We start from the raw sequence: 62,047 nt of genomic DNA, 5'->3' as shown, positions 1-62,047 counted from the left end.
GGGGGTCATCTTATATGAGCATATTTATTTGTGTGTCACCAGGAGGCAATGGTCAGCAACCAACTTGATTGGCGGGGAAAAATGTAAGCAAAAAAAATACGGTAAACCTGTGCTGGAGTTTGATCTTTTTATTTATAAAATATTTTACAATACACTTTGCCCTGTGAAAAAAAGAAAACATCATGGTTAGTACCCAGAAATGGTGAACGAGATCAAGCGGTTTGAAGCCCATAGATTAGACGCATATTGAAGGTCCCGGCCATGTGTTAGTTTGCAAGATCTCAATATTGCACAAGCCATTAAATACAAAGTATTCACCGCTTCCACAGATTGGTCGACCCGTTTCCTTGTGTTTATTTGATTTTGTCGCAATTTTAAAGCAGTTTTAGGGGGTTGGATTCTATGCTAGTATATACGGTAATTTGTAACGAGATAGCTACTTTCAGTGTAATGCGCTACTTTTTGGTGTCAGTAGTCTAGGGGGGGCTCGTGTTGTGGTACATTTTAAGTAATATAAAGTAAATATTCAGGAACAGTAGCAAGTTTACGTGTTTGGTTGCAGCTCATTGACCTCTGCCGGGTGAGCTTTTTCCAGGTGTTTATTTCAATTTCTGGTGTTGCCACAGTAGCAGTAACCTTTTCCACACAAATTACACCTGGCATTTTTTTCTCTAGTTAAAAAAAAAAGTCGACATCATGATGCGCTTCCATTTGTCTCTGTCGTTTTTAGCTTCTGATAGGGGTGGTTGCATAGATTTGTCCCTCTCTACTACCAGGCAGGCAGTATGCAGCAGCAGGCCAGGTAGGGAGAGGTGCTAAAAGTGTGCTTGTCAGTCACACACACACCGTAGCAAAAGCAGTGGGTGAGAGAGAAGCGGTTCTTTGGGGACATGTTTGGAGAAGCGAAGTATCGATCCCATGACAATTGTATTGACCCCATCCAAATACTCGCTTAATATCAATAATATAGGAATTTGAATAAATTTGCCCAGCCCTAAAGTAAAGCGAATATTGACTGAAAACCTTAACAAGGAAGCCAACTTTGTCATCGCTATCTGATGAACTTAGAAGATGCACACCACTTTAGGAGCAGAGTTCCTTGAGTGTTTGAGATAAGGGTAGGAAAAGGACAGTAGTAGAGACCCGCTGATAAAAGCCTTAGAATTAGAAGAGTTATGGACACTGAAAGGTGGCCGAGGGGAGGACCAGTGAGAGATGGAGATTCAGTGCTTAGTGCTGTCGTCCTGCATTTAAATTCTGAGCTCATACTTCCCTCAAACAACTCCCCCTCTTTTTTATTTTCAAGGATGATGTCATCTTTATGGATCCGTTGGTCGGACGCTTACATCTCTGTCACTGTCACCGTCTGTGTGCGCTCTCGCTCATGCACTTAGCCTCGCAGCGACCTACGTCTTAATGTATATTTCCTGCAAAGGACACAAATATATCTGTATCATTAAATGGGCGGAGTCAGGAGAAACCCGGAGAGAGTGCAGCGTGTGATGGAGTATAACTGAGTCGGAGCACACAGACAGTAAGTGAGTTTTAAAGCCACCTCCACCAAGAGAGCTATAGAGCCGTTTGAGGCTGGCAAAGCCGGCCACTTAAGGCCATTGTGAAGGGGTGTGGTTTATTTTAATATGTGAAAGTGGTTCCGGTACTATGGGAGGGTGGAGCCGGCCGTGAATCATTCCTAATCATTACGAATTCATGGATAGGAGGAGATGGGTTGAGGTGGCCCGTGTGTGTTTTCATAAAAGGGAAGGTGGCCAAAGGCAAGTGCATGAATATTTCATTTTGATTACATTAAATATCCCCACATGGAGAAACAGACTGAAAAAAATCAAGTTTTTGTTTTTTCTTTTGTATTTTTTTTAACTTCTCTCACCCAGATTTGTATTGCGTTGTGTCGAAATTGCATATGACCACATGTTTGTCCCTCGATAATGGACTTGCATCACTTCCCCATTTAAGACTGGTGACGATGCTACATTCTGAAGCATTAAGATCCAACAGAGCCTTTAAAAAAGGGTCCCAAACTCAATTTACCTGCAGATCACTGGAAACAGATTGGGCTCCATCAGGTTTTTCACAATAAAAGCTCTGATAAAAACATTCCAATGCTCTCAAAAATGTTACAATTTTTAGCAAAAAAAAAAAAGGAACAAAAAAAAAATACATACCAATATTAAAAATAAATAAAGAAATTAATCAGGAATATATATACAAAAACAACAACAACAACAACAAAAATACAGATGATACAGAACCTGAACAGACGATAGACCCAAACGCATAACGTTTTCACACCAAGATTTATTTACGGAAGTGGGGCAGTCATGCGCGGGAACACAAACGCCAGCAATTCGGCGAACGCTGGGCAGAAGCCAGGGACGGACGAGCAGGATACCCGACAGGACGGGAAAGACGGAATTGATACCGGATGCAGGATACAGGTGAGGATGGGACAGGCGGGATTAATACCGGATACACGAGCAAGATACAGGTGAGGACGGGACAGACGAGATCGATACACCAGGAGGACACCGGAAAGGACAAAACTTGAAAAACGGGCTAAAATATAGTCAAATCCCAAAATTCTCTCATCTCATCTCATCTCATTAGCTGCACCGTTTATCCTAGGTAGGGCTACGGGGGTGCTGGAGCCCATCCCAGCAATCATCGGGCAGTGGGAAGGGGACACCCTGAACTGGTTGCCAACCAATCGCAGGGCACACAGGGACAGACAACTCGCTTGCTCATTCTCACCTAGGGACAATCTGGACCGGCCAATCCACCTGAAATGCATGTCTTTGGAATGTGGGCGGAAACAGGAGTGGAAACCCACGCAAGCACGGGGAGAACATACAAACTCCGCACAGGAAGTCCGGTAGCTGGATTTTAACCCACACAGAAGGTTCCCAAGTCCTTAGAACTGTGCCTGCACACACGCTAACCACTGCGCCGCCGTGCTGCCCTCCCAAAATTCTAATTAACCAAAATTAATAACCTGTCCAAAATTTTCGAATGAAGGTGTGCCCCGAGTTTTTTTTTTTTATGAAAAGTGTGCCTTAGCTCGAAAAAAATGGAGAAACATTGAAGCTCATGTGTCAAACCCGCAGGCCAAATACGGCCCGCCACATCACATTGGGTGGCCAGCGTGGGCCTAAAATGTCAGAGCGTCGAGGAATAAAATATCTAAGACTGCTTTGCCCAAAAACTTAATTTCCCACAATGCCTGGCGACTACACTACCTGCTAACTGGCACCACTACACTGCAGTGTCAATGCCAGTGAGTGGAGGGAGGAATCATCTAAAACAGGGGTCTCCATACTTTTTGAGGCCGAGGGCAACTTAAAGGTCACGGACTAACACAAAGGGCACCTTGATATACACTTCTGAGACAATAATTAATTAATTAGTTCATTTAATTTTTTATCTTACTGATATTTTACATGTGAACTGATTTTTAATGATTAATGAGTACAGTATTCAGAATTATTCAACAAGGTAGGAAATAGATATACTTGCAATGTTTTATTTCTTCTTTACCTTTTGTCATGATTACTAACTCAGATCACCTGGAGCAATCATGTGGCGCCTGGGTGGGCGCCTTATGATTGGCTGGCACTCCTCTCTTAAGCGCCCTGCGCCCAGAGGGGCGTGTCAGAGCATACATTCTTGTAACTCTGTGTGTTTCTCCCGATATCCCGTTTGTTTACCTGATTTTTGCCTGCCTCCGATCCGACCAGGTTCCGTCCCACGTTTTGATCTCTTCTCCAGCCTCGGTAAACACGACCTGCCTGATTTCCGCACTACGATTGACGACTCATTCCGAAGTTATCTCCCCGGCGCTGCTGCTGACGTCTGACGGCCATCACGCCTCCAGCAAGCCCTGAACGCTTCCTTAATAAAAGACTAAAATGAATGCTATGGGGTCCACTGGTCTGTTCTGGTTTTCTCATAGGTCTATCAGAGAAGAGATCAAAACGTGGGACGGAAACATGTCAATTCGGGAGAAACACACAGAGTTACAAGAATGTATGCTCTGACACTCCCCTCTGGCCGCAGGGCGCTTAAGAGAGGAGTGCCAGCCAATCGGAAGGCGCCCACCCAGGCGCCACATGATTGCTCCAGATGATCTGAGTTAGTAATCATGACACCTTTTCAATTGTTTCAACGACAAATACTCAAAAGGAAACCAAAAAAGAAAAAAAAAGACAACTTTTACAACAATTTTGCAGGGATTCACGTTAGATTTTTTTAAGACGCTATCATCAGTTTAAGTTTCATGAACTCTGCATCATGTTTGTACAAATGATAAATATGTAGGAACAAAAATAAACACATCCTGAATTAAATGAAAATAAAATATCACATTTCTACTAATGACTAAATGCGCAGCCGTTAAAACAAAACATATCTTTTAAACATAGGAACACATTTTTTACAGTTTTTAAATATTTTAACTCCATCTCTGCCATGGCACTGGATTGGAAATTGTCTGGCTCTACTGTAAAAGAGGCTTAGGTTGGTTTTTGACTCTTTTATTACAGGCCTTGTAAAAAAAGACTTCTGTTGGCCCAGAGTTGCTTTTAACTCACGGGCCTTCCTTTTCTGTTCGTGTTGCGCTGCCGGGCGGGTATTTATAGTAGCATGGAAGCTTTTGTGACAGGGACTGAAGTGGCGCTCCACGTCGTGCCTCTTTGCCGCAGCTACAATCGTGCCGCGAATGAGACAGAACGTTTTCTTTCACATTAATAACAAATAATGTTCCCTCCCTTTCACTGCGAAAATAATACGTTTTTTAAATTTTCCCGCCATGTTTAAGAATCTAGAAATCGATTTGGACTCCTTCGGGACACTCAAGATCGAGGCTGGGATTGTCATGCTCACTCACCTCTGCCCCGTGTTACGTCAGATTTCTGATTATCAAACTTTGCTACATTGGTATGTTTTACTTTTCAGGTATGATTTTTTTTGTTTTGTTTTTTATTTTCATCACTGCATATTTTCTTTAAATTGCAGTACAGTTTAATCACATTTTAGACATTGAGAGTTCATGTGTCATGTCCCGCACGGTTGTCATGGCGCCCAGCTGGCCCCGCACCTTGACACCGGTTGACCTGCATTTCTTGATTACTCCTATGGGTACTTAAACTTGCCTTTTGGAACTGCCCTTTACCAGATCGTTGTTTACCCTTGTTGAAAACCCGTTCATGCCTGTTTGATACCTGTTTATTCTTGTTGTGCTTGTTGGACTTTGTTGCACTTCGGTGTAACATTCCGAGAGATCCTGCAAGTTCTGTTTAATCCCGTTAACTGCCTAATCTTTAGTTTTGCCTGCATTTGAGCCTGCTTTGTTTTGTTTTTGATCCGTTTGTGTGTTGGACAACTTTTCTTTCTCAATTAAAGTGACAGATCGTCTACGCAAATGAGTTCCAACTTCCTGCTTCCTGACCCGCTATGTGACATCATGATTGGGTCTAATTTTAGAAACGGGCCCGCAGGCACATGTTTGGCGACCCCTGATCTAAAACATGTCCAAGAAAATTGTGTTATAATTAGTTATTAACATATACATGTGTAGCTGTATTTTTTTTCCAATACCACTGTAATGTTTGTGACTGAGTAATAAATCCATTGTTATTTTACATCAAGGAGTAGTTACAGACGCTGCCGGACCTACGAACGAGTTAGGTTCCGGACGATCGTAAGTGTAATTTGTTCGTAAGTTGCTTCAATGCTATATTTTGTATGTTTAAGGTTTATGTAAATAACCTGTATTGTTTCATACCAAAAAATAAAAATGTCATAAAATAATATGCTCTATAAAGATAAATAAAGTTGAGTTAACTTACTTTTGGAAGATGTGCTTCAAGATGTCCTCCTCCATGGTAAAAAGTGGCAGAAAAAAAGTGTTCCGCCCATTTTCTCAACCGCATCAAGCTTTCTTATTCCACTTTAATTTCAAAAGAAACGGCTCACCTCTTCTTTACACTTAACACCAACCATATTGAATGGACGCACCAGATATTAAACAATAAAAACGTCATTGTTCTTAGCGTGCAAGCCATACAGTACACGTTGTTATGATTACACACAAACCAGGAAGTAGAAGCAGGATTTCTTCTTCAGTGTGGATGCTGGGTGACCTCTCACAGCGCCACACGGCGAAAAAAAGCACTACTACCCTGTTCTCTACTCAGAAGAAGGTGCACACAATACAAAATGTAACTTACAGCAATGTCCGGATATTTTTCGACATCCCCAAAAAAATGATCGTATCTGAAAGAATACATAAGTCGAATGTACGCAAGTCGGGAGGCGTCTGTACATTTATTAGTTATATCAGCCCCTTTTGCTGTTTTGGCCCCCTGTGAAAATGAGTTTGACACCCCTATGTATGTGTGTGGCAAAACTAATCGTATGCAGTGATGATTTGTATTAAACATGGGCAGAGCTTAGAACAAAAAAACAAATGCACCGCACAAACTTAAAGCCAACTTGAATGGGTTTGAAGGTGTCAAGCTTTGAACAAAATTCAACAGGAAAGGCAGATAGAGCAACCAAATCAAGCAGACTATGATGTCTTTATTAGATATGCAGTTTTTTGCAAAGTCAGTCTTGCTGGATACGTCTCTTTTTAACATACTGTATACTCAACTACACAACTTCAACATAGAGTACTGAGCGGCAACTTACCATTGACAGTAGAGGTTGGGAAGGACGCAGCCGATTTGCAGGATAAACTGCGAAGGGATCGACAGACGGATCGTCAGTAAATCTCAGAGTGAGTTGGGCCGGAGGAAGGGGGAGAAACTGTTCGGAAATGTGGGCGAAATTAAGCAGGAAGATTGAATTAAATCACTCAAAAGTGTTTATTGTGGACTATTACAACATTCATTGTAGGGCTGCAACTAATGGTTATTTCAAGAATCAGTTAATCGGCTGATCAATATTTTGATTATTCGATAAACGGGATTTAAAAAAAAAAACAGTTTTAGCTTCCTTCTCTTGATTGCAATATTAACATTTTAGATGGATACAAAAAATGGTGCACAAGGAGAATGAAGTTCTATACAATCAAACATTAAAAACGTGTTTGTCAAATAGTTAACAATAAACAAAAATACATACAAATGTATGCTATACACCTGCAAACAATGTAAGTTCCTGAAAATCCAGTGGCATGATTTTAACATTAAAATTTGTGTATTGCTATGAATATGGAGAAAGAGTAAACTTGACGACTCATTCACTCACTTACTCACTCACTCACTCACTCACTCACTCACTCACTCACTCACTCACTCACTCACTCACTCACTCACTCACTCACTCACTCACTCACACACTCACTCACTCACTCACTCACTCACTCACTCACACTTTTTCTCTCACACACTCATTTATTCACTCACTCACTCACACTTTTTCTCTCACACACTTGTTTACTCACTCACTCACTCACTCACTCACTCACTCACTCACTCACTCACTCACTCACTCACTCACTCACTCTCTCTCTCACTCATTTACTCACTCACTCACTCGCTCACTCACTCACACGCTCGCTCACTTACTCACACTCTCTCTCACACTCGTTTACTCACTCACTCTTTCTCACACTAACTCACTCACTCGCTCACTCATTCTCTCTCACTCACTCACTCACTCACTCACTCACTCACTCACTCACTCACTCACTCACTCACTCACTCACTCACTCACTCACTCACACGCTCGCTCACTCACTCACACTCTCTCTCTCACACTCGTTTACTCACTCACTCACTCACTCACTCACTCACTCACTCACTCACTCTCTCTCTCACACTCACTCACTCACTCACTCACTCACTCACTCCTTGAATTACAAAGCAAAAATGTAAGCTTGCAAACATGCTGATACTGGTTCTTTTTCATCATCTTGGTGCTCCCCTGCCATGACAAATCAATTTTGTAAAGCTTGCATGGTTCCAGATTTTTGTCTTTGTTTTGTAAAATATGAAGTGCTCTCACAATTTTGAGGACCTTTGTCAAACTGTTTTTTCCATGTCAGGTTTGTCTCATTCGTTAAATTTACCGTATCCTTTCAAAATTCGGCCTTCACACTCCACTTTTCGCCGTTCAGGTCGCCGCCTTGCGCTACAGATGATGTAAACGGTTCCATAATGTGCTAAGGAATGCATGAATCGATCGACACAACGAATCAACGAGGAACGCTTTTAAAAATGGATTTTAATTGATTTTTTTAATTTGTTGTTGCAGCCCTAATGCATTGTTTAGTAAAAAAAACGTATTCTGTGCAATAAACTGTAGGTAAATGGTAAATGGTCTGAATTTATGTGGCGCTTTTCAAGTCAATGAAGACCTTCCAAAACGCTTTACAATAGGCTTCACACTTACCCATTCATACACACACTCCAATAGGGAGTCAGCCATGCAAGGCGCCTACCTACTATTGGGGGCATAAGGGATTCAGTGTCTTGCCCAAGGACACTTCGACATATAACACGGATGAGCTGGTATCAAATTATGTAAATTTAATATTCCTCTTGAAAAGTATATTCATTAAAACATTTCCTTTTTAAAATGACTTCCACTTACTAAACACTGTTTATAGGTCTATAGTTGAGTAAACACTCAAAATAAATAGAAAGAACATCAATATCATTTTTAGAGAACTGTACAAAAAAACCTATCCATCCTATATAGTGTGTGTATCAAAGAACTCCAAAATTATTGAGAGATAGTGACAACGACAACAGTAAATAATAGTCAATTGAGTAGACACTCAAAACAAATAGAAACAACATCAATATTATTTGTGTCATGATTCTCGATTCAGAGCCCCTGTGACTGCTCAATTGGCGCCAACAGCCCGGAGAGCTGATTGGCTGATGAACTTCTTTTAAACCCCCGGCTCTCAAGAGATCCCTGTCAGATCGTTATGCGAACTGTTGCTCCCAGCTCGGCAAGCTCTCACATTCAGACTCTGTTCCTACCCGTTGCCACCCTGTTTCCGGACCTGACCCTGCCCTGTTCTGCCTTTCCGATATCCCACCTGTTTTGCCCCGCTACCTGCCTGACACCTGTTGCCGAGCTTGCTTCCGAACTTGACAAGCCCTATTCTCCCACTTTATTAATAAAAACTGAGCAAACGAGCGCTATTGGGTCCTGTGTCTGTTTCTGATGTGATAATTTCTAGAGAACTGTACAAAAAAACCTACATATGCAGAAATAACAGTTAATTCTGAGCTATTTCCCTTATTAAACTATCTGTCTAATATGGTGTGGGATTCAAAGAACTGCAACGTTATTGGGAGATAGTGACAACGACAACAGTGAATAATAATCTATTTTGCTGGTCTCCAATATTAAGAAAATAATCAACTTATCGGCTCTTCTATTACTATCTGAGAAAAAAACAAACTCACAGACTGGCGGTGGTAGCAAAACTCAATCTTGGCATTTATTTTAGTAATTTTTTTTACCATTTCCCAAAGAAAGTTCACCTTTTATTCATCTCATGTTGTTTCAAGCAGCACAGGAAGAAATGATGTATATTTTCTTTTTGATTGCAAACAATCTAGCACGGAATCATGACTCACTGATGCAGTGCCCATAATTGTTTATGCGTCACTTCCTATACGAGCAATTCCGAGTAATAACTTGAAAGGCCACACTCCAGAAGACATATACATTGTTTTTCTTACAGCTATGGAACCCTATATGGCCTTCATATAACACTTTAATCTACTTGCTGTTGCATTTTTCCCCCTGGAGTGAGCAAAACGTGCGGGGACAGAAAAAGACAATGTAATATCGAATACAATCATGAGGGAGGAGTTAAATCACCACCATCCCAATTCTGCCGCTACCTTTTTCTGCTCTCATCTACTCAGCTGAGATGTTCTCCTGTTTTCCATCGCTCCCTTTTTTTCTGAGCTGGCAAAAGAGCGTGAAATGAAAATATAATTGAGTTTCATTTGTCTGACAAAGACTCAACTGTATCCCTGTTCATCAAGAGAAGAGGGCGACCTTCTCCTTTTAACTTTTCAGAAGCGTTGCCACTGAGTGCCAAAGCGTTAAAATACATCTTTTTTTTGTTTTATTTAAAATATCTATTCTAAAGGCTTTGGCTCTGCTGATCAGTGAGTATCGCGCCCCTGGGAAGGATTTCACCTCTCCTAGGCAGGAATGGCTTTGATCAAATCTTTGTCGCATCGCAACTAGGCGTAGTGAAGCAGTGTGGTCAGTAACGCTTTTCTCTTTCGAGAAAAGATGACAAAGTCCCTTCCTCGTTGTTGAAGAGAGGATTGTGACCTAAATTGTTAAACACCTGGCACTGAAAATACTTGCAAAGTTCCTTCATCCTACATGCATAAGCTCGGTATTCTTGCAATAGGATGTTATTTCGCAAGTAAATTGCCCCTTGTGTTTGTGAGAAGCATTGTTTAGATGTATCATAAGTGCAAAAAAGCACCAAAGTGAAAGTTGTGCTTGAAATGAATCCTTTTACAAAAAGCTGTTTTTCTCAGAAGATTTCTAGGGAACGAGTAATTTCAAGAAACTTGGTTATGTTCAATTGATGTTTATTAAAACAATGGTAATTGCTTGAAACATTCATCCATCCATTATCTGCATTGCTTAACCTCAGTAGGGTCGCGGGATTGCTGGAGCCCATCCCAGCTATCTTCGGGCAGTGGGCAGGGGACACCCTGAACCGGTTGCCAGGCAGTAGCTGAGACGGACAACTAACTTGCTCATTCACACCTAGGGACAAATCAGACCTGTCAATTAACCTGACATGCATGTTTTTGGAATGTGGGAGGAAACCGAAGTGCCTTGAGGAAACCCACGCAAGCACGGGGAGAACATGCAAACCCTGCACAGGAAGGCTGGTAGCTGGATTTGATCCCATGACCTCAGAACTGTGCTGCGGACACTAACTATTCTTTCGCCGTGCCGCCCCAGCTATAAAGCATTTTGTTTCTAATAAAAGACGGCGGTTCAAGCTTACTCATAATATGTCCTTTGTCTATTGTCACGGTTGCCATGGCGCCCAATTGGCCCCGCCCATTTGGCGCCAGCTGCAGCTCATTGACAGATTGGCTCTCCGTCTATTTAAGGTCGGTCCTTTCATTTTTCCTTTGTCAGTCCGTCAACGAACCTCTGCCTCGCAAGACGTGGGTTTTGACTCGGTCCTGTTTCCTCTTGGGATTCCCTGTCCGGTATTGTTCCTGTTTATTTTTGTTCTGTTTAATATCTGTTTCCAGTTTCGTTCCCGTCTGTTGTTGTCCTGTTTATTATCCTCTCCAGTTTTCGTTCCTGTCTAGTTTGTCCGGTTTATTTTAGATATCCTGTTTCACTATCTATCCCGTCTGTCCCGTCCTGTCCGGTATCGACCCCAACTGTCAGATATCGCGCAATTGGTATTGATCTCGTCGGCCTCTGGCTTCCTATCATTTCACACCAGACTGCTGCCAAACGTGCATGACTCCCCATTTCCCGTAAAATAAAAGGCTTGTGGGAGTAACGTCACACGTTTGGGTCCTGATCCTATTCTAGTTCATGACATCTATATACTGCAGCTACAGAACTTAATTTTCTGTGGGCCTTCTAAAATAAGTCAAAATGGCCCAAATCGGCTTGCATGGGTTAAAAAGTACACACGTAGCGCACACACTAAGTATATATTAACCAGCAAGGTGTGTGAATCTATTTACAACGCTCTGTTTACGCCATTGTTTGCTCAGAATACACAAAGGGCCTGGCAGCACTGGTGTGTGTGTGCTTGCCGCCAGTAAACAATTGCTCAAGTGGGAGACCTCAAGATCCCTTAAGTAGCCCCTTACTCGTACCGAGAGTTCACGTGCGTCTTGATACCATGTGCTTTTAATATTCTGACCTACCACTGTGTGAGCTTGGTAATTCTTAAAGAGACCTGTGAGACACGCCAAAGAAGTAGTAGCTTAACCCGCTGTCTTAACCTCAGCTTGTCTTAAATATGGTGCATTCATAAAAAAACATGCCTTGTGTCATTTACAGTAACCTTGTTTTTCGCGGAGTTCCAAAAAAGGATGAAGTACAAACCATTATTTATGTATTTAATGAATACTCCATTGCAGTGGTCCGCAACATTTTCTGTACCACAGACGGGTTCATTGTCTGACAATATTTTAACGGCCCGGCCCAAAACTGGCAATAAATATGTATGTACTTTTTCCTGTTATAATTATAACAATTATACGAACAAAGTATACTATTGATAATTAAATAAAGATTTCTATCTCCCTCATAAGGACCTCAAGGAACCCCACATGTAACTTCATGTGATCTGGAGGAACATGCATCGATACCTACTGTGAGATAGGGACAGAACCAGTTTAAAACAGTACAAGAGATTCCCACCAGGTTTCTAAGTCCGTTTAACAAAATGTGGTGAACTGCTGTGTCAAGGGCAGCATTGAGATCCAGTAGCACCAGAACCGTGTGTTCATTAAAATCCATATTATACCTGATAACATTCAAGATCTGCACTGTGGTTGATCCTAAAAACAGACCGAAATTTCTCTAAAATGCTGTTTCAGCTGAATACATTTTCCTTAAACTTTGCTTAAAAACCGTAGGTTATACACTAGACGGTAATGATTAAATATGCTTGAGTCTAAATTGCTCTTTTTCAGATAAGACCTCACCATCGGCATTTTTAAGGCGGCAGAGAAATTGCTCGTCTTGACTATATTTAAAATTTGTTCCTCAAAGAATCCATTAAATATCTTTAAAGGAGATGTGGGAATTGCATTTAAAAAGCAGGTTGTTGGGTTGACTTAGGAGAAAACTCGACCAAGGCAAAACCTCCTGGTGTTTCCTCAGGTAAAATCAATTGTAGAGCTATTGGAGATCCCACATTCTGATGGGCTAAAAGGCTGGACCTGATTTTAGTAATTTTACTTCTTATGTGGTCTGCAAAGTCCTCACGAAAAGCATTTTTTGGCTTCTGTGGGGCATTTTTAAAAACAGCTTTAGTTAAAACTCAAGCACTCTTAGATTATGGTGCCGGACAACGATCTGAAACACACCAACAAGTCCATCTCCGTATGGCTAAAAAAAAGAAAGAAGAAGAAAAAAAATGAAGGTTCTGTAGTGGCCAAGTCAATGTCCCGATTTAAATCAAATTGAGATGCTGTCGTGCAACCCCAAACAGGCAGTACATGATAGAAAACCCCCACATATGGCAGATTTTAAACAATCTTGCCAAGAAGAGTGGGCAAAAATTCCTCAGAAGTGTTGTGAAAGACTCATTACCAATTATCATAAAAGTCGGATTTCTGTTGTCTCTGCCAAATGTCGCCCAAATCGCTATTAGGTTCAAGGAACAATTGATATTTCACACAAGGCTGAAATGTCATGATTACTAACTCTGATCACCTGGAGCAATCATGTGGGCGCCTTCTGATTGGCTGGCACTACGCTCTTAAGCGTGCTGCGCCCAGACCTCCTCGTCAGAGTGTACATTTGTAACTCTGTGTGACTCTCCTGATTTCCCGTTCGTCAAAAAACTCTGCTTACCTGTTCATGCCTGCCTCCGATCTGACCTGTTTCCGTCCCACGCTTCAATCTCCGCTCCAGCCCCGGTAAACTCAACCTGCCTGACTTCCGCACTCCGATTGGCCACTTGATCCGAAGCTATCTCTCTGGCTCCGCTGCTGATGTCTGACGGCCATCACGTCTCCCGCAAGCCCTGAACGCTTCCTTAAATAAAGAACTGAAACAAATGCTCTGGGGTTTCCTGGTCTGTTCTGGTCTCCTGATATGGATAGGTATTGAATTTTTTTTGTGCTTTAATCAATAGAATCAAGATTTCAAAACTGCATGTTGTATTTCCTTGGATTCTCTGTGTGATATTAAAATCGGTTCGGTGATTTGAAACCTTTGTGAGTGATAAATATGCAAAAACCACAGAAATCAAGGAGAGGACCAAATATTTTTACTCGGCACAGTGACACCAAATGTATTGTTCTCACAATGTCTACAAACTTGAAGAATTTATTCAACTTAAACCATTAACATCACTATCAAAACCGGTATTAACTGTTTTTTGAGAATAATGTTGTTATGGAAAAAATTCTGGACATATTTTGATGGTATGAGCTAACAAAAACGGCAACAGTTGCCATGGCATTGTGTTTTTATTAATAATACCATTGAGCAGCAACAACAGTACCCTTCAGTATTGACACAGTATTACATTACTTTAACCCCCACCCCCCCCTAACCTACTAACCAAAATGAAGTGGAAAGAAAAAAACAACCCTACTCCTTCTTATTGACACATGGTTCAATCCCCCATTCACTTTGCTTATTCAATTGCTGATTGTTTTCCTTTTATTTATTACTCCTCATTTTGTTTTCTCCTCCTCCCCCCATTGAATGACTCTTTCCTGTAATCCCCCAACTCAGGACTGAGATGTCAGTTTAGGGTTGTAACCTCTTCACCCTACTCCCCCAGTCTACACTTTTATGAAGAAGCACCCTTAAGTAGATTAAAAAAAAGGGGGGTTGCCATTACGTCAGTCTGATGATGCCCATAGAGCGAACATGTACACATCTTCGCGTGCGTTCATGTAATAACATGTCTTCTCACTGCATAGTTTTGCTGTCATTTGTTTTTTTCTTTTTTTAAAAAACTCATAATCCCTTATTATAATCCCATTGATTATTCATTTAATGCCGTTTCCCTCAATGAGAAGTGTCAGTGCCAGCCAGTTTTTGACATTTTGACTCATTTTTGAAGACCTAATCTATACTTTTTGTGGACAATATCTCTGTATTATTTGTAATTGCAACCTATTTTGCTCTCTGGTAATCCTGAAAGAGGGATACCGCATGTGCGGTCCCTTCTCAAGGTCTCTTTATTTTCCTCATGTTGAGGTTTTTGAGTTTTTCCTTGCCCTCATTTTGGTTCCAGATCAGGGGATGGTGTAATAATAGTCTGAAATAATAGTCTGTGCAATAACCTGTGCAGCCCTTTGAGACTAGTGTGATTAAGGGCTGTACAAATAAAAATGACTTGACTACGGAAAATTTTGCTCCGCAGCCATACATGCAGAGGTGGGTAGAGTAGCCCAAAATGTTACTCAAGTAAAAGTACTGTTACATCAGAATAATATTACTCAAGTAGAAGTAAAAGTAGTCATCCAAATACTTACTTGAGTAAAAGTAAAAAGTACATAGTGACAAAAGTACTCAAGTACTGAGTGACTGTGGCAACGTCGTATTTATTGATTTTTTATAAAACAACCAATCGGATCATCAAATTATCAAAGTTCATCTCCTCAACAAAAAAATAGATTTAATTTAAAAGTAGATTAAAATAATCAACTTAATTTCAAGTGCACTAATAAACAATGAAATAAAATAGTATTAATCAACTAAATAAATTAACCACATGTAGCACAAAGTAGCACATTTAAAGCCCCAATACTTAACATGCTCTGCAAGCAGAACAACAAGCTAGCCCAAGAACACGAACAAAGGATCCATCCATCCATTATCTGCACCGCTTATCCTCAGTAGGGTCGCGGGGGTGCCGGAGCCCATCCCAGCTATCTTCGGGCAATGGGCAAGGGACAAAGGATATTGTAGCATATTGTAGCTGGTGTTTGGCAGCCGTCTTAAGGGAAATAAACTTTTGATGTGAGGCTAAGGGTGCTTCTCCTCCTCTGTCTTTTCTAAGTCGGTATTGCTAAGTGACATTTTCGATCTGTTTCATCCTTAAACAAACTTTCCCCCGCTAAAGTTGAATATGGTCGAGAATATGACGAGGCTGCTACCTTTGGTTGGTCAAACATGCTAGAGCCTTAGCGGAGACAGACAGATCCAAACTTACTTTGAGAGGATTAAGTACTGTTTTTTATTCACAAATCACTCAAGTAAAAGTAAAAGTATAGGGATTAAAAAAATACTCCTCGAAGTACAAATTTTCCCAAAACGTACTCAAGTAAATGCACCGGAGTAAATGTATTCACTTACTACCCATCTCTGCATATATGCATGGGACATATCAAAACAAAGCTTGAACCCACATCTTAAATTACAACAAAGTTTGTTTCTAGCTTTTACTCATATACCTCCAATATCGAAGCAATGCTTTCTATAAAAACAGTGGCACTTTGCTTGCAAAACGAAATTTTATTGCAAAAAAACTGAACTCATGCATAAACTTTGCAAGAACTTTTCGGCGCCCGATATTTCCGGTGACGTGATCACACAATTGCGGTCACTCCACTACTTCATTAGGCCTACTCCAAGAAACACTTGGAAGTGGGAGCTTCCTTGATGTGTGGACACATATATGATCGAAGCCACTCCTTCTATCTAATAATGATTTATCATATTGTAATAATTCCCTGAGGCTTGATAGTTAGCGGTGAGCTTCCCCAAACACTTTGTCATTTTATTTTCTTCAATAAAACAGTATATTCTTCATATTTTGGCACTCGGGTACACTTTTTCCAAAACCATATTCATGTCAAGAAGTAGCGCAGCGGATGGGTGGTTAGCCCTATGTTGCAGAGGTCCAGTATTTAATTCCAGCCTCCCCATGCGGAGTTTGCATGTTCTTCCCGCGCCTGCGTGGGTTTCCTCCCACATTCCAAAAACATACATGGCTTATTAATGAGAAAATATTGCACTACAAACTGCCTTGAGCGTTTTGGGCAAATATTACATTTTGACACAGTATGAAAACAATTACTCATCATTTGAATGAGGTGATTATCTTAAAACCGGGCTTATTGATGAGTATTATTAACCTATTACGAAATTTCTACCTCTCCCCCTTTTGCTAACTCTGCGAGTGTTTTGCTTGAATTTTCTTTCTTATGTAAATAATACATAGTTTGTTGTAATCAAACCGTTTGTGTGTCAATATTATTTTCCTTCTGGACTGATCAATCATTATCCACATCAATAAACAGAAAAATAGATATTTTAATGCTAAAATACAATATGTTCGCTTCCTTTTTGATAAATGCTTGACACGATATGAGGCTATTTCGAATTAATTCATGTGGGAAACCATGAGCACCTTCTCCTGGCCAAATTGGTTACTTCGGAATTACATTCTAGACCACATAAATATAGTTTAAAGCCATTTTCTCTATGACAATAATATCCTTAATTTGAGCTTTCACTTCTTTTATTTTACTTTTACATTTAAAAAGTGTTGCACATGCTTACCAGGATACACAGCACTAGAAGGCCACCTGCTGCTTCTACATATGTTTTAGGTCTTACTGCTGAAGTTAAAAGGGATAATGTCTTTTTCAGCCTGGGTTACTTCATTGCAGCTGTATCCTGCTTTTGTAGTGGTGAGAAAATCCAACACCCATTTAAAATATTCAAAGTGCCTATTTTGACTGTCCACGCATGCAGCATAGCGGCTCAAAAAACGTCTTAGACATATAATTCCATGCTTTATGAATTAGTATAAGGAGAAGTGACGTATGCTGTACAGGAGTTTGCACATTACTATTTTTAGAGTGTGGAAATAAAAGTAGATCTCAAAGTTTCTTAGTGCCATCAAAATACTATAAACCCTATGACAAAGGACCTTTAAAGTCAAGTCAAGTCATGTTTATTTGTATAGCCCTTAATCACAAAGAGTCTCAAAGGGCTGCACAGATCAGAGATTATTGCAAACTACAGACTATTATGACACCATCCCCTTATATGTTGATTATTTTTGTTATAGGCATAGAATCGGAAATTGAAATTGAAACTTAAGATCTAGTTAGGTGATGATTTAAGACCAAGGCTTTGGAGCATCTTGGAAGCACACTACCGCCGACAGCATCTGCCTAACAACATTTGACAAAAGTCCCAATGGGACTCTAAACGGGTATTTAGCAAATGTAACCATTCACTCGAATGGGTCCATTTGTGGAATATCCCTTGGTGCTTCCTCTTGCTTGCTGAAACCTGAGAGCATATATAAAAAGGACAAATATCTGGTCTCCTAGGGAAATCAACCCTCGTGTTCATTTGTATAGCCCTTAATCACGAAGAGTCTCAAACGAATACACAGACCACAGAGTATTGCAAACTACAGATTATTATTGAACCATCTGATCTAAAACCTACATTAAGGGCAAGGACATACTCAGAAACCTCAGCATGAGGAAAATGAAGAAACATTGAGAATGGACCCCAAACACATAAACCAAACACATAGACTGAATTTTTTCAAATTAAAAAAAAAATCTGGCATTTCTTTTTAAAAATTATTATTCTGTTCTGTTACTGATGTTTGATATGAAAGTACTTTGACATATGCAACGCCATTTTTGTCATTATACTTTTTGCATTGCCGTTCTCACATGATAGGAGGAGCGAATGGTTGAAGCGCAAGAATGTGGTAAAATAAGAGCAAAACACCTCATTGACTGTGACTTGATGGTATTTAAAACAGCCAAAAGTGGCAAAAACCTTTTACCTGATTACAATCCTTTAAAAACATCTCATCTCATCTCATCAGCCGTACCGCTTATCCTCATTAGGGTCGCAGGGGGGCTGGAGCCCATCCCAGCCATCTCCGGGCAGTGGGCAGGGGACACCCTGAACTGGTTGCCAGCCAATCGCAGGGCACACGGGGACAGACAACTCATTCGCTCATTCACACCTAGGGACAATTTGGACCGGCCAATCCACCTGAAATGCATGTTTTTTGGAACGTGGGAGGAAACCGGAGTGCCCGGAGGAAACCCACCCAAACACGGGGAGAACATACAAACTCCGCACAGGAAGTCTGGAGCTGGATTTGAACCCACGCAGGAGGTTCCCATGACATAAACTGTGCCGCACAAGCGCTAACCACTGCGCCGCCGTGCTGCCCCTTTAAAAACATGCAAAAAATAAAATATTCATGTTTTCACACTGCTGTTGAATTACAGCTAAAGCTGATACTTAGTCTTCACTGCCGATGAAAATCGGGTATTAAATTCTCCCAATATAAAGAATGGCAAAAATTGCATTTGGAACAATGATGTTTTAAGTCTCACTACTAGAAACCTTTCTTGGAGAATAACAGCCTTGCTGTTTGTTATTGCAAAATCCGTGGCAGCCAGGTCGTCCTGAAAAGGGGATTACCTGATGTGGGGTCCCTTCTCAAGGCTTCTTCATTTTCCTCATGTTGAGGATTTTGAGTTTTTCCTTGCCCTCATGTAGGTTTTAGATCAGGGGATGGTGTAATAATAGTCTGTGGTTTGCAAAAATCTGTGGTCTGTGCAAGCCCTTTGAGACTCCTTGTGATTAAGGGCGTCACAATTAAACAAGACTTGACCTACGTTACTCTTCTATAAGAGGTCTTTGATGAGTCGTGGATTGTAATACTTTTATCCATATGTTGAAAAGCCAATTTTAGGGCAACTATAACCTCTCTGGTTTGAATTTTTCTTCAAAACATGTGCCCTCATTTATGTATAAAAAAGATCTTCAGCCCCAAACATAACATTTTTATCAAAAGGTAGCAACGATCTTGCTTTGAGGCTAACTTTATTCGTAGTAAAGCTATAGAACCAGTCCTTAAGTGTAACGACACTGCACAGACTATGCCATTGTAAGACGATTTGTTTATGTTTTGAACCCTGGCATTTCCTATGAGAGTGACAGATGACTTAAAGGTAAGAAATGGAAACAGATGGCGCTTCTCTCAAAGCCCCTTTGTAATTTCTTGGTTAAAGAGGAAGGGATTGGCTTTCTGATGACAGTTGCGCCCAAAGTTGGCATTTGTGAGAGTGACACTGTGATGGGAATTTTATTATTCTCTGTAATGAGCTGACAGTTATTGCTTTGTCGTGCCTTAATTATTTTGGATTGAAATTGCTTTGCGATAATGAGACGCCACCTTGTAGAATTGTATTCAATTTGCATTTTTCCCTAGTGAAATGGACCCCAGCCAATACTTAACATAAACATGGTTCACACACATTGAAATTCCCTGTTGATCTTTTTTTCTCTATCTTTCCAGTGAGTCCAGTGAGTCACAAATAAAACACAAACATGTTTTGGAATTAGTTTTTACAGCCATGCCAGGTGTGTATTTTGTATCGTGTTTAATGCCCACTTGTTAGCAATTTACTTTGTTCCTTGAAATTATCTATTTTTGATTTTGGTTTTTGTCTTGTTTTGTTTGCATGTTCTCCCCATGCTTGCGTGGGTTTCCCCCAGTTTGGGATTCGAACCCATGCGTGCAGAGCACAATGTATTAGCAGTCCATCGCCTTAACCACTCGGCCACCTCGTCTGATGTCCTCAATGTAGATAACACGGACCTTTTTGAGATTGTGAGGCATAAAAGTTGACTGGTCAAAAGCCGGGATAAAAAAAGTATGAGATCCTAATTCATGATACAAATGTGGGTGTGTGCGGCACAGTACTGAGGTTATGAGATCAAACCTCCTGTGTGGAGTTTGCATGTTCTCCCCATGCTTGCGTGGGTTTCCTCCAGTTTTCCTCTAGGTACTGGTTCATAAAGTGCTTTCCCTACAAAATTACTACCACAAAGAAATCGACGAGGATGGGATTCGAACCCATGCATGCAGAGCACAATGGATTAGCAGTCCATCGCCTTAACCACTCGGCCACCTCGTCTGATGCCTAGAAGGCAGATAACATGGACTTTTTGGAGATTGTGAGGCATAAAAGTTGACTGGTCAAAAGCCGGGATAAAAAAAAGTATTAGATCCTAATTCATGATACAAATGTGAGCATGTGCGACACAGTACTGAGGTTATGAGATCAAACCTCCTGTGTGGAGTTTGCATGTTCTCCCCATGCTTGCGTGGGTTTCCTCCAGTTTTCCTCTAGGTACTGGTTCATAAAGTGCTTTCCCTACAAAATTACTACCACAAAGAATTCGACGAGGATGGGATTCGAACCCATGCATGCAGAGCACGATGTATTAGCAGTCCATCGCCTTAACCACTCGGCCACCTTGTCTGATGTCGTCAATGTAGATAACACGGACCTTTTTGAGATTGTGAGGCATAAAAGTTGACTGGTCAAAAGCCGGGATAAAAAAAGTATGAGATCCTAATTCATGATACAAATGTGGGTGTGTGCGGCACAGTACTGAGGTTAAGAGATCAAACCTCCTGTGTGGAGTTTGCATGTTCTCCCCATGCTTGCGTGGGTTTCCTCCAGTTTTCCTCTAGGTACTGGTTCATAAAGTGCTTTCCCTACAAAATTACTACCACAAAGAAATCGACGAGGATGGGATTCGAACCCATGCATGCAGAGCACAATGGATTAGCAGTCCATCGCCTTAACCACTCGGCCACCTCGTCTGATGCCTAGAAGGCAGATAACATGGACTTTTTGGAGATTGTGAGGCATAAAAGTTGACTGGTCAAAAGCCGGGATAAAAAAAAGTATTAGATCCTAATTCATGATACAAATGTGGGCGTGTGCGACACAGTACTGAGGTTATGAGATCAAACCTCCTGTGTGGAGTTTGCATGTTCTCCCCATGCTTGCATGGGTTTCCTCCAGTTTTCCTCTAGGTACTGGTTCATAAAGTGCTCTCCCTACAAAATTACTACCACAAAGAAATCGACGAGGATGGGATTCGAACCCATGCATGCAGAGCACAATGGATTAGCAGTCCATCGCCTTAACCACTCGGCCACCTCGTCTGATGCCTAGAAGGCAGATAACATGGACTTTTTGGAGATTGTGAGGCATAAAAGTTGACTGGTCAAAAGCCGGGATAAAAAAAAGTATTAGATCCTAATTCATGATACAAATGTGAGCATGTGCGACACAGTACTGAGGTTATGAGATCAAACCTCCTGTGTGGAGTTTGCATGTTCTCCCCATGCTTGCGTGGGTTTCCTCCAGTTTTCCTCTAGGTACTGGTTCATAAAGTGCTTTCCCTACAAAATTACTACCACAAAGAAATCGACGAGGATGGGATTCGAACCCATGCATGCAGAGCACGATGTATTAGCAGTCCATCGCCTTAACCACTCGGCCACCTTGTCTGATGTCGTCAATGTAGATAACACGGACCTTTTTGAGATTGTGAGGCATAAAAGTTGACTGGTCAAAAGCCGGGATAAAAAAAGTATGAGATCCTAATTCATGATACAAATGTGGGTGTGTGCGGCACAGTACTGAGGTTAAGAGATCAAACCTCCTGTGTGGAGTTTGCATGTTCTCCCCATGCTTGCGTGGGTTTCCTCCAGTTTTCCTCTAGGTACTGGTTCATAAAGTGCTTTCCCTACAAAATTACTACCACAAAGAAATCGACGAGGATGGGATTCGAACCCATGCATGCAGAGCACAATGGATTAGCAGTCCATCGCCTTAACCACTCGGCCACCTCGTCTGATGCCTAGAAGGCAGATAACATGGACTTTTTGGAGATTGTGAGGCATAAAAGTTGACTGGTCAAAAGCCGGGATAAAAAAAAGTATTAGATCCTAATTCATGATACAAATGTGAGCATGTGCGACACAGTACTGAGGTTATGAGATCAAACCTCCTGTGTGGAGTTTGCATGTTCTCCCCATGCTTGCGTGGGTTTCCTCCAGTTTTCCTCTAGGTACTGGTTCATAAAGTGCTTTCCCTACAAAATTACTACCACAAAGAAATCGACGAGGATGGGATTCGAACCCATGCATGCAGAGCACGATGTATTAGCAGTCCATCGCCTTAACCACTCGGCCACCTTGTCTGATGTCGTCAATGTAGATAACACGGACCTTTTTGAGATTGTGAGGCATAAAAGTTGACTGGTCAAAAGCCGGGATAAAAAAAGTATGAGATCCTAATTCATGATACAAATGTGGGTGTGTGCGGCACAGTACTGAGGTTAAGAGATCAAACCTCCTGTGTGGAGTTTGCATGTTCTCCCCATGCTTGCGTGGGTTTCCTCCAGTTTTCCTCTAGGTACTGGTTCATAAAGTGCTTTCCCTACAAAATTACTACCACAAAGAAATCGACGAGGATGGGATTCGAACCCATGCATGCAGAGCACAATGGATTAGCAGTCCATCGCCTTAACCACTCGGCCACCTCGTCTGATGCCTAGAAGGCAGATAACATGGACTTTTTGGAGATTGTGAGGCATAAAAGTTGACTGGTCAAAAGCCGGGATAAAAAAAAGTATTAGATCCTAATTCATGATACAAATGTGGGCGTGTGCGACACAGTACTGAGGTTATGAGATCAAACCTCCTGTGTGGAGTTTGCATGTTCTCCCCATGCTTGCATGGGTTTCCTCCAGTTTTCCTCTAGGTACTGGTTCATAAAGTGCTCTCCCTACAAAATTACTACCACAAAGAAATCGACGAGGATGGGATTCGAACCCATGCATGCAGAGCACAATGGATTAGCAGTCCATCGCCTTAACCACTCGGCCACCTCGTCTGATGCCTAGAAGGCAGATAACATGGACTTTTTGGAGATTGTGAGGCATAAAAGTTGACTGGTCAAAAGCCGGGATAAAAAAAAGTATTAGATCCTAATTCATGATACAAATGTGAGCATGTGCGACACAGTACTGAGGTTATGAGATCAAACCTCCTGTGTGGAGTTTGCATGTTCTCCCCATGCTTGCGTGGGTTTCCTCCAGTTTTCCTCTAGGTACTGGTTCATAAAGTGCTTTCCCTACAAAATTACTACCACAAATAAATCGACGAGGATGGGATTCGAACCCATGCATGCAGAGCACAATGGATTAGCAGTCCATCGCCTTAACCACTCGGCCACCTCGTCTGATGCCTAGAAGGCAGATAACATGGACTTTTTGGAGATTGTGAGGCATAAAAGTTGACTGGTCAAAAGCCGGGATAAAAAAAAGTATTAGATCCTAATTCATGATACAAATGTGGGCATGTGCGGCACAGTACTGAGGTTATGAGATCAAACCTCCTGTGTGGAGTGTGCATGTTCTCCCCGTGCTTGCATGGGTTTCCTCCAGTTTTCCTCCAGGCACTGATTCGTGAAGTGCTTCCTCCTTCAAAGTTACCACCACTAAGAAATCGACGAGGATGGGATTCGAACCCATGCATGCAGAGCACAATGGATTAGCAGTCCATCGCCTTAACCACTCGGCCACCTCGTCTGATGCCCTCAAGGTAGATAATACGGACCTTTTGGAGAATGTGAGGCATAAAAGTTGACTGGTCAAAAGCCGGGATAAAGAAAGTATTAGATCCTAATTCATGATACAAATGTGGGTGTGTGCGGCACAGTACTGAGGTTATGAGATCAAACCTCCTGTGTGGAGTTTGCATGTTCTCCCTGTGCTTGCATGGGTTTCCTCCAGGCACTGATTCGTGAAGTGCTTCCCCTCCAAAGTTACCACCACTAAGAAATCGACGAGGATGGGATTCGAACCCATGCATGCAGAGCACAATGGATTAGCAGTCCATCGCCTTAACCACTCGGCCACCTCGTCTGATGCCCTCAAGGTAGATAACACGGACCTTTTGGAGAATGTGAGGCATAAAAGTTGACTGGTCAAAAGCCGTGATAAAGAAAGTATTAGATCCTAATTCATGATACATATGTGGGTGTGTGCGGCACAGTACTGAGGTTGTGAGATCAAACCTCCTGTGTGGAGTTTGCATGTTCTCCCTGTGCTTGCATGGGTTTCCTCCGGGCACTGATTCGTGAAGTGCTTCCCCTCCAAAGTTACCACCACTAAGAAATCGACGAGGATGGGATTCGAACCCATGCATGCAGAGCACAATGGATTAGCAGTCCATCGCCTTAACCACTCGGCCACCTCATCTGATGCCCTCAAGGTAGATAACACGGACCTTTTGGAGAATGTGAGGCATAAAAGTTGACTGGTCAAAAGCCGTGATAAAGAAAGTATTAGATCCTAATTCATGATACAAATGTGGGTGTGTGCGGCACAGTACTGAGGTTATGAGATCAAACCTCCTGTGTGGAGTTTGCATGTTCTCCCTGTGCTTGCATGGGTTTCCTCCAGGCACTGATTCGTGAAGTGCTTCCCCTCCAAAGTTACCACCACTAAGAAATCGACAAGGATGGAATTCGAAGCCATGCATGCAGAGCACCATGGATTAGCAGTCCATCGCCTTAACCACTCGGCCACCTCGTCTGATGCCCTCAAGGCAGATAACACGGACCTTTTGGAGAATGTGAGGCATAAAAGTTGACTGGTCAAAAGCCGGGATAAAGAAAGTATTAGATCCTAATTCATGATACAAATGTGGGTGTGTGCGGCACAGTACTGAGGCTATGAGATCAAACCTCCTGTGTGGAGTTTGCATGTTCTCCCCGTGCTTGCATGGGTTTCCTCCAGTTTTCCTCCAGGCACTGATTCGTGAAGTGCTTCCTCCTTCAAAGTTACCACCACTAAGAAATCGACGAGGATGGGATTCGAACCCATGCATGCAGAGCACAATGGATTAGCAGTCCATCGCCTTAACCACTCGGCCACCTCGTCTGATGCCCTCAAGGTAGATAATACGGACCTTTTGGAGAATGTGAGGCATAAAAGTTGACTGGTCAAAAGCCGGGATAAAGAAAGTATTAGATCCTAATTCATGATACAAATGTGGGTGTGTGCGGCACAGTACTGAGGTTATGAGATCAAACCTCCTGTGTGGAGTTTGCATGTTCTCCCTGTGCTTGCATGGGTTTCCTCCAGGCACTGATTCGTGAAGTGCTTCCCCTCCAAAGTTACCACCACTAAGAAATCGACGAGGATGGGATTCGAACCCATGCATGCAGAGCACAATGGATTAGCAGTCCATCGCCTTAACCACTCGGCCACCTCGTCTGATGCCCTCAAGGTAGATAACACGGACCTTTTGGAGAATGTGAGGCATAAAAGTTGACTGGTCAAAAGCCGTGATAAAGAAAGTATTAGATCCTAATTCATGATACAAATGTGGGTGTGTGCGGCACAGTACTGAGGTTATGAGATCAAACCTCCTGTGTGGAGTTTGCATGTTCTCCCCATGCTTGCATGGGTTTCCTCCAGTTTTCCTCCAGGCACTGATTCGTGAAGTGCTTCCCCTCCAAAGTTACCACCACTAAGAATTCGACGAGGATGGGATTCGAACCCATGCATGCAGAGCACAATGGATTAGCAGTCCATCGCCTTAACCACTCGGCCACCTCGTCTGATGCCCTCAAGGTAGATAACACGGACCTTTTGGAGAATGTGAGGCATAAAAGTTGACTGGTCAAAAGCCGTGATAAAGAAAGTATTAGATCCTAATTCATGATACAAATGTGGGTGTGTGCGGCACAGTACTGAGGTTGTGAGATCAAACCTCCTGTGTGGAGTTTGCATGTTCTCCCTGTGCTTGCATGGGTTTCCTCCGGGCACTGATTCGTGAAGTGCTTCCCCTCCAAAGTTACCACCACTAAGAAATCGACGAGGATGGGATTCGAACCCATGCATGCAGAGCACAATGGATTAGCAGTCCATCGCCTTAACCACTCGGCCACCTCATCTGATGCCCTCAAGGTAGATAACACGGACCTTTTGGAGAATGTGAGGCATAAAAGTTGACTGGTCAAAAGCCGTGATAAAGAAAGTATTAGATCCTAATTCATGATACAAATGTGGGTGTGTGCGGCACAGTACTGAGGTTATGAGATCAAACCTCCTGTGTGGAGTTTGCATGTTCTCCCTGTGCTTGCATGGGTTTCCTCCAGGCACTGATTCGTGAAGTGCTTCCCCTCCAAAGTTACCACCACTAAGAAATCGACAAGGATGGAATTCGAAGCCATGCATGCAGAGCACCATGGATTAGCAGTCCATCGCCTTAACCACTCGGCCACCTCGTCTGATGCCCTCAAGGCAGATAACACGGACCTTTTGGAGAATGTGAGGCATAAAAGTTGACTGGTCAAAAGCCGGGATAAAGAAAGTATTAGATCCTAATTCATGATACAAATGTGGGTGTGTGCGGCACAGTACTGAGGCTATGAGATCAAACCTCCTGTGTGGAATTTGCATGTTCTCCCCGTGCTTGCATGGGTTTCCTCCAGGCACTGATTCGTGAAGTGCTTCCCCTCCAAAGTTACCACCACTAAGAAATCGACGAGGATGGGATTCGAACCCATGCATGCAGAGCACAATGGATTAGCAGTCCATCGCCTTAACCACTCGGCCACCTCGTCTGATGCCCTCAAGGTAGATAACACGGACCTTTTGGAGAATGTGAGGCATAAAAGTTGACTGGTGAAAAGCCTGGATAAAGAAAGTATTAGATCCTAATTCATGATACAAATGTGGGTGTGTGCGGCACAGTACTGAGGTTAGGAGATTAAACCTCCTGTGTGGAGGTTGCATGTTCTCCCCGTGCTTGCATGGGTTTCCTCCAGTTTTCCTCCAGGCACTGATTCGTGAAGTGCTTCCCCTCCAAAGTTACCACCACTAAGAAATCGACAAGGATGGAATTCGAAGCCATGCATGCAGAGCACCATGGATTAGCAGTCCATCGCCTTAACCACTCGGCCACCTCGTCTGATGCCCTCAAGGCAGATAACACGGACCTTTTGGAGAATGTGAGGCATAAAAGTTGACTGGTCAAAAGCCGTGATAAAGAAAGTATTAGATCCTAATTCATGATACAAATGTGGGTGTGTGCGGCACAGTACTGAGGTTATGAGATCAAACCTCCTGTGTGGAGTTTGCATGTTCTCCCCGTGCTTGCATGGGTTTCCTCCAGTTTTCATCCAGGCACCGATTCATGAAGTGCTTCCTCCTTCAAAGTTACCACCACTAAGAAATCGACGAGGATGGGATTCGAACCCATGCATGCAGAGCACAATGGATTAGCAGTCCATCGCCTTAACCACTCGGCCACCTCGTCTGATGCCCTCAAGGTAGATAACACGGACCTTTTGGAGAATGTGAGGCATAAAAGTTGACTGGTCAAAAGCCGGGATAAAGAAAGTATTAGATCCTAATTCATGATACAAATGTGGGTGTGTGCGGCACAGCACTGAGGTTATGAGATCAAACCTCCTGTGTGGAGTTTGCATGTTCTCCCTGTGCTTGCATGGGTTTCCTCCAGGCACTGATTCGTGAAGTGCTTCCCCTCCAAAGTTACCACCACTAAGAAATCGACGAGGATGGGATTCGAACCCATGCATGCAGAGCACAATGGATTAGCAGTCCATCGCCTTAACCACTCGGCCACCTCGTCTGATGCCCTCAAGGTAGATAACACGGACCTTTTGGAGAATGTGAGGCATAAAAGTTGACTGGTCAAAATCCGTGATAAAGAAAGTATTAGATCCTAATTCATGATACAAATGTGGGTGTGTGCGGCACAGTACTGAGGTTATGAGATCAAACCTCCTGTGTGGAGTTTGCATGTTCTCCCCGTGCTTGCATGGGTTTCCTCCAGTTTTCCTCCAGGCACTGATTCGTGAAGTGCTTCCCCTCCAAAGTTACCACCACTAAGAAATCGACGAGGATGGGATTCGAACCCATGCATGCAGAGCACAATGGATTAGCAGTCCATCGCCTTAACCACTCGGCCACCTCGTCTGATGCCCTCAAGGCAGATAACACGGACCTTTTGGAGAATGTGAGGCATAAAAGTTGACTGGTCAAAAGCCGTGATAAAGAAAGTATTAGATCCTAATTCATGATACAAATGTGGGTGTGTGCGGCACAGTACTGAGGTTATGAGATCAAACCTCCTGTGTGGAGTTTGCATGTTCTCCCCGTGCTTGCATGGGTTTCCTCCAGTTTTCCTCCAGGCACTGATTCGTGAAGTGCTTCCCCTCCAAAGTTACCACCACTAAGAAATCGACGAGGATGGGATTCGAACCCATGCATGCAGAGCACAATGGATTAGCAGTCCATCGCCTTAACCACTCGGCCACCTCGTCTGATGCCTTCAAGGTTGATAACACGGACCTTTTGGAGAATGTGAGGCATAAAAGTTGACTGGTCAAAAGCCGGGATAAAAAAAGTATTAGATCCTAATTCATGATACAAATGTGGGTGTGTGCGGCACAGTACTGAGGTTATGAGATCAAACCTCCTGTGTGGAGTTTGCATGTTCTCCCTGTGCTTGCATGGGTTTCCTCCAGGCACTGATTCGTGAAGTGCTTCCCCTCCAAAGTTACCACCACTAAGAAATCGACGAGGATGGGATTCGAACCCATGCATGCAGAGCACAATGGATTAGCAGTCCATCGCCTTAACCACTCGGCCACCTCGTCTGATGCCCTCAAGGTAGATAACACGGACCTTTTGGAGAATGTGAGGCATAAAAGTTGACTGGTGAAAAGCCTGGATAAAGAAAGTATTAGATCCTAATTCATGATACAAATGTGGGTGTGTGCGGCACAGTACTGAGGTTATGAGATCAAACCTCCTGTGTGGAGTTTGCATGTTCTCCCCGTGCTTGCATGGGTTTCCTCCAGTTTTCATCCAGGCACTGATTCATGAAGTGCTTCCTCCTTCAAAGTTACCACCACTAAGAAAACGACGAGGATGGGATTCGAACCCATGCATGCAGAGCACAATGGATTAGCAGTCCATCGCCTTAACCACTCGGCCATCTCGTCTGATGCCCTCAAGGTTGATAACACGGACCTTTTGGAGAATGTGAGGCATAAAAGTTGACTGGTCAAAAGCCGGGATAAAAAAAGTATTAGATCCTAATTCATGATACAAATGTAGGTGTGTGCGGCACAGCACTGAGGTTATGAGATCAAACCTCCTGTGTGGAGTTTGCATGTTCTCCCTGTGCTTGCATGGGTTTCCTCCAGGCACTGATTCGTGAAGTGCTTCCCCTCCAAAGTTACCACCACTAAGAAATCGACGAGGATGGGATTCGAACCCATGCATGCAGAGCACAATGGATTAGCAGTCCATCGCCTTAACCACTCGGCCACCTCGTCTGATGCCCTCAAGGTAGATAACACGGACCTTTTGGAGAATGTGAGGCATAAAAGTTGACTGGTGAAAAGCCTGGATAAAGAAAGTATTAGATCCTAATTCATGATACAAATGTGGGTGTGTGCGGCACAGTACTGAGGTTATGAGATCAAACCTCCTGTGTGGAGTTTGCATGTTCTCCCTGTGCTTGCATGGGTTTCCTCCAGGCACTGATTCGTGAAGTGCTTCCCCTCCAAAGTTACCACCACTAAGAAAACGACGAGGATGGGATTCGAACCCATGCATGCAGAGCACAATGGATTAGCAGTCCATCGCCTTAACCACTCGGCCACCTCGTCTGATGCCCTCAAGGCAGATAACACGGACCTTTTGGAGAATGTGAGGCATAAAAGTTGACTGGTCAAAAGCCGTGATAAAGAAAGTATTAGATCCTAATTCATGATACAAATGTGGGTGTGTGCGGCACAGTACTGAGGTTATGAGATCAAACCTCCTGTGTGGAGTTTGCATGTTCTCCCTGTGCTTGCATGGGTTTCCTCCAGGCACTGATTCGTGAAGTGCTTCCCCTCCAAAGTTACCACCACTAAGAAATCGACGAGGATGGGATTCGAACCCATACATGCAGAGCACAATGGATTAGCAGTCCATCGCCTTAACCACTCGGCCACCTCGTCTGATGCCCTCAAGGTAGATAACACGGACCTTTTGGAGAATGTGAGGCATAAAAGTTGACTGGTGAAAAGCCTGGATAAAGAAAGTATTAGATCCTAATTCATGATACAAATGTGGGTGTGTGCGGCACAGTACTGAGGTTATGAGATCAAACCTCCTGTGTGGAGTTTGCATGTTCTCCCCGTGCTTGCATGGGTTTCCTCCAGTTTTCATCCAGGCACTGATTCATGAAGTGCTTCCTCCTTCAAAGTTACCACCACTAAGAAAACGACGAGGATGGGATTCGAACCCATGCATGCAGAGCACAATGGATTAGCAGTCCATCGCCTTAACCACTCGGCCACCTCGTCTGATGCCCTCAAGGCAGATAACACGGACCTTTTGGAGAATGTGAGGCATAAAAGTTGACTGGTCAAAAGCCGTGATAAAGAAAGTATTAGATCCTAATTCATGATACAAATGTGGGTGTGTGCGGCACAGTACTGAGGTTATGAGATCAAACCTCCTGTGTGGAGTTTGCATGTTCTCCCCCTGCTTGCATGGGTTTCCTCCAGGCACTGATTCGTGAAGTGCTTCCCCTCCAAAGTTACCACCACTAAGAAATCGACAAGGATGGAATTCGAAGCCATGCATGCAGAGCACCATGGATTAGCAGTCCATCGCCTTAACCACTCGGCCACCTCGTCTGATGCCCTCAAGGTAGATAACACGGACCTTTTGGAGAATGTGAGGCATAAAAGTTGACTGGTCAAAAGCCGGGATAAAAAAAGTATTAGATCCTAATTCATGATACAAATGTGGGTGTGTGCGGCACAGTACTGAGGTTATGAGATCAAACCTCCTGTGTGGAGTTTGCATGTTCTCCCCGTGCTTGCATGGGTTTCCTCCAGTTTTCCTCCAGGCACTGATTCGTGAAGTGCTTCCCCTCCAAAGTTACCACCACTAAGAAATCGACGAGGATGGGATTAGAACCCATGCATGCAGAGCACAATGGATTAGCAGTCCATCGCCTTAACCACTCGGCCACCTCGTCTGATGCCTAGAAGGCAGATAACATGGACTTTTTGGAGATTGTGAGGCATAAAAGTTGACTGGTCAAAAGCCGGGATAAAAAAAAGTATTAGATCCTAATTCATGATACAAATGTGGGCATGTGCGACACAGTACTGAGGTTATGAGATCAAACCTCCTGTGTGGAGGTTGCATGTTCTCCCCGTGCTTGCATGGGTTTCCTCCAGTTTTCCTCCAGGCACTGATTCGTGAAGTGCTTCCCCTCCAAAGTTACCACCACTAAGAAATCGACAAGGATGGAATTCGAAGCCATGCATGCAGAGCACCATGGATTAGCAGTCCATCGCCTTAACCACTCGGCCACCTTGTCTGATGCCCTCAAGGTAGATAACACGGACCTTTTAGAGAATGTGAGGCATAAAAGTTGACTGGTGAAAAGCCTGGATAAAGAAAGTATTAGATCCTAATTCATGATACAAATGTGGGTGTGTGCGGCACAGTACTGAGGTTATGAGATCAAACCTCCTGTGTGGAGTTTGCATGTTCTCCCCCTGCTTGCATGGGTTTCCTCCAGGCACTGATTCGTGAAGTGCTTCCCCTCCAAAGTTACCACCACTAAGAAATCGACAAGGATGGAATTCGAAGCCATGCATGCAGAGCACCATGGATTAGCAGTCCATCGCCTTAACCACTCGGCCACCTCGTCTGATGCCCTCAAGGTAGATAACACGGACCTTTTGGAGAATGTGAGGCATAAAAGTTGACTGGTCAAAAGCCGGGATAAAAAAAGTATTAGATCCTAATTCATGATACAAATGTGGGCGTGTGTGGCACAGTTCTGAGGTTCTGAGATCGAAACTCCTTTGTGGAGTTTGCATGTTTTCCCCGTGCTCTAGTGGGTCTCCTCCGGGCACTCCGGTTTCCCCCTACATTCCAAACACATGCATGTCAGGTTAATTGGCCGGTCCAAAATTGTCCCTAAGTGTGAATGAGTGAGTGGGTTGTGTCTCTGTGTGCCATGCAACTGGCTGACAATCAGTTCAGAGTGTTCCCTGCCCAGTGCCCGAGGACGGCTGGAATTGGCTCCAGCACTCCCGTGACCGTACTGAGGATAAGTGACGCAGATAATGGATGGATAGGTAAAATGGAAAGACAGTCATAATCTTAAGACAATAGTATCGATGCAATCCAAGTACTTGCTTAGTATCGATAATATCAATATATCGATCCGCCCACCCTTACCCCTTATTCCAAAACAAAGCTGTCTTGTCCAGATGTGCTTTAGCATTCCAAAAATATACTGATAAAATTAAAATAAAGAGTAAACATGTGTTCTCAGTTATTTTCTTGCAAAATTGAATCTACAACAAGAAAAACAAAACAATTTGCAAGCACAAATTAAATCTTAAAGTCGGAACCCTATTAAGATTGGGTTAGCTGTCTCAAAAACGAAATAAATTAAAAGAATAAATAAAAGTTTGAAATGGATCAGGTATTCAAGTTTTCTTCTGAATTTCTCAGGTGAATGATGCATGGTGATGCCATTTTTGTCGCAAAATAAGGTTATTTTTGTTTTAATTTACTTCTGGAAGTCCAAACAATCTGGAGCCCTTGAACACAATAACTGCACATTGTTACATCTATGAATCTATCTATCTATCTATCTATCTATCTATCTATCTATCTATCTATCTATCTATCTATCTATCTATCTATCTATCTATCTATCTATCTATCTATCTATCTATCTATCTATCTATCTATCTATCTATCTATCTATCTATCTATCTATCTATCTATCTATCTATCTATCTATCTATCTATCTATCTATCTATCTATCTATCTATCCTGGTCATTTACCCTCGAGAGGGGTGACCAACAGCAAGACAAACACATACACACAAAAAAAGGGAAAAAAGTGGCAAAAAACACAAAAAATTGTCTTTGCCTACCCAAATACCCGAACACCCAAACAAGTTAAGCACCTTGGCATTCATCCCTCCCCCCAGTTTTTATAATACAAAAAAACCCAAATATTTCTTGACTAGAATTTAATCTGTAGAGAAATTTGCTGCTTCCCTTAATAGTGGACTGAAAACAATATACACTGCATGCCTTGGAAAACACATAAACTCTTAAGAAAGATGACATGTAAGACAATTGCGCACAGAGCAAACGGTGCACTATCAGCAGACTGAATTGAATTTATGTTATGATGCATGACTTGAAGAATAAAAGCTAACAATGTGACACCGGTATTGACAAAAACAAGATTAACGACATGCAGTACAAATCTTTAGTCCTGTTGTGCCTTTCGAAGCGTTCATGTTGAATACTATTGTGTTCCTGAAGCCTCTCGCTAAAATTGATCACATTTATTCATTCCTGGCCCTTTTTCTTGTGGAAGTTGTTGGTTAACAATGTGGAAATTAAATAAAAAGCTAATTATTATAATTATAATTCAAAAAGTTACAACAGAAAATTCGTACAGACATCACAAATCATTCTTTGGGGTCTAGGTGTATGTCTTTTTGAAAAGCTTACATTTAGAAAGAATATTTTTGTAAAACATGATTTTGCTGAACTAGTGATCCCGTGTAGTTTTTAGTTTAGTTTTTTTATGTAACTATTTTTGAAATTGTTTTATTTTTTATTTATGAATTATTGCATAATTTCTCTGCAAGAACACTGATTTGCATGTTCAACATACCACTGTACTATGTCATGATTACTGATGTGACTCAGCTGTGCCCGCTCATCTGATTGGCTGCCTGTCACTATTTGAACCCTGTCCTGTCAATCCCCTGTTGTCGGTCCGTCTAGGAACCTCTGTTTTTACACGGCAAGCCTTTTTTCGATCCTGACTCCAGCCTGTCCCGTTTTTGCTCCCGTTTGTTTCCGGCTACTACCCGTTTTGATTCCGAACACGTCTGCTCTCCCGTCCCAACTTACGACCCGTTTTTGATCCCGACAACGTCTGCTCTCACGTTCTGGCTTACGACTCGTTTCCGACTCTGATTGATCTCCCAGTCCTGGCTACCGACTAGTTTTCCGCCCCTGACACCGCCATCGCTCGCTACGGAAGATCCACTTCCATGTTCGGATCACAATTCGAGTACGAGAGCGACTTGCTTCCCATGTCCAGCGAACATTGTGGGCGCAGCCCTTCCTCTCTCTTTCAATAATTCTTGTTATAAACGTCACACAAGTGGGTCCTGTTTCCGTTCTGGTCGTGACAGTTTTTGATCAAAAATATTACTGAAAATGACATTTTTTTTCATTCCTCAAAAATCGTGTTTACGGCATGCAACAATTGGATTCTCTTCCGTTTGGAGTAATTGAGCAAACAAGTCATGATGAAAATCACCATTGATGGCTTTGATGATGGTCTGATTTCAATCACTGGCTTTCTGCCTTTGGATTCATTTCGTGTTGTCCTTCGCGATTCGCTGAATATCACATCAACACAGAAAGTAATGTTTGAAATTTAGATTTTTTTAGGGCGGCAACTAACGATTAATTTCATAATCGATGGATCAGTCTATTATCTTTGATTATCGATTAATCGGATTTCTAATTCCCCTCCTATTCATTCAAATATTAAAGTTTTGGACGGATTGACAATTGAATATTTTGTTTTGTGCTTTATGATATAAAACAATTTTTAAAAGTATAATAGTTTTTTTAATTAACTGGATAATGCATAGAAATGTATGCTATACCCCGCGACCCTAATGAGGATAAGCGGTACAGCTAATGAGATGAATGAGAGATGTATGCTATACACCTGCAAATATGTAAAATGCTATTTTGCCAACCACCTTGTCCACAGATCATATTAAATTTGGACTTATCATACAAAACAAATGTAACGAATATGGGTGATAAACAAATTATTTTAACAAACAATTAATTGACCAATTGAATTCAAGAGCCGAGTTTTTTCTTTTCAAAACTCGTCTCACCTTTTTGGAGCACCACATACGTTTTTAGATCATGATGTCAGGGAAACGGATGAAAAACCTTGTTGAGTTATTCTGAGGGTGGCTTCACACACTTTAGGTAAGTTCTTTTTATCATTTTTGATAGTTCAATATACTTTAATCAAGACACACACACTCTTGGATTTATGGACTTTTCTTTTACTAATCCTCTACTGAAGAAGCTTAAATAGAAGAAAAAACACTAGAAAATAGAAAAGAAGAACATAAAATATAGACAACTAGAAGTTGGGAACTCAAACTGGCACCATGTGGATTGACAACAACATTGGCTTGATTATTACGTCATTGTATTTTGATAATGGCAGCACGGTGGGGCAGTGGTTAGCGCGTGTGCAGCACAGTTCTGAGGTCATCGGTTCAAATCCAGCTACCAGCCTTCCTGTGTGGAGTTTGCATGTTCTCCCCGTGCTTGCGTGGGTTTCCTCCGGGCACTCCGGTTTCCTCCCACATTCCAAAAACATGTATTATCGGGTTAATTGGCCAGTCCAAATTGTCCCTAGGTGTGGATGAGCGAGCGAGTTGTCTGTCCCTGTGTGCCCTGCGACTGGCTGGCAACCTGTTCAGGGTGTCCCCTGCCCACTGCCTGAGGATGGCTGGGATGGGCTCCAGCACCCCCGTGACCCCTCTGAGGATAAGCGGTGCTGATAATGGATGAATGGATGGATGTATTTTGATAAAGTTTTATGTCAACCACCTAGCAACCACAAGATGTTCTGCAAAGTTCTGCTTTGATGAAGATGACGGGCCAGTCCGTATGTCCTCGGCTGTAGAGCGATGAGGAATCCTGGTAGGGTTGAGACCCTGTTAAGACGAGGACCGCAGGATGCAGATTGTTTAAGTGTTGACTGCTGGTGGCTTGAGGCTTCCCTGAGGTCATTGGCTTTGTCCTGCTGGTTTGGTCGCTAGTTTGATGAAGCTTGGCTGCTGACTTGGCAAGATTCTCTGGCTCCTTGTTGAGCTGAGACTTAGGATAGGCCCTCTTGCCTTCTGGCTGGCCAAATTCAGACTGCCCTTGCGAGGTAAGACGTGTACCAGCTCTCAGTTACGGTCCCCTCGGAGGGGCGGACCCCTGTGGTGGAGTTGTCACGGCAAACTTTGATGCGCAAATGCAAGCTAACACCCCCCTTCCCAACCTCACATTCAACCAGTATCAGTCAGAAGCTCTGAATTAGCGAACGTTGACGCGGGATGTAGCGAGGTCCCACTGTATTGACTACACATGTCTTGACATTGTTTGATAATTTTCTGACATTGCGAAACGTAAAAAAGAGCAATACATTTAAATTTGAGAAGATTTTTTATCCACAAAAAAAATAATAATCATATATGTAAACAAACCCACTTTTCAAAATGTTATCAACAAAGTTTGGGGGGGGTTAATTTTGGAATATGATAAATAATGCCAATATGAAAATGGTATAGAAGAAGAATTTTCCCCTTTGGTAGAGTTAAACATGTCATTATTATTAGTTTTCTTTTTACTCTATTTATTTATACTTATTTTCTGATTGTTTTTCTTTGTGGTTCTGTCTGATCCCTTAAAAATTATTAACTTTGTTTCATGATGGAACAGTCAAACCATATAAAGTTAAAACTTTCATGTCAATTTCGTTTGCAAATGATGCAATGTTCAAAATGTAGTATATAATGAATTTAACATAGCTTTTGTATAAAAACGGTCTTGGCACCCACTGCTGGACCAAAGCGGTACTACAATTCCCAACGTCGCAAACAAATTGTGTGCACTCTAATTTGCACAGATTTTACGTTATTGGTGGCTCATAAATCACGTGATACAACCAAAGGATGATCTCATCAGTTGCCAACGCTTTTAATTATCAATTTTAATCGATTTTGCTGATTCGTTGTTGCAGCACTAGATTTTTTCTTGTTTTGATGCTCGCAGTGTAATTGCACACAGTTGCACAAACACGCAAAAAATGCACACTTTTAAAGGACTATATTTATTAGGAGCCGTCAAAAGAAATATTGCTTTAGTGGACGGGAGTGATGATTAAAATAACAATTAAAAATTCCATGGGCGAAGAATCAAACCCTCCTCACCCACCATGTGCTCATCACATTAGTCACATTCAGGTAGCACAATGCCACTGGCAAAAACAAGCAAACCGAAACAAAAAAAAACACAAAAACATCAAATAAAAACAACAATAAGCCCCTTGTTGACACATGTCCACACAGTTTTGCCTGCAGCATACATGTTGCATATTAATTCATGACTCCCTCCTACACAATCACACATATTTATATAAAGATTTGTTGTTTCTCTCTGGTGTACCATTCTTTATACAGGATTTTAAAAGAAGTCGAAAATGAATTTTTTCTTCTCATTCTTACAAACGCCCCCGCGTCATTGGCACATGGTGCAGGGATTGTTCCATTATTTTTGAATTAAAGCAATAGAAATGGGGCCACGTGTGTTGCTACTACTGGGAAGACAATGCACAATGTGCTCATTTTGCGTGAGTGAGCGATTTACCTGCGAGGCGAGCGCAAGCTAAAAGAAACAGGGAAGGCATCCATCCATCCATCCATTGTTTGCACCGGTTATCCTCAGTAGGGTCGCGGGGTTGCTGGAGCCCATCCCAGCTATCTTCGAGTCGTGGGCAGGGGACACCCTGAACCGGTTGCCAGCCAGTCAGAGGGAACACAACAAGAGACAACTTACTCGCTCATGTCTTTGGAATGTGGGAAGAAACCGAAGTGCCCGGAGGAAACCCACGCAGGCATGGGGAGAACATGCAAACTCTGCACTGGAAGGTTGGTAGCTGGATTTAATCCCGTGACCGCAGAGCTGTGCCACGGACGTCTTGCTGCCACTCATCCACCATGCTGCCGGAAGCCATACAGTATTTTCTCAAATAAAAGAAGGCTATCGGTTACTGCTTGACAGTGTTAGGTGTCTTACTATAAAAAAAGTAATTAGTTACAGTTACCAATTACTTCATTTAAAAAAGTAATTGTGTTACCCTCCCCAAATTTCCGACACCCAAGAGTAGCGTGTTACTCTAAAAGTAACTATCAAGTTTCAAATGACTATTCACACTGACATTATAAGTGCGCCGCCGCACTGCTCTGTAAATGATGTTTAAAAAAGAAAATCAGTGTCCATTTTTTAAATTTTTTTAGATGGTCCTCAGATAAAAAAGTTGTACACTTCAGGTTTAGGAAATCAGTTGTAATGGCTAAAGTTAGGGTAAGGGGCCAGAAAGGGCCTTTTGCTAAGGTAAGAAGTACTGTACAAGGATACTGTGATAATGTGTCTGTGTGACAGAGGGAGGGAGAGCGAGAGAGAGACTGAGCAACTCGCTGGCAGTGGATGACTTGAAGTGTCCTTCACAGTTATTATTTTTCTAAAATTTTGGCAGCTTTAGCTGACAGGGAAGGGAACTTGAATGTGACATCAATGTAATAAATCGGAAACGGATACACTCCCTCTCCCCTAAATGTTATTTCACGGAGTAAAATATGATGCCCTTGTTGGCTTTATAGCTTCTCTTTTCACACTTTGTCACCCAGCCAGCAATGAACAGGAAAATATGTGATGTAAATTCATTGGTGGGATGTGGATTTTACACCTAGGCCTTTAGATCCTGTCTGAATAAGTGATGTGTCCTTCACGAACGAACTGGCTCTATTAGACAGCTCTTGGAAATTAAATTGCCTATTTTATTTGTGAGTACAAAGTAATTTTGGCCGGGTCATTTTTCTGGGTCCCGACACCGCCAAGTGTAATCCAGTCGGGGAGCCGAAACGCAGACTGCGCAAGACGGAAATGGAGGGGACGCAGAGGACCCTTCAGCGTGTACGCTTGACACATAAAGTCTGTCTTTTGCAAGTCAGGATAGTCTAGGCAGGTTTATTTTTATAGCCTTTCATCAGATTAAGTGTCAAAGGGCTGTACAGACTACAGACTATTATTACATCATCCCCTGATCTAAAACCTCGACGAGGACAAGGAAAAACTTAAAAATCTCAGCATGAGGAAATTAAAAAACCTTGAGAATGGGCCGGAAATGAGGTATCCCCTTTTCCAGGGTAACCAGGCTGTAATGGATGTTGTAAGAGCATACAATACAAACAATACATTGTCAACATACTGTAAGATCTCAGAAGCTATAGAATATGAGTGTGTTTTAAGCTTAGAATTAAATAAATTCCACTGAGGTTGCAAATCGAATCTCAGAGAGCAGATCATTCTACAGCACCGGGGTCTGAATGGAGAATGCTCTCGAACCTGCAGATTTCTTCTTGGCTCTTGGGATCACGAGCAGACCAGCATTTTCCAAGCAAACGCTCTGAACAGGGACAGAGGGGGAAATCAAATCCAAGAGATATGAGGGGGCAAGTCCATGAATAATTTTCTATAATACCTTAAAATCCCATCTTAAACTGCCAGGGAACCAGGGCAGGTCAGCCGAAATTGGGGTAAAGGGATCAAACGTTCTTGTCTTAAAAGCTTCACTGCAGCATTTTGTACCAGCTGCAGGCTCTTGATGCTAGACTTCGGGAGACCAGAGATTTGTACATTACAGTGATTGAGATGGGAGGTAACAAACGCATGAATTATCATTTCAGCATCCGACTTGGACAGCATAGGGTGAATATTTGCAATGTTATGAAGATGGAAAAAAATTATTCTAGTAATATTCTTAACATGTAACTGGAAGGACAATTAAGGGTCAAATGGGACACCTAGATTTTTGATCGTGTCACTATGGGCGATCGTATTTGTCGATGTTCAGAGCAGTTTTTAAGAATAACTCACAACATTTAAATAGATCAATGATTAACATTCCCGCCTTTTTAGGGTTGAGGCGCAAGAAGTAAAGTGACATCCATCTTTGTATCTCAGTGAGGCAGGCTTCTAGATTTGAACAATTACGTGAGGCAGATTCCTCCATTGGAAGATACAGTTAAGTTTCATCTGCATAACAATGGAAACTTGCAAATAATATCACCTAACGGGTGCGCGTAAATGCTGGAAAGAAGGGACCAAGTACTGAGCCCTGCTGAACCCCACAGGTACCACTAAAGGGCTAAGAGGTCATTTCACTAACAAAATGCATCCTATCTAAGAGGTAGCATCTGAACCATGAGAGGACAGTTCCTGAGATACCAATCCATTTTCCGAGCCGATTTAGTAAGATATTATGGTAGTCAGTGTCGAAGGCAGCACTAAGGTCTTGCAGCAGCAACAGTGATGAAGAGTCCATTGCCAGGAGAAGATAGTTAGTTACCTTAACCAGGGCTATCTAAGTGATTAGCCCTAAGTCCAGACTCCATTAAATCAAACAGATTATTTTCAGACATAAATCATTCAGCTGTTGTGCCACAACTTTTACAAGTATTTTACAAATAAACTAAATCCAAGCCAAACAAGACTGTATAAACATAGACAAAGAAGAACAGCGACGGGTGGATAATACTAATTTTAAAAAAGTCACACAAAAAGAAACGGGCCTGGATTTGGTGGAGCTCTGGCAGTTCTGCAATGAAATTTTTTTTAAAATACAATATATAAACAACAAAAATAATGCAAAAATACTACTATGAAAATACTACAAAATAATACAGCAGATATACTACAAAATAAAACTACAGTAATGGTACAAAAATATTACCAAAACACCACAAAAATACTCCTATGGGAATACTACAAAAATACTACTGCAGGGATTCTACAAAATATTACAACAATTAAACTACAGTAATTCTATAAAAATACTATAATTTGAAACTACAGTCATACTACAAAACTAAGTTCCAAATTCAGTGCTTAAAACAGGGACTACATGTGTGATTTTGCTTTAATTGTGAAATTAAATTGATATAATTAAAATAGTAGAAAACCAAAATAAATATAACCTGTAGATGTCTGCATGTATATTTATTCCTATATGAGAAAAAATGTCTCTCCAGGATCGGCCCCTTAGCCGATTAATTTTTATTTTTTTTTAACCCAAATATAGCCGGCACCTCAAAATAATTGCCCACCCATGGGCTAAACCAACCGCTTTCTCAAACACTGATGTTACGGTACATGGCCTTCAGGATTTTTTGTGAAGGCCTCAGGGTAGGTTTCTTAGCTCTTAGCCTAGCAACAACTAAAGGCCCAAATATGATTGTTTGAATGTCTTAATACAAAGGCACACTTCGTTAAGTACCACAACCACGCAGAGGCACTGAAAGGAAGCTGACAAACAATTAGGAACTATTCATGAACCAAATGTAGAAGAATAATTTACTTTTATTGTCATTCTTTGTAACCATGCACACAGAACGAAATGTCGATACAGTTAAACTGTAGCGAGCCGATGTAGCCACAGCCAAACAGGGCGCCGCCATTTTTAGACCCAACTGCTGTGTTGGGAGTCATTAGGTGACCAAACCCCCCAATTCCAACCCTTAATGCCGAGCACCAAGCAGGGAGGCAATGAGTACCAATGTTGTAAGTCTTAGGTATGACTCGGCCGAGGCTTGAACCAGCGACCTCCCAGTCTCGGAGCGGGCGTCCTACCATCTGGGCTACCGAGCTGTTGTATTATATCATGGACATCACATGAATCAGATATTTTTCAGGCCGGCATACAAGGCTTGCAGGCCCTGACGGCCCACCGCTGGGTAAAGCAATTCTTTGCGTATATTCGGCATCTAACCTGTGGCTGTAAATGTAAATTGTGTTTTTTTTTTAGATAAGTGCATTAAAGGCTTGTGGCTGGACTTGAAATGCTGAAAGTCGATAAAAAGAATTGCAGAAAAATCATTGGATCGATTTGAATTCTGGGAATATGGTAAGCAAAGCAAGGCAACCGTTTGTGTGCTGAAGTGCAACATGAAATCGGTGCGAGTATATGCATGGGTACATGTTCTTGTGTGTGCGTTTCTGTCAAGGAAGCAGGGCTAGTAAACGTATGATCCCCCTAGAGCTAGTACAAGGGTTTCCCGCTGACGTGTATTGATCCTGGAAATGAAAAAGCTGTGTGCATGTGGAGTGAGCTTGCATGCTGCTGCCACTTATGTGTGGGATGTTACAGAGGTGTGGCGCGGAGATTCAGGTTATGCTTCACAAAAGAGATTATTAGTGTACCGTATTTTCCACACTATAAGGCGCACCTAAAAGCTTTTATTTTTTTCAAAAGCTGACCATGCGCCTTATAATACAGTGCGCCTTATATATGGATCAATATTAAGTCGCAAAGTCTTGCAACTAAGGCAAGCAGCCGCCGACTAGATTTCCCCCCGAAGGCGAAGTATACCGCGGTGTATGCTGGGATTTATATACCGGCGTTTCATTTCCTAACCAATGTGTCAATCATCATTTAAATCAGTCACTATTGGCTAAAGTTATTCGGAGGTAAAGGGGGCGGATCCTTTTTATCAATCACAGGCTCGCATAGGCTAAAGGGGCGAAGCAAAGCCTGCAATTGGCCAAAAAAGATGAATGTGAATCACACATTGGGTTGCACTACGGCATAGAGAAAACATTTTTTACTATTCTGTATTTGTAAATATTTTACTCTCCTGGATTTACTACACTCATGGTTGTAAGAAGACCATGGTTACGTATCATTATTGAACGTGATGGCTGCAAGAGAACTTAGGTGAGCTATGCGGCTTTATGTTTTCCCGGTATCTTGTTTTAGAACAATCCTGATGTTTCTGTGATGAGTCTATTTTTAAACTAAATTCAATTACAAGTGTTTATTGTCTTATGCACGGTAAAGAACCCCGTTTCCCTGCACAATAAAATTTTTACTTTGCTGTCCACACAGTTGCCAGCAAAAAATAAAATGGAAACTAAGAAATGTTTGGTATTTCTTGAATCCCAAGACTTTAACCTTCAGAATGATATTCGGAACGATGCATTTGAGTGATTGGTGACATCGTACAGACACTGTTTCCGTACATGTCTGAGACATGTATTTGCTTCTTTGCAAGCTTTCGGAATGTTAAGGGGGTAATAAGTTTGACTAAACTATCTGACTGTTTTGTCCACGTTCCCATTGTAGCGCCTTATAATCCGCTGCGGCTTATGTATGGAAAATATAGGACCAAAATCTATTTTTGGGGGGTGCACCCTATAACCCGGTGTGCCTTATAGTGCGAAAAATATGGTACTCTAATTCCTTGCCATCAATGTTCCCTCTAATTTTCCACGGGTCTGAGCGTTCTCACAAAGTCAGTGAGCAACGTTTGAAACAACAGTGAGCAACAGCAATCCCAAGTGTGGCAACTAAGTCATTATCAAACCTGTCCAAAACTTGACATCAAGTTACATTTTGCTTAGTTTCTGTCAATGCAAAAAAGTTTTCACTTTTGAATTAATTGACTAACGTATTATTGCAAAGGTCTTACGGCCTACAAATGTCATTTGTTTTTACAACAATTCTTTCACAAGATTTCCATTTCGTTTTTTTCCTGGTATCTTTCGTCGCATTATACTAACATTTTTGGGGGCTTATTTAGTCATTGGCACGATACACAACTGTATTTAATCACATTTTTTTAGTGGAAGTACAACGTTGGCAACAAGATTGACTTGGTATAATTGGAAATTATTTGAATGCAACACAAACTTTTTCTTCTTTTTCCCTGTTTTTTTCCATTTTTTTAATCCCTTTATAAAAAATCTCATTGGGTTTATTTTTCCTAGCTGTTACTTTTTTCTTTTTGTTCTCTATTTACTTTTTTTTCCTTTGTTTCTTTCTTTTCTTTTTTTCTGGCTTTTTTTTCTGAATTTTTCCTTCTTTTTCCTCTTCCTTTTGTTTCTTTTTTTTCTCAGCTTTTCACTTCTTTTTCACTTTGGTATTTTTTCTTTTTTTGTTCTATTCCCCTTTCCTTTAAGTCATTTTGTGCATAATTTTACACAATATTTGGTCGTGTAGGGATGAAAGAAGCCAAAACAACCTGAAGGGCCGTTTAGGACCCGAAAGAGCCGGTTCCTTTTAGTGAGCCGAGCCGAAGAAGCCGGTTCTCGAAAAACTCTACCGTCTTTACTCAACTTCGTTCTACTTCGACCTTGACTTCAAATACCACATTTAGAACTCAGCGTCAGGGGAACCTTCATGCACTGTAACTTTGACTTAATTCGCTTCTTAATTAGCAATTTTGAGCCCTGAATTTTGTCAACTGGCTATATTGCGCACGCGCGCAGCTTAGAGGGAACAGAACTTGCCATGGTTTACTTTTCGTCGATATTCCTTGTGCCTTGCGTTCTGCGTTCTGATTGGTCAATCACCTCGCCTATTCTCTACTTTACGTCAATATCGTTGCGCTTTAACATGTACACGTATATAAAACTTGACGAATTTGCATTAAGTACATACAAATTTTACTTTAGTTTCACGTGTTGTGAACTTCAGCAAGTAGTGAAAAATGGACTCCTTGATGGCCTAATGTAATTGAGTCATGTCGATGTATAAGGTTATTTTTGCCTATAAGAAAAAAAAGTGAAAACTCATTTAAGGGAATGATGATCTAAGTGTGCCTTTTATACTATATTCTATGCTTTTACTTTCAATTTCATGCATTTGCATTTACTCAATAATTGTGAAGTTGCGCTTTTGAGTTGTTTTCTGGAGCAAGCCCCTCCAAGATCAAGAGCATAAGCTTCCCAAGCCAAAGGAACTTTCTCTACAATTTGGAGGCGACTGGTGGGCTCCCTATTTATTATCAAACAAGTGCACAGAACTCCTTTCGGCTAACCTATACAACCCAAGGACAAGAGCATAAGCTTCCCAAGCCAAAGAAACTTTGTCTCTACAATTTGGAGGCCACTGGTAATTTTCTCAAGACTCCCATCTATTTTCAAACAATAAACTGCTGTGATGTATCATTTATTATACGCACACGCCATCTAACAACCAACATTATACAATGCATTTGAATATGTGATTCCAGTCCAAACCAATAAGAATGCGCCTATGTGCACGTGTTTTATTCTACCCTCCAATCAGAAATCTATGAAACGGTATAAGAAGCTCACGCTTCAGTCCATGAATGATCTATGTTTTACGTTTGTGTATTGCAACATCCATTGCAGCCTGATCATCCTGGAAGGGAGATTACCTCACGTGCGGTCCCTTTTTTCAAGGTTTCTTCATTTTCATCATGCTGAGGTTTTTAGTTTTTCCTTGCCCTCATGTAGGTTTTAGATCAGGAGATGGTGCAATAATAGTCTGTAGTCTGTAATAGTCTGTCGTCTGCGCAGCCCTTTAAGACTTTTTGTGATTAAGCTCTAAACATATAAACGTACTTGACTTGACAATACAGCAACATCTAGTGGTCAAATAATACACAACATCCCTTTAATTAAAGTAAAGCCCAATCAAACAACAGATTCATTTCTAGTTTTCACATTGTTTGGTTTATATTTTCACCCTAATTCTTCTTTTTTTTTACATAGACCTCAATTTGCACAGCAAATTTTACACAAGTTACATGAGAAAAGTCGAATGTTTTAGCAAAGCTTTCCTTGTGGAAAACCCAATCTGGCCCAATCTCACATGGACCCTAGCTCCAGAGGCCTCCAAGTAAATTGAGTTTGAGTTCTCTGATGGACAGATAGGCGTTTGCAATCATTTATTAAATGAGAAATCTAATCAACCAATTTACCAAATGTGACTGAGATGACAAAAAAGGGTGCAAGCGTTATTTTGGTTAACTTCGCATTTATATATATATATATTTAAAAACATAATTTATTTTTTAACAATACAAGTTTGAGACTATGGCGGGAGGAATTAGACCCTGGTGGCCCTCCAGAGACTTCATAAAGTGTGGGGAACACTGGACATGTGTTTCTCAGGGGTTTATAAGCAAACGCTACAGAATAACTTAAACATTGTGCATATGTGTATTTTTGCTGACCATTCCGCCTTGCTGTGTTATGTCAGACCTAACTTTAATTCAGATCCCCATGTTCACTCTATTACACTGCCCACTGGGAAGGTAAAAACAAATTAGAACTATCTCTGCTCCATTGATTTCATGATTAAAATTTAAATTAGACTTCCTGCACCAAGCTAGTCATATATGTGGTATTTTATTGACCACAAACAACAATGAGGCGCTGGCCCAGGTCTAGGCAACTATTTGGAGTTGTGGGTCGCATTGGGTTAAGAATTTGGCCAAACAGCCGATTCTGGAGACCTATCCCATTTTTTCATATTTGAACAATTACACATGCAAACATCTACATTGTTTATTTCTTATATTTTTTGATGGACTAGTTTCCTCAAATTGGTTTTGGAACGCCCACAATACAAACACGTATTATATTTGGTCCTTCTTTTAAGCACAAATATTTCATATTTAGTTTTGTAGTATGACTGTAGTTTTATATATTTTTTTAGCATTTTTGTTAAATTTCTGCAGTGTTATTTTATATTATTTCCATAGTAGTATTTTAGAAGTGTTTTTGCAGTGGTATTTTATCGTATCTCCATAGTATTTCTCTAGTATTACTGGAGTTTTTCCACTAGTATTTCTATAGTAGATTTTTAGGTTTTAAATCACTATTTGTTTGTAGTATTGCTGTTGTTGTATGTTGTTATATTTCTGTTTTAATATTTCTGTGCAATGTTTGTTTTTGTATTTCTGTCGTACTATTTCTGTAGTAGCATTTTTGTATTATACCATTAAATAAAGTGTTTTTTTCTGGGATACTCCATATGTATTTTGTCGCTGGCCTTGAAATCACTTGAAGATCTTCTTCTCCATTTGTGGGTATTGCTAAAAACGTTTTCTTTTTTTCTTCTGGCAGGGTGTAGTGCAAAAATAATTTCATAAATCAAAAGACCAAACTCCAGCACACTTTTACTGTAAATAATGTGCTCATGCTTGCCCCAGTGATTTTGTTGTTCTTGATTTTAGCTAACCTGCATTGGCTCCTTGTTAGCTTAAAATGTGATTTTAAGGTTTAAGGTATACAAAATCATGCATGGACTTGCTCCTTCATAACTTTGAGGTTTACTTCCCCCCTATGTTACTGTTGGGAGCCTTCGCTCTGAAAATGCTGGTCTACTAGTAATCCCAAGAGCCAAGAAGATATCCACAGGTTCAAGAGCCTTCTCCATCCAGGCCCCGGTGCAATGGAATGCTCTTCCCCCTGAGATTTGATCTGCAACCTCAGTGGAAATAAACATGACTTGACTATAAGCCAGTGGCCCACCCCACACACTCCCTATTACTGTATTTGTTACTGGTAACACACATCCATATATTCGTATACAAATATTTAATATTTTCTTTTACAGTTGCAAATATGGTTTTGATTTTAGTATATCATGTAGTGAGAATAGCTCCATGAGGGAAAATTCAGCAGCTTCATACTGAGACAGCGCCACTGTAAGTGTATTCTGTTAGGTAAATATAAACACACCAAACTTATTTAACGCTACTAAGTAGCAGAGAGACCTGCTATGTTGTAATGGCAACAAATACACGTTACAGTACCAAATACAGAGTAATGTAATTGCGTTCCAGGAAACGATCTAGTCGCTACACTGCCTTTGAGCGTATAAATGGAAGCTCGTGAAAACCGGTGAAAAAATATATATATAAAATTGATTGAACAAAGGAATACTGGTTTAGTGCACCGCCCGACTCTCAATTTATTGCGGGATAACAATGACTGCCACTGTGCTTAGTCCACTGCGTTGATAGACACGCTTGTGTTGGGTAATTTACACAGCAGGGATTCAGTTTGATAATATAAAAAAAAGAGATGGTCATTTAGTTGATAGAGCTTCCTACTAGGTTTCATGCCAAACTGCTTCTCATACACAATCAACGGCGGTAAGTGAAAGTGCGCACAGTGTGAAAAAAAAGTGAACAGGAAAGGAATACATGTACTAATGCTAGAGCCCTGAGTCCTCGTTAATGGTATTCACAGGGGATAATTGCTTTGCTTTTACAGTAAACACGAGCGACTGCGAGGGGTAAGTCCATGTTTGCGGTAGTAAGTTGCACTTGCATATGACAATTACGATCCATTTTCACACATGTTCTCCTCGGTGCGTGAATGAATTCCTTTGGATGTGGTAATTGCAGATCGATTCAAATGTGATGGCATGTATTTATTTTATTCTTTTAATCTGCAATTGTGGTGCTAAGGGGTGAGATGAAGCAGTTTTGGATGAAAACAACAGGTAGGTTTTTCTTCGAACTTCAAAAAGAACTCACGGTAACAAGGAAGCAGAGGTGGGTGGAGCAGCCAAAAATTGTACTCAAGTAAAAGTACTGTTACTTCAGAATAATGTTCCTCAAGTAAAAAGTAAAAAAAAAAAAGTAGTCGTCCAAATACTTACTTGAGTGAAAGTGACAAACTACTTGGGGAAAATATGACATAAGTACTGATTAACTGCAGCAACGTCATATTTATTGATTTTTTTCAAAACAACCAATCAGTTCTGTCATGATTGCTGATTGGTGCGAACAGCCCTGAGCGCTGATTGGTTCATTGACCCTTTTTAAACCCCCGGCTTCCAAGAGGAAGCTGTCAGACCGTCCTACGAACCTACGCTTTTGCTAGGCAAGCTCCATACCCTCTGATAAACTCCTGCCCTGTTTTCTCCTGACCCTTACCTGTTGCCGACCTGTTTGTGGACCTGTTTGTGGACCTGTTTCTGGACCTGTTTCTGGACCTGTTTCTGCCCTGCTCTTCTGTCCCGACCATCGACCTGTTTTGCCCTGTTTCCTGCCTGATACTTGTTGCCGACCTTTTTTCTGGACTCGTTACCGCCCTTGCTCCCCTGTCCCGGTTATATACCAGCTTTCCTGCCGCCTACTACCATCCTTGCTCGACACGGAAGTGCCACACTTGGTTCCTGCCATCAGCTACCTATCGGATCGTGGAAGCAAGCACTGCTCTCTTTCTCAATAAAACTGAGTAAAACGAACGCTATTGGGTCCTGTCTCTGTTTCTGGCCTGTGACAAGATCATGAAATGATCAAAGTCCATCCAATCAACAAAAAAATATATTCAATCTTAAAGTACCTCCTCTTCTGTGTTTTAATAGTAATTATAATTAGATGATGAGCGGATTTTTTTTTTTTGCATTAAACTCCTATCTCATTGACCATGGTTTACGGGTGCACTTGTATGCAGCGAATAGAGAAATTGCTTTAAATTGTATTTATTTAATTCAGAATCCTACTAAGTGGTTACCGATTCGTCCAGCAGGTAGTGCGCACGATTTCCGACCCAAATAAATTTGATATATTATGTCTAGCAGTTCTGTCCCTGTGTGCCCTGCGATTGGCTGGCAACCAGTTCAGGGTGTCCCCTGCCCACTGCCTGGAGATGGCTGGGATGGGCTCCAGCCCCCCGCGACCCTAATAAGGATAAGCGGTACGGCTAATGAGGTGAGATGAGATGTCTAGCAGTTGTCATAAGGGAAGCAAAACGCATTTTATTTTTAGCCTTAAAATATCGATTTTTCATGTTATTGGTATGGATGATTGATTAGTCCAGATGGAAAATAGTAGACACACAAATAAAGTGGTTTGATACCAACAAACTGTGTTTATTTTCATGACAAGGAAAATCGAATTAAACAAAATAATAATAATAAAAAAAACATTGTTGACAAGAGAAACTCGCATTTCTAATTAACAAAGAAGAAACCGTGAGGGGAAATGGGAGTTGATTGAATATGGCAATGGTGTACTTTCGTACAGAAAGCTTAACAGCTACCAAACACCAGCGAACAAATTGTCCTTATTGGCCCATCTTTGAGAGCCCTTGTCTGCCGTCCGCAGGAAAAGAGAGGCTGAGAGGTCGATGCATCCAGATTTCCCCCCTTCCTTGCAAAAACACAGCCATAGATTGATTCATTTACAATGAAAAGTTTGTCAGTCGGCTCCAATAATTCAATCAACTGAAAGCAGACAAAAGAGTTGTCTTCTGGGGGCAATTTGTGGCACTTGAGTCAATAGACGAAATGGAGAGTGTGTGTGTGTGTGTGTGTGTGTGTGTGAGAGAAATGAAGGTGCTCGGAGAGCAAATGATTTAAAAGCTGCATGCTGTAAAATACCTTATTCCGATTCAGGAGAGCACTGGGCATTGCTTCCAAATCTCATTTGGCTACGGGACAAAAAACCTGATTTTTCTGATGGGAAGAAGAAACTTGAAAAGGGGAGGAGTGGCTGGATAAGAACACAGGGGTTACGGTGGACCGGAAGAGAAAAACCACCAATGGAAGGAAATTACACTTGGGGGAATGAATGACAGTAAATAGTGGGATGGGAACGAATGCATGTGGTGGAAGAGTCGGCGAGGAAACAAGCAGGTGATAAGCAGGCGCATCATCTTGGATGGATTGAAAGAGTAAATAGAGGTGAAAGACGGATAAGGAAGGAACCAGTGGCTTGTTTCTCAGGATGGTCGGCGAGATACGGCACACCGGGTGCGGAAAGGTGAACGAAAGTGTTTCTTGTCCTAGAGAAAAGTAGGTGAGGGAATTATGTGGAAAGAATCGGGGAGAATGTAGTGTGAAGGGAAAGATAGGAAGTGCAGAATGGGAGAAGAAAGTGTATTAGGTTTAGAGGAGACTGAAGAGGAAGCGCACGTATACATGTGTGGGTGTTTGCACGCGAGTGTGACCGATTTGGCCGAACCGGCTGTAAAAGGTTCGTCTAATGCCGAGGGTGGCGAGCAGATCGTGGAGAGGAAGCCTGAAGGGAACACAGATTTGGGAAAAGCAAGCGTAGATGAGGGGAAGGTAGACAGACTTTGCCAAGTTAACTTTTGTTGTGCTCTTATATCTGTCACATAGGACTACTTCATATCAGGGATCTCCGACCCCTGGGCCGTCAGTCATTTGGTACCGGACAGCACAGAAAGATAAAGGAAGTTTGTTTAGGGTTAGGGTTATGGTTATTGTTTTATTGACTTGCTACGATCACCAGTGTTCGGAGCAACGTGTTACAACGGAATGGGTTCCTGCAACACAATTATTTTCATTGGTAATGACTACTTTTACAGGTTATTGATAAAAATGTAAAAAAAAAAATTGTAAATCAAATGTCTGTCATGTCCTGCACGGTTGTCCTGGCGCCCAGCTGGCCCCGCCCCTTGACACCGGCTGAGACACATTGGACTGATTGCTCTTTGAGTACTTAAGCGCTCCTTTTGGAACTGCCCGCTGCCAGATCCTTGTTTAACCCTCGTTGAAACCCTGTTCTTGCCCGTTTGATCTGAGTATTGCCTAGTTTGTACTTTTGATTGCCTTTGAACCTGTTTTGTTTTGTTTTTGGTCCGTTTGTGTGTTGGACAACTTTTCTTTCCTAATTAAAGTGACAGATCGTCTACGCATATGAGTTCCGACTTCCTGCTTCCCGGTCCGTTTCATGACACTGTCATCATGACAATGTTTACCGAAATTTGCTCGTTTACTCATGAAGCCACATACAACCCTTAGTCCACCAGAAACACAACACTGATTGCAACAAAGGGCTAAGACTTGGATGAAATGAAATGAAATGATCTGCATTTATATAGCACTTTTCAAGTCAATGACTTCCCAAAGCGCTTTACATTGTGCTTCACATTTCCCAATAGCGGCCGTGATCTGTGCAGCCATGTAAGGCGCTAACCTCCTTATTGGGGGTATTGGGGGTTCAGTGTCTTACCCAAGGACACTTCGACATGTAACACGGACAAGCCGGGATTCGAACTGGGATCCCTTAATCCTAAAACGATCGCTCTACCTCCTGAGCTACTGCCGCCCCAATGTTTATATCTACGCAACCCACACTCTTTTGGGGCTGTCGGGGCAGGGGTGCGTGCAGACGTCAAGCGGCGATGGTGAGGAGAGGTAGAAAGCTGTTTGCGTGTCTCTTTTAAAGTGTGATGAGGTCACGGTCACCGAAGGCGGGTCATGTGACCAGTGAGTCCCTCCCTGTGGATGCTTTTCAAAATAAAGTTGTCCAATTTGTTGATCATAATTTTTAAAATAATTCTAATTGTTAATGGCAAAAATTCATTTAGACAAACAGTGAGATAATTCCTGTCATGATCCTGACACACAGATAATAATCTTTTGATTATAAATGAACACTTTGAGTTTTAAAATCTTTATCAAGCAGCAAGAGAGTCTGGTCACTTCCTATGACTCAATTGGGGGTCTTTCGAGGTATTGGCAGAGTCAGTGGTTGGAAAAGGGTTAGGGGAAATGGATGTGTGGCGGCGTAGTTCCTCTACAAATGAAATTGAACGATCTACACACGTCACGTGTAGATATTTCAATTTCATATGTGCAGGGTGAACACGGTGTCCACTTTACCACATCTCTAACAAAGTATGTGTGAGAAAGTCGTCACGCTTATTTCACTCACCTGCAAATTGCATGAATCTGATTTGACCATTACCTTGGATGGATTTTGGAAAGAACACCAATTGTGAAGTCATAGTGCACTACTGAAGGCAGAATTTAATCTACTGCAGGTTCTCCTTTTCCATTCTCTCTCACCCCAATAGCTGCCTGGGCTGGCGCTGTACCAAGGTTCATATTGAAATGGCATTGCTTGCGTAAAAGACAAACTGCGTGATATCATCTGGGAACAGCCTGAGATGAAGAGGGTACATGTACAATGCGGAATGCAATGGGAGGGGGGAAAAAAGGAGAAAAAGTGGGGTTGAAAAAAGGAAGAATCTTTCCTGGGTGAGTTGTGCAAAACCGTGCCAGCGCATTGATTCAAAAGTCCTGCTTGTAGTAATGTGATGTATTAGCTGACAGTGCCTGCTAATGTATGGTGTCAAATCTAATCGTTTTTAGTTAATTGTGTATTTCTCTGTCTTCTATGTTACAAATAATCCTGATGTGCTTGACTTGTATTACAACTCGTTTTTCTGCTGTTTTGTACCGAAAGCTATGACATCGTTTGTAATTGCTATCTATGGGCGAACTTTGAACCGGAAACGTATGTGTGACGTCATTGATACTTTCTGCGCATGCGCACGTTTTGAACAAAACCGGGTTGCACCACGAGAAACACGTGAGACGCTAAAACTTTTTTGAATTCGTCTACCACTGCGCAGTTAATAAATTCTAAAACTACATTTTGCCTCTCTTATTGATCACTTGGGGTTAACCTACGAAAATATTAACCCTAACATTTTTGATGCCGAGACCCGGATGATACGTAGTATTTTGAAGTTGAAAACGAAAAAAAAAAACCAATCCAGTTTACCACGTGGTCTAGAACAAAGGAAACTTTTTTTCTCGAGATCAACTTCAAACTCAGCGGCATCGTCAACGAACCAGGATGAAGTGGTCGGTAAGAGATGCATTTTAATATAAAATTTGGAATAATTTTAAGAACGAAGCCATTTTTATAGTAAGATAAAATAGAACATGACCCAGCATAGCGATCGTAGTGTTGGAAGGGCGCCAGATGTGGGCTTGAGAAGCCATTACAAACCTTAGCTAAGTAAATTACCCATAAGGCATCAGAATAAAATACGAAGTATTTTAAATACTCAAACTTTTTGTTTGAGACGGGTGGATGGCCTCGGGACGGGAAATGCCCAATGCTAACCCATATTTGGGACGGAAGTGGGAACGAGTACGGGGGGAGGGTACAGAAACGACCCCCCACTTTTCCCATGGATGGTCTTTTGTTAGGAACAAAAGACCGGATCCATCTGTGGTCATATAAAATAAAGTTTAAGTAAACTGCATGGCTTAATAAAAAAGTGTACACGGTTTAAAATTAATTTTTTTGTGTGGGCCCACTCTGTCTTGTCAAATGTTTTATGTTTGTTCAATGTGTAAATGTTTGTAGTCTTTCCTGTATTCTTTTTTTCTTGTTTTATGTTTGTTTGTACTAGTTTTTAATCGGCCCACGTAACTGAAAAGAAAGAAAAATAGGAAAATACGAAGAAAAGTGCCGCAAACGAGAAAGCGCGCGCATTTTCAAAAGGGAAACGGAAGCGCACATTGCAACGAGAGAAACGTTATTTTTTAACAGTAAGACCGTTTAAAATATGTTGTTTTTGGGTGGAACCGATAGAACATTGCGTTAGGAATCGAAAACGTTCGTTTTTTGGGAAATCGGCGTTTGGCGCTAACGGTGTACAACATAACGCCTGCGGGCCTAAGGGGTTCCAAAAAATATTTTTTTTCGGTCCGAAATTTTTTTTGTTTTTTCAATTGGAAAACGATAAATTTAGGTGTGCTAAGTTTAGAAAACTTATGTTTGAGTTATTTTAGATGCGTTAAAAGAAGTTAATGCCAGAATAACACTTACCAAAGATACAATAACAAAAATAAAGATAGAATATTCCGGTTTTCAGTTCTAAATTAGAAAATTAAGGACTGCAAAGACGGGGGAAGTTATTGCCAAATTAATACAATAAAAAAAATTTTTTTTATTCGATGAATTTTTTCTTTTTATAAAACCAGGGTTGTTGTATTTTTGTTTTTCTCTTTTTAGTTAAAGGAAGAAAATGGGTCAGACCAATAGAGATAAAAGGTGTTTTGTACAAAATTATCGAAATAGAGCGAATAATTATTTTCAATGAATATGGAGAGAAAATTCATTGAGGGGAATAAAAATGATAAAATGACTCGTAGATCAATACACGTCATTTTTATCATTTAGGCTGGTAACCTGAAAAGGGTGTTAGAAAGGGCAGAAGAAAAAAGTGTTATGTAGGGAATGTATTGTTGGCAAAGCATGTAAGGAAGTTGTTAGATGGGGCGGCAGTGGCTCAGGAGGTAGAGGACTCGTCTTGGGATCAAGAGATCGCAGTTCGAATCCTGGCTCCTCCGTGTTACATGTCGAAGTGTACTTGGGTAAGACACTGAACCCCTAGTACCCCCAATAAGCAGGTTAGCGCCTTTCATGGCTGCACGGCCGCTATTGGGAAATGTGAAGCACAATGTAAAGCGCTTTGGGGAGTCTAGACTTGAAAAGAGCTTTATAAATGCATTTCATTTCATTAGATGGACAGTAAAAGTTCGAAGTTCTGAAAAAAGGTTTTAAAGGAAGTAGGCACGAAGATTAGATTGAAGGCTGAATTAGTTCACGAAAAGATGAGGAAAGGAAGAGACACAAGATGTGGACTGATCAGAGCGAGAAAAGAAGGATATTGCAAGTAGATAAGAGTTGGTAAAAGGAAGTGAAAAAAAAAAAGGGTAAAGAAAGTGAATCGTTAAGGGAAAGAGCAAGTGGAATACAAGTAAGAGGAAGAAGGAATGTAAAAGGGAAAAGTTATTTAAAGAAAAAAATAATTCGCTGAAAATTGGATATGAAAAACTTGAGACAAAAGTATGAAAAACATCACATTAGTGTTTTTGGAGTTCCTCACAGTCTTGAAAAACACTATATATATGCAAACCATTTATAATAAGAATATACCTTTACCGACATAGTTACAAAATGGGTTAACATATTGTGACTGACAATGAGAATTGGCATTACACTCCATCTACAAAGTAAGATAAAGGAGCAGAGAAGGTAAGGTTATAGTTATAATTGATACAATATTTACACAAAAATTAATTGCGTGTAAGACGTTACATGCAGTTGAGGTTTGTGTAATATGCATTTGGTGAATAGTCATCATAGTGTAAAAAATTTGTCAGCATTGTGCAAAACATGTGACAGTATTATTATAGATGAGCTATACAAATTAACGGAAATTATTTAAATGATGAAAATCTATTTGAAGGCAAATGAACATAGATATGCTATCGAACACTACACTATTTTGTTGCCATAATGGGAAATATTACAGACTAGAATATTGTTAGGGAACTATCGTGAAAACACTGCAAAGTATCTAAGGTAAAGTTTGATTTTACAGTAAAAGTGTTGCACTAACAATGTTTTGAGTTCTAGAATTTTGGTTCTTGTCTCATTTGGACTCAACAACTCGCTGAGGAGAAAATGGAAGAGCGATCAGCGAAAGGTAGCACTATTAACGATGATGAAGATATTACATGTGGTGAAAATGGTAAGTGAAAAATTTTTATGATATTAAAGGAATATGTCATCAATAAAGGTGTTACAGGTGAGAACCAGAAAAGTTTTGTGTTCATATTCGGCCGGTATGAACCATAACTATGACGCGTAGATCTCATCCCATCAGCTACACCGCTTGTCCTCAATGGGGTATCAAGAATGTTGGAGTCCATCACAGCGACCGTCGAGCAGCGATTGGAGGACACCCTGAACTGGTTGCAAGCCAATTGCAGGGCACACAAAGATAGACAATTCACTAGCTTATTCACACGTAGGGAAGCTTTGGACCAGCCAGTCCACATGAAATGCATGTTTTTGAATGAGGTAAGTAATCCGGATAGCCGGACTGAAATAATGAGATCATGCAGGCTCCACACCAGAGCCCTGTGACTGGCTTGGAACACACACACCTGTTCCCAGGTCCTTAGTAATGCAGCACACGTGCTGGCCAATGCGCCACCGTGCTGCACACACACATATATTATATATATATGAAACAATTTTAATACTGAACTATCAATAATGATAATATAATAGGGATTTTGAATTCCCTGTACTAGCTTGTTAAAAGATTTATAGATCTTGGGAGAGATCTAATAACCCTGAAATTTAGTGATACGAAGATCGAACTTATGAATCGGTGACAACAGGGGTCAGCAATAAATGATTGGTGAAAAATTAATGCCATTGATTGCGAAAAACTAATGGAATGGTAGCTGTACGTACGTAGTGTGGTTGCACAGCAGCTTTTATTGGTCGGGACAAAATCGGGCTTGTTGATTGGCTCGCGTTTTGCCTCAAGCACGTACGTCGTGGATGAACATACGCACACGTTGTACACCACTACTACTACGCTGTATTGATTGTAATCTTCGCACGGTTATGGGACCGAAGGAAAAAAAATGGTTAGATTAGATTAGAGGGATCAGTTTGTTCGGCCATATTGACACGGCTAGTATGCCATTAAATTACTAATTAATGGCTAGAAATCCAATAAATACCCATTAATTGGCCTTGCCGAAAAAGAAAAAAAAAAACCAAAAAATTAATTTTAATTTTTTCGCACTTGGATATTGATTTTTTTCCAAAAATCAATTGCTGATGACCCCTGGGTGACAAATATAGTAGATATCTGCGTATTCTTTCAGTTTTGATCATCGAACTATTAATTTATTTTCTGCATTTGTTGATGGTAATTGTAAATAACAGGCTTGTCTTTTTTTTTTTCCACTTTTCTGCTTTCTGTGCTCTCTTTAACATCTTAGTAGTACATAATTGGTGACATCAATCATCAAACCAAATGAGCCGTAAAAGCAAGCTCTCTTTGATGCATTGAACAAGGAAAAAAGCCGTTTGTCTAATAAAAAGACTGACCTTCGCGCGACAAGAATTACCAACAACAATGACGTAATCTCGAAGCGATGAGATCTCGTTAGCTAAGATCGGCGTGCAGAGAAATAAAACTCGTATAACAAAAACTCGTACAGAAAATAACAAAATAACGATTAGGTTTTAATGCGATAAATCTTTGTTAAAGAGTAACTAAATGATAATGACAATTTAAGGAAAAAGGTTGCGTCCCCAGCATAAATGACGTGGGGAAATGAAAACAATGAGTGTTTAATACAAGATAACTATACAGAATAGTTTAAAAAGAATATTTGAGTAACCGAACTAATCACTTTTTGTTGAAGATGCGAATAGCAAAGGGTAATAACTTTAAGACATGTAGTTTTGCTCCTGATAAAGCAGGGACGAAAAAAACAATGAAGATGACTGAAAAAAAAAACCGTCCATAATTTTAGTGTTCATCTTCTCGTTCGTAAATGGACAAATTCAAAAGAGGCGTAATATGTAGAGGTTATTTCCTTAGTTATTCTCGTATTCAATAATAGATTACTCTGAATAGGTCATTTGAACCATTTCAAATAATCAAAATTTTGAAAGTTTGAAAATGACGACAAATTAACACAAAAAAGAATTGGAGACTAGAAATCATAACGTAGCTGAAGCTATTTCAGTCACTGAATCTATTTTTTTTTTTCTTTTAAACAGGAAAAAGAGAAACAAGTAGCAATAGTTGGACCAGATCGTTAATTTGTTTAGCTTTAATCACAAGGGATCTTGAAAGGATGCTTAGAACGAAGACTAGTGCGTAGAAACGAAGATTGTTGCGCAAAATAAGAGATAATGAAAATAAAATGGATACACTCAACAAGATAATTCATAAGTGACGGGTATGTATTGTTCTATATTGAATCAATAACAAAAGATTGATTATGATTACAGAGAGAACAAAATACAATTAGAAAACTTATGACATTAAGTTCGATTTGGCATTTTTGAGAATTTTTTTTCAGACCTTTTGAGATTTTTGATATTTAGTGTGAGAATTTGGAATTTTGACAAATTTAGCCCAAAAGGAAATTGGGAGGACAATTGATTACACACTGAATTTTTTTAGAATGAGCGTTACAATTGACAAATGATAAACAAATGTGTAACAAATGCTGACTTTTGGTTGAGTTGAAAAGAAACTGTTTCTATGGAAGAGCATTTTTAGAACACAATGAGAAACTGATCAATCTGTAAGAGGGCCATAGGAAATAATGGATTAGTTGATTTCGAGACAATTCGGGCTAAATTAAGAATAATTGCATGGGAAATAAATGGATAGAAATTAATTAAACCAAGATAATGTCTACGAGTACTTAAATTTAGAGAAAAATTTAAGACATTGAATAATGCGGCCAATTTATTAAAAAATCCCACTACATAAGCACAATGGAATTAACGAGACTCTTAAGTGTCTGAATTCCACCAAAAGACTCTTTTTGAAAGTCCATTTACTCTTCAAAGGACATACCACCCTGTCAAAAAGAAATCATGGACAAAAATCATTTGCTGAAAGAGCCAAAGACATCAGTCATGCATTATCTGCGCCGCTTATCAACAGCGAGGCCAAGGGAGTGAGATGGAGCACATCCCAACTACGCTCAACAACGACATCATGGGAGTGTTGGGGGCACATCCCAGCTGCTTTTCAGACAGCTAACAGGAGATTCCTGCAGTCGTTGCCAGTGGAACTGACAGAAAAGTCAATAAAGTCATTTTGTGTTTGACATGGACACATTTTTGAAAAACTATTTTTGATGGGCCAAAAGCAACATTCAACTGGTGAATGAAATGTGGAATAAGCAAATCAAAAGACTGAAAGACAACAACATTCAAGAACACGTCTGCTTGAAGTTTTATAGAGTCTTGTTAATACAAAGTGTAAATGTATTTGAGGAAGATTGATAAATTAATCTTGCAAATTTATAAATGTGTCTGATTTCACTCCTATTCAAAGATTGGGAACTTAGGTTTTAACTCAGGGGGGAAGAATTGAGACATTCAGTAAAAAATAAGTTAAAACCTCGTTTTTTCCGAAATTGATGAAAAATTGTCTTCTGAATATGCTCTCCATATAACGTTTTTTTGAGATTCAAATTACAAAATTTGGATGGATAGAAAATTTTTCCAGAAGAAATGTTGTAATATAACGAATTTACAATGTTTATCAAATTGATCAACAAAAATCGATTTAAATAACTATTCACCATTAGAAAATCGCCCACATTGAGAATATTTTGGGATGGTATTTTTCATTTTTGGCAAAATCATTCACTTTGAGCGTGAATTACCTGCTTTCTTTGCAAAATACTGTTATTTTGAACAAATTTACTTACTGAAAAGATAATACATAGGTTATGATTTTTACAAAAGGCAAAACAAAGGGTGAATCATAACAATAGAAACGTCTTTTCTTGGGTTAAATTGATAATTTAACAATCTATCCTGGTCATCTGCCTCGAGGGGAATGGCCAACAGCAAAATAACACATTGAAAATCAAAAGAAAATGCAAATAAAAGGTGCATACAAATTTTTTTCTCAAATGTGATCAATCTACAAAAGAGAACACTCAAATCAAGGTAAATGATTCTGACAAGGATGATGGTTAGACTGATTCAGTGACTAGATTTAGTGAAAAAGCAAAATTTGAAATTTAGACCTGACAATTTAAAAAATAAATTGTTTATCTTCGAGTTAGCATTTTGGGATAGAACGCTCAAAATGGATAGGGCATCTTATAGTGGGGATTTTGATTTCACTTAAAATAAATATAAAGACAACTTGAGAAAATATACAAATCTATAAATGAATTTTTTTTATTTAGCTTTGAGCCATGAAGTCTCAAGAGGGGGGGGGAAGAAATAAGAATAGTACATTCTATTAATAAAAAATTTTTTAATTAAGTCCTGACTATCCTTTTTCCTATCTATAGCTTTCCCGGAATATTCAGTTCTATGATATTCATTATGCTTCTCTCATCCATACAGGGGATGGTGACCCCTGCTGAACAGATGACTGAGTTCTGTCTGCCCAGGGAGCTTCAAACCTAACTTTTCTTCCCAAGGGCAGCGGTCAGGACTCTGGGGAGTGTTCCAGCACTCGCGCCATCAACTGTCCTCCACACGTCCGCCTCGACGCAGGAGGCTGTTGTCATCTCAGGGAAGAAGCTAACTTGCCAGATCCGAAAAGAGGAGCAATCCAATGTGGACAACTGGATGGTGTCATCTCATCTACAAGCGACACATCATCACGCCAGGAGGTCATCACCATGACGACGGAACTCTGAGGACCCGGCGCTCAAAGGACAGAAGTAAATCCAGCCTGATGAGACAGCCCTGGTGGTCGCTCCGTTCCCCAGAATGCCCCCCGTGCCAAAGCCCCCCTTGGGTCCCATCCCCCTTCACAGTCCCCTCCAAGCAGGGTCCACCCGAGCGCCTGAGCCAGCAGGCCTTCGTCATCGAGTTCTTCGACGATAACCTTCGTAAGAAGCGCTCCCAGTCCTTCACTCATAACCCTGCACACGCCGAGTCCTACTCTGCCCTCAAGACCAAACTGGAGCGACGCAAAGGTGACGATCGCCCGGCGTCTATTCATGGCCACGTGGCCTCGACCCAGCAGGTCACCGTGCCGCTCAAAGGCCCCGGGGGCTATGGAGTCATCCAGAGATCTAGTTCTCTAAAATGGGAACATGCTGGTGCTGAGACCTCTCGCTCAACTTCAGCCATCTATGTTCGTCCTTTCGGCAGTGTCGGAAAGAAGTCCTACCGTTAAAGACCATATACATTTTGCTAGTAATAAAAGGTGTGGGGATCCTTATGGTGCCCATGCTGATGATAAACTGCATCAAAAGCTGCCAATAGTGCCCTAATCTATTCTTCCGAAAGAATAGGCATTATATTCTATAATGATATCTAGAGAAATGGTCGTAAAAGTACCAAAATGAGAATCCTAACAACTAAGGGAGGAAATAAGATAAGGTTCAATTTCTTCTATCGTAATGTTGAAAATTTTGGACTTTGCGGACTGCTTTGTTTT

At 41.1% G+C, this 62,047-nt stretch overlaps 35 non-coding genes across 35 annotated transcripts; all 35 read right to left on the bottom strand.

Moving 5' to 3' along the window:
- Positions 1-20,581: 20,581 nt before the first annotated feature.
- Positions 20,582-20,663, bottom strand: trnas-gcu (transfer RNA serine (anticodon GCU)). The gene has a single exon. It is a non-coding gene; the product is annotated as a tRNA-Ser (tRNA).
- Positions 20,664-20,929: 266 nt separating this feature from the next.
- On the bottom strand, positions 20,930-21,011 carry trnas-gcu (transfer RNA serine (anticodon GCU)). Its single transcript has one exon. It is a non-coding gene; the product is annotated as a tRNA-Ser (tRNA).
- Positions 21,012-21,276: 265 nt separating this feature from the next.
- Positions 21,277-21,358, bottom strand: trnas-gcu (transfer RNA serine (anticodon GCU)). Its single transcript has one exon. It is a non-coding gene; the product is annotated as a tRNA-Ser (tRNA).
- Positions 21,359-21,624: 266 nt separating this feature from the next.
- trnas-gcu (transfer RNA serine (anticodon GCU)) lies at positions 21,625-21,706 on the bottom strand. Its single transcript has one exon. It is a non-coding gene; the product is annotated as a tRNA-Ser (tRNA).
- A 266-nt stretch (positions 21,707-21,972) lies between these two features.
- trnas-gcu (transfer RNA serine (anticodon GCU)) lies at positions 21,973-22,054 on the bottom strand. The gene has a single exon. It is a non-coding gene; the product is annotated as a tRNA-Ser (tRNA).
- Positions 22,055-22,319: 265 nt separating this feature from the next.
- On the bottom strand, positions 22,320-22,401 carry trnas-gcu (transfer RNA serine (anticodon GCU)). The gene has a single exon. It is a non-coding gene; the product is annotated as a tRNA-Ser (tRNA).
- A 266-nt stretch (positions 22,402-22,667) lies between these two features.
- trnas-gcu (transfer RNA serine (anticodon GCU)) lies at positions 22,668-22,749 on the bottom strand. Its single transcript has one exon. It is a non-coding gene; the product is annotated as a tRNA-Ser (tRNA).
- A 265-nt stretch (positions 22,750-23,014) lies between these two features.
- trnas-gcu (transfer RNA serine (anticodon GCU)) lies at positions 23,015-23,096 on the bottom strand. The gene has a single exon. It is a non-coding gene; the product is annotated as a tRNA-Ser (tRNA).
- A 266-nt stretch (positions 23,097-23,362) lies between these two features.
- Positions 23,363-23,444, bottom strand: trnas-gcu (transfer RNA serine (anticodon GCU)). The gene has a single exon. It is a non-coding gene; the product is annotated as a tRNA-Ser (tRNA).
- Positions 23,445-23,710: 266 nt separating this feature from the next.
- trnas-gcu (transfer RNA serine (anticodon GCU)) lies at positions 23,711-23,792 on the bottom strand. Its single transcript has one exon. It is a non-coding gene; the product is annotated as a tRNA-Ser (tRNA).
- Positions 23,793-24,059: 267 nt separating this feature from the next.
- trnas-gcu (transfer RNA serine (anticodon GCU)) lies at positions 24,060-24,141 on the bottom strand. The gene has a single exon. It is a non-coding gene; the product is annotated as a tRNA-Ser (tRNA).
- A 254-nt stretch (positions 24,142-24,395) lies between these two features.
- Positions 24,396-24,477, bottom strand: trnas-gcu (transfer RNA serine (anticodon GCU)). The gene has a single exon. It is a non-coding gene; the product is annotated as a tRNA-Ser (tRNA).
- Positions 24,478-24,731: 254 nt separating this feature from the next.
- Positions 24,732-24,813, bottom strand: trnas-gcu (transfer RNA serine (anticodon GCU)). Its single transcript has one exon. It is a non-coding gene; the product is annotated as a tRNA-Ser (tRNA).
- Positions 24,814-25,067: 254 nt separating this feature from the next.
- trnas-gcu (transfer RNA serine (anticodon GCU)) lies at positions 25,068-25,149 on the bottom strand. Its single transcript has one exon. It is a non-coding gene; the product is annotated as a tRNA-Ser (tRNA).
- Positions 25,150-25,415: 266 nt separating this feature from the next.
- trnas-gcu (transfer RNA serine (anticodon GCU)) lies at positions 25,416-25,497 on the bottom strand. Its single transcript has one exon. It is a non-coding gene; the product is annotated as a tRNA-Ser (tRNA).
- Positions 25,498-25,751: 254 nt separating this feature from the next.
- Positions 25,752-25,833, bottom strand: trnas-gcu (transfer RNA serine (anticodon GCU)). The gene has a single exon. It is a non-coding gene; the product is annotated as a tRNA-Ser (tRNA).
- Positions 25,834-26,098: 265 nt separating this feature from the next.
- trnas-gcu (transfer RNA serine (anticodon GCU)) lies at positions 26,099-26,180 on the bottom strand. Its single transcript has one exon. It is a non-coding gene; the product is annotated as a tRNA-Ser (tRNA).
- Positions 26,181-26,434: 254 nt separating this feature from the next.
- Positions 26,435-26,516, bottom strand: trnas-gcu (transfer RNA serine (anticodon GCU)). Its single transcript has one exon. It is a non-coding gene; the product is annotated as a tRNA-Ser (tRNA).
- A 254-nt stretch (positions 26,517-26,770) lies between these two features.
- trnas-gcu (transfer RNA serine (anticodon GCU)) lies at positions 26,771-26,852 on the bottom strand. The gene has a single exon. It is a non-coding gene; the product is annotated as a tRNA-Ser (tRNA).
- A 254-nt stretch (positions 26,853-27,106) lies between these two features.
- Positions 27,107-27,188, bottom strand: trnas-gcu (transfer RNA serine (anticodon GCU)). Its single transcript has one exon. It is a non-coding gene; the product is annotated as a tRNA-Ser (tRNA).
- Positions 27,189-27,453: 265 nt separating this feature from the next.
- Positions 27,454-27,535, bottom strand: trnas-gcu (transfer RNA serine (anticodon GCU)). The gene has a single exon. It is a non-coding gene; the product is annotated as a tRNA-Ser (tRNA).
- Positions 27,536-27,801: 266 nt separating this feature from the next.
- On the bottom strand, positions 27,802-27,883 carry trnas-gcu (transfer RNA serine (anticodon GCU)). The gene has a single exon. It is a non-coding gene; the product is annotated as a tRNA-Ser (tRNA).
- A 254-nt stretch (positions 27,884-28,137) lies between these two features.
- On the bottom strand, positions 28,138-28,219 carry trnas-gcu (transfer RNA serine (anticodon GCU)). The gene has a single exon. It is a non-coding gene; the product is annotated as a tRNA-Ser (tRNA).
- A 265-nt stretch (positions 28,220-28,484) lies between these two features.
- On the bottom strand, positions 28,485-28,566 carry trnas-gcu (transfer RNA serine (anticodon GCU)). The gene has a single exon. It is a non-coding gene; the product is annotated as a tRNA-Ser (tRNA).
- Positions 28,567-28,831: 265 nt separating this feature from the next.
- trnas-gcu (transfer RNA serine (anticodon GCU)) lies at positions 28,832-28,913 on the bottom strand. Its single transcript has one exon. It is a non-coding gene; the product is annotated as a tRNA-Ser (tRNA).
- A 254-nt stretch (positions 28,914-29,167) lies between these two features.
- On the bottom strand, positions 29,168-29,249 carry trnas-gcu (transfer RNA serine (anticodon GCU)). The gene has a single exon. It is a non-coding gene; the product is annotated as a tRNA-Ser (tRNA).
- Positions 29,250-29,515: 266 nt separating this feature from the next.
- Positions 29,516-29,597, bottom strand: trnas-gcu (transfer RNA serine (anticodon GCU)). The gene has a single exon. It is a non-coding gene; the product is annotated as a tRNA-Ser (tRNA).
- Positions 29,598-29,851: 254 nt separating this feature from the next.
- Positions 29,852-29,933, bottom strand: trnas-gcu (transfer RNA serine (anticodon GCU)). Its single transcript has one exon. It is a non-coding gene; the product is annotated as a tRNA-Ser (tRNA).
- A 254-nt stretch (positions 29,934-30,187) lies between these two features.
- Positions 30,188-30,269, bottom strand: trnas-gcu (transfer RNA serine (anticodon GCU)). The gene has a single exon. It is a non-coding gene; the product is annotated as a tRNA-Ser (tRNA).
- A 254-nt stretch (positions 30,270-30,523) lies between these two features.
- Positions 30,524-30,605, bottom strand: trnas-gcu (transfer RNA serine (anticodon GCU)). Its single transcript has one exon. It is a non-coding gene; the product is annotated as a tRNA-Ser (tRNA).
- Positions 30,606-30,871: 266 nt separating this feature from the next.
- On the bottom strand, positions 30,872-30,953 carry trnas-gcu (transfer RNA serine (anticodon GCU)). The gene has a single exon. It is a non-coding gene; the product is annotated as a tRNA-Ser (tRNA).
- Positions 30,954-31,207: 254 nt separating this feature from the next.
- Positions 31,208-31,289, bottom strand: trnas-gcu (transfer RNA serine (anticodon GCU)). The gene has a single exon. It is a non-coding gene; the product is annotated as a tRNA-Ser (tRNA).
- Positions 31,290-31,554: 265 nt separating this feature from the next.
- On the bottom strand, positions 31,555-31,636 carry trnas-gcu (transfer RNA serine (anticodon GCU)). Its single transcript has one exon. It is a non-coding gene; the product is annotated as a tRNA-Ser (tRNA).
- Positions 31,637-31,902: 266 nt separating this feature from the next.
- On the bottom strand, positions 31,903-31,984 carry trnas-gcu (transfer RNA serine (anticodon GCU)). The gene has a single exon. It is a non-coding gene; the product is annotated as a tRNA-Ser (tRNA).
- A 254-nt stretch (positions 31,985-32,238) lies between these two features.
- trnas-gcu (transfer RNA serine (anticodon GCU)) lies at positions 32,239-32,320 on the bottom strand. The gene has a single exon. It is a non-coding gene; the product is annotated as a tRNA-Ser (tRNA).
- Positions 32,321-62,047: the final 29,727 nt, after the last annotated feature.

This window comes from Urocampus carinirostris, chromosome 10, assembly GCF_059441175.1.
Source record: "Urocampus carinirostris isolate Australia breed hairy pipefish chromosome 10, RoL_Ucar_1.0, whole genome shotgun sequence".
Classification (NCBI taxonomy): Eukaryota; Metazoa; Chordata; class Actinopteri; order Syngnathiformes; family Syngnathidae; genus Urocampus; species Urocampus carinirostris.
This window is presented reverse-complemented; position numbering and strand designations above follow the sequence as displayed.